Source organism: Sorex fumeus, unplaced genomic scaffold, assembly GCF_029834395.1.
Source record: "Sorex fumeus unplaced genomic scaffold, SorFum_2.1 ptg000030l, whole genome shotgun sequence".
In the NCBI taxonomy this organism is placed as follows: Eukaryota; Metazoa; Chordata; class Mammalia; order Eulipotyphla; family Soricidae; genus Sorex; species Sorex fumeus.
In genome coordinates this window covers 14,933,366-15,005,454 of record NW_026606087.1, presented here as the reverse complement: position 1 = coordinate 15,005,454, position 72,089 = coordinate 14,933,366, and the positions used below count along the sequence as shown (strand labels likewise).

The window sequence follows — 72,089 nt, the reverse complement described above, 5'->3', positions numbered from 1 at the left end:
CCAGGTGATTCCTGAGTGCATGAACCAGGAGTAACTCCTATGCATCACCAGGTGTGACCCAAAAAAGCAAAAAAGAAAAAAAACTTTTAAGCCTTCATGTTTGGAATTAAAATTCAATCACCAAGTAGAAAATTAAATTTCCCCTGGCCTGACTTCTAAAAATGGACATCAGGATGACTGAATAACAGCTTTCTCATGTAGTCAATATGGGATTAACTCTGTGCTGAAACCAGTTGACAGAGCAAATTTTCCCTTTGACTCTTCTTTTTTCATTCATTCATTCACTCACTCATTCATTTATTCATTCTCTCTTATGCCTCACCCTAATTTCATTTTTCCCTTACAGGAAAATCTCGTTTTCTTTGACCATTGACAGAATGATGCACCACAACACTAGCAGTTTTCACCCAACCACATTTTTCCTTACTGGAATCCCAGGTCTGGAAGAGGTCCATCCTTGGATTTCCCTGCCATTCTGCTCTGTTTATCTCGTGGCTTTACTGGGCAATGCCACAATTCTGATGGTCATCAAGATAGAGCAAAGCCTCCGGGAGCCCATGTTCTATTTTCTGGCCATCCTTTCAACAATAGATTTAGCTCTTTCTACAACCTCGGTCCCCCGCATGCTGGGTATTTTCTGGTTTGATGCTCATGAGATTTACTTTGGAGCTTGTGTGGCTCAGATGTTTTTCATCCATACTTTCACTGGTATGGAAGCAGAGGTCTTACTAGCCATGGCCTTTGATAGATATGTGGCCATCTGTGCACCGCTCCACTACACAACCATCCTGACATCACGTGTGCTGATAGGCATCAGTATGTTCATTATCATTCGCCCAGTCCTGTTCATGCTTCCCATGGTCTATCTTGTCTATCGTCTACCGTTTTGTCAGGCTCATATAATAGCTCATTCCTACTGTGAGCACATGGGCATTGCAAAACTGTCATGTGGAAACATCCGTGTCAATGCTATCTATGGGCTTTTTGTGGTTTCTCTTTTCCTTCTGAATCTGACCCTGATTGGCATCTCGTATGCTTACATTCTCCGTGCTGTCTTTCGCCTCCCAACTCAAGACGCAAGGCTAAAATCCCTTAGCACGTGTGGTTCCCATGTTGCGGTGCTCTGTGTTTTCTATATTCCCTCTGTCTTCTCTTTTCTCACCCACCGGTTTGGACACCACATTCCTCGCTATGTTCACATTCTGGTTGCCAATCTCTATTTGGTTATCCCACCTTCACTCAACCCCATCATTTATGGTGTAAGGACCAAACAGATAAGAGAAAGAGTGCTTCATGCATTTATTAAAAAATAGTACTTCTATCTTGTTCTTTTTTATAGAAGTGTTACTCTATCCAAAAAGATGTGTGTATTCGTGCCTTAATAACTATCACTTATTGTTAATCTATTGCTGACAGAATTCAATACAGGTGATTTATTATTACTTTCTCTAATGAATTTTAAAGTCTTGGATCTCAAATCAAAGGTGCATATGATCTCTTGGAATGGAGCTGAAGGTTTTTAATTACAAATTTTCAGGCACCTTTGGTAGCAAATATCTGTTTCTGTTCTGTGGATGAGCACATTATATCCTTTCATAATAGAAAGATTAGACTGGAAGTCTGACATTGTGTCCTGCTTTCATTTCATTGTTTATTGACATGTTTGACACATTATTCATTTATTTTATACTTAGCATATGATTTGAATCACTCTACTTCCTAGGGATAAATCAATAGAACAAAGGACCACAAATTTTGAACTTGTGAGATTCGCATTTTATTATGCTTTTGAAACAACAAAAGCACCAGGTTAATGGATTCATAAAGCTTACCACCAAATCTGAGGATTGATGTAAAATGTTTGCCAAATTAGTAAGATTCAATGGAATGATATCTAAGACAAAATATATTTTTAGAACTTTTAATTAACACCAACAACACTATATCACTGACTGTCTCTTTGCTTGAAGGTGTATAGTACAAACATGAGTGTGACCTTGCACACACTGTAGTACTGTCCTCCCATTGTTCATCAATTTGCTCGAGCGCGCACCAGTAATATCTCACAACATATTGTGAGACTTGTTGTTACTGTTATTGGCAAATCAAATATGTCATGAGGAGCTTGCCAGGCTTTGCCGTGCGGGTGAGATACTCTCTGTAGCTTGCCGGGCTCTCCAAGAGGGGCGGAGGAATCGAACACGGGTCGGCTGCATGCAAGGCAAATGCCCTACCCGCTATGTGAGATACACTGACTTTTTTTTAACCTATTCCTTTAATCAACTTTGTTCTTTCAATCCATTTGATCCTAAATGATTCCATTTCCAAATCCAAAGTTCCTAATTTTATATTGCTTAAACCATATCTAATTTTCCATTAATTTCAATGTATAAGCTTCACTTTGAACTATGAACTGTTTCATATATAACTAATGGCTTTCTGTTGATTCAATATTAAGACTTTGCAAAAGCAAACTATGGCATTTGGTATTATGCATCTTGTATGTTACTTTATTGATAAACAATTTTCTACTTTTTTTCAGAAATTTAATGAGATGCTAAAGAAAACATAAAACAAGTATTTCTGCTCTAACAAGTTATAGAGACCTTTTAATATTTCAGTTTTATTATGATACATGCTTTATAAAATATATGCAGATAAAATTGGATTGACTTTTAATACCACCTATTTTATCTTTTATTTTCCAAAGACAAACTATATGTTTTTTTCTGATAACACAATATGAAGATTATTGGGTTTATAAATAATATCAGTATTATCATCATTTATATATATCTTGATAAGTTTTGTTTTATAGCTATTTAACATATATTAGCCTATTAATACAGTTACAGTAATTCAAAATTAGAAAATCTGCCAGATATTCTCACTTTTGTTTTTTTTTTTTGCTTTTTGGGTCACACCCGGATTACTCAGGGGTTACTCCTGGCTCTGCACTCAGGAATTACTCCTGGTGGTGCTTAGGGGACCATATGGGATGCTGAGAATCAAACCCAGGTCGGCCGCGTGCAAGGCGAATGCCCTACCCGCTGTGCTATCGCTCCAGCCCAGATATTCTCACTTTTTAAAACAGATTAATTTGAAGTAGAATGACTGAATAGAAACGCATTAATCAACTGAAAAATGTGTTGACCTCATTCATATTTTGTTTTCATCATATTTTCTGTATGTATGTGGTTGTTTATTCCAAACAAACAAATATTGATAAGTGTCCTACTTATAAGTAAGCCCTAAGCACATTCAACTATGTTTAGGGCTTACTCCTGACTCTGTGCTCAGGGATTACTCCTTGTTGTACCTGGGAACCATACGTTGTGTCCGGTATTAAACATAGGTAGGTAATGTGCAATGTGAGTACCCAACTTCTCTGGTCCCTCTTAACATTTTAAATTTTTATATAATCTATTTTAAATCTACTTACTTTACATATTTTATTTTGGTTCCTAAAATTGTTAAAATATGAGATTTCAAAATAAACTAGCTTTTAACTACTCTAGTCTGAGCAAATTAGAAATTATAATTCTCCTTTGCCTTCATGTGTTCTACTTGTACATCTGTACTATCTGTTTGCATAATCAAGAGATGTGTATCTTATTGAAATATTTAATAAAATACTTTTAAAGTACATTATTTTGTAGATTTATGTTCATTTCTATTTTACATGTATATTTGCTCTCAATAAGATAACTTTCATAGGGAATATCTAATTACTTCCAAGGATTCCCTGTAACTAAACACTTTACCACTGTCATCCCATTGTTCATTGATTTACTCGAGTGGGTGCCAGTAACGTCTCCATCTGTCCTAGCCCTGAGATTTTAGCAGCCTCTCCCTACTCGTCTTTCCCAACAAAACCACCATGTTGGAGGCTCTTTCAGTTTCAGGAGAATGAGACTCGTTATTGTTACTGTTTTTGGCAAATCAAATACACCACGGGTAACTTGCCAGGCTCTGGTGTGTGGGTGGGATACTCTTGGTAACTTGCTGGGCTCTCTAAGAGGCATATATATATATATATATATATATATATATATATATATTTCCCTGTATGATTTGTTACTTACTGTCTGAACCCCATCAAATATGGTGTGGTAATTATGAAAAATGGGTAGGGAGTGTCTTATGATGTGTTGCACGGCCACTAAACACAATGCACATAATTTGTTAATAGATATATTTCTGTGTTTAAATATATGCTCTCTGCCCTTTCATATTTAAATTTAGTATGTAACATAATGTAATTTTAGTGCACAGTTTGATTAACCAACTTTTTCTTTAATGTGTGTTCATGTTTGTGGCACATGTAGTGAGTGTGTGTGTGTGAGTGTGTGTGTGTGTTCCTTGAAGTGCTCAGGACCTGAAGCTGAAAAAACCTTCAGATTCAGTGTTCTTTCCTGCCAAAAGGGTGCTACTGGTTCGCAGTCATGACCAAGAACATCTAGGACCAGACCCTGTAAAGTTACATGTGGGGTATGTGGTGGGAGGCTGCATCTTGCATCTTTCATGCACCTTTAAGTGATCTTCATCTGCTTAACATTTTATTTTGTTTTGTTTTGGACCCACCCTCATCTGTGTTTAGAACTTAGTAAATAATAAGCAATTCATTATTTATTTATTTAAAGTGATATATTATTCTGAAAAACTAAGAGCAATTTTAATAGACAAAATTACAGTTATAGTAAGTGTACATTTACTTGGTAGTATATGAATATTAAAATTGTTTCATATTTAAATTATTTGATATTCATGAATATAAACAAATTTTATAATCAAGATATTAGAAGATAAAAAAGATATTTCATGATTTGTGCTTGCGTTTTAATTTTAAACTGAAAAATTAGGGGAAATAGTCTGCTCATCATTTTATTCCAAATACCTGGAGCTTATGAAAGTATACACTGAAAAAAAATTACTTTTGAAAAAAATAACATGAATTTCATCATATCTAGTACCCATGATGCATACAAATTTTTTATATAAAATATCAGGCATGTATATAGAAAATAAAATATGGCATAAAATTTTAGATAAAATCATAGAAAACAATAGAAAACAGCAAATTCTTTTGGATTATAGTCAAAGAAATGGGTAATTTAAACATTTAAATATAGAAGAGAGTGAACAGAGGAACATATTTTAAACAATTTTATGAATCTTTCATTGACTTAAATTTCATACAAGTATATATTAGCATTCATTACTAATGTCCTACTTTTTCTACTACTTGCTTGTGTAGTAATATTTTCTTCACACTAGTATATATCTGTTTAGTTCTGACTCCATATATGACAGGGTTAAGCATTGGTGGCACTACAACATAAAGATTAGCCAGGAGAATGTGAATATAGCGGGGAACATTTCGGCCAAAACGGTGTGTCATAAATGAAAAGAGGGCTGGTGTGTAGAAGGCAAGGATCACACATACATGTGATCCACATGTGCTAAGGGACTTGAGTCGAGCTTCCCGAGAAGGAAGACGGAATACAGCACGGAGGATTTTGACATAAGACAGGGCAATTGCTACAATGTCGAACAAAAGATTACAAATTGCACATAAGCCATAGATAATATTTATCTTGATACTGGCACAAGAGAGTCTAGCAAGACCCATGTGTTCACAGTAGGTATGGGGAATGACATGATTCCCACAGAAAGGCAACCTCAAAATCAGAAATACAAATGGAGTGGTAAAAATGAATGCCCTCACTGATACAGCAAGACCAATTAGAGAAACAATCTTATTGGTGAGAATGGTGCTGTACCGAAGTGGATTGCAGATGGCCACATAGCGGTCATAAGCCATTGCCAAGAGGACTGCTGATTCCATGAGTGTGAATTTGTGAATGAAAAACATCTGGGTAAGGCAGGCTTCGAAGAATATCTCTCTGAGGTTGAACCAGAAGATCCCAAGCATCTTAGGGATGGTAGCTGTGGAGAGACCCAAGTCAATGCTAGCCAACATAGCCAGAAAGTAAAACATTGGTTGATGTAGGCTGCTCTCAGCTTGAATTACATATATAATAGTGAGGTTTCCAAAGAGTGCAATCAGGTACACAACACAAAAGGGTAGGCCAATCCAGATGTGAAATGCTTCCAATCCTGGAATTCCCAGCAACAAAAAGAAGACGTGGTACTGCGTATCATTGGAAAGTGACATCCTGTTTGGAAATGCATAAGTCTTCAGAAATACAACCTGTCTATAGTTTTCTGTAACTTTGGAGACCTGAACATGTATGAACAAAAATTAGCAAAATATTAACAAAGATTTTTTTTAACTTACCAGTAAAAATATATGAAACAGTTACTCAGTTAATGGGGAGTATTTTTCAGAAACAATTGTATATTTTCTTGCTAGATGCAATAGTAACCAACCTCTTTTTTTAATAAGGGAAAGGACAGATACTATATTCTGTGATTGCAAATAAAGTAAATAAAAATGAGGTATTCTTTGTCATTCAATGATATATGATTCTGAAGGTAAATATTACAAAGCATTTTTTTTTAGAAAAAAGCCATGTAGACAAATGATGGAAGACAAATATAGACAAATAACATGATAAAATTGTAGTAGATTAGGGAATAAAGATAACAAGCATGTAATTTATCATGCATATAAAACTTATATTTCTGTGGTTATTTAAACATTTTTAGATAATTATTGAAAATATATTTCATAAGATTCCAAGGATAACATAGTGACTACTAAAATATGATGGTTGAAAGTAGTTGTATGAATAATTCTTATACCTATTGACGTAGCCTTTACTGATTCCAAAAATTTCAGTGGAACAAAGCTAAAGTTAGGGGGATGTTTTTAATCCTTCTGATTCATGTAATTCACTCCAATTCAATACATTTCAGAGAATAGCAAAATTTCACTTTTTCTCATAACTGCAGTATTTCATTATGCATGTATATAAATCATTTTGTCCACATAAGGGCTATAATGAAACAAAGCAAGGGAATAGGTAATAAGCAAGGAAACAAACCTTCAGATAGTTCTGACAGAACAGTGAACTCAAGCTACAAGGAGATGGAGGGGTGGGGCAGAAGGGACCTTGGGAAAGTGATGTTGTATTATGGATGCATGTATTGTAGAAGTCTGAAAGTAACATTGAAAATATAAAATACCTGGGCAGCACCACAACCTGGCCAGTACATAAGTGGATGGACATGGAGAGTATCATGCTAAGTGAAATGAGTCAGAAAGAGAGGGACAGGCACAGAAGGACTGCACTCATTTGTGGAACATAAAATAACATAATATGAAACTAACACCCATGACAGTAGATACAAGAAATATTGTCCCCTTATGAGCTGGGAAAGAAGGCAGCTGGAATAGAGAAGGGATCACTAAGATGATGATGGTTGAAGGAATCATTCGGGGTGGGAGATGTGTGCTGAAAGATAAAGGACCAAATTTAATAACCTCTCAGTATCTGTATTGCAAACCATAATGCCAAAAGTATAGAGTATAGAGGAAATTGTCTTCTATGGAGGCATTGGGAGGGTTGGAAAGGAGGGGTATACTGGGGACATTGGTGGTGAAGAATGTGCACTGGTGGAATGATGGGTGTTTGATCACTGTTTGATTGAAACTCAAACATGAAACCTTTGTAATTGTATCTCATGGTGATCCAAAAAAAAAAGGAAATATAAAATAATGCTGTAGAAACTGCTGAAAAACATTATCTCAATAAAGTACATTCACATTTCTCCCGTTGTTCATCGATTTGCTCGAGCAGGCCCAGTAACGTCTCCATCGTGAGACTTGTTGTTTCTGTGTTTGGCATATCGAATACGTGGGCTGGAGCGATAGCACAGCAGTAGGGCGTTTGCCTTGCACGCAGCCAATATGGCCGACCCGAGTTCGATTCCTCTGCCCCGCTCGGAGAGCCCGGCAAGCTACTGAGAGTATCTCGCCCACACGGCAGAGCCTGGCAAGCTACCCGTGACGTATTTGAAAGTACATTATAATGAATAAATATTGCACTCTTTAATATTATCCTTTAGGTATTATTCTGGTATTCTATATCCAGGTAAAGGTAAAGGTAAAGGCCCTCCCGTTGTTCATTGATTTGCTCGAGCGGGCCCAGTAACGTCTCCATTGGAGACTTTGTTGTTACTGTGTCTGGCATATCGAATACATCACGGGTGGCTTGCCAGGCTCTGCCGTGAGGGCGAGATACTCTCGGTAGCTTGCCGGGCTCTCTGAGAGGGGCGGAGGAATTGAACTCGGGTCGGTCATGTTGGCTGCGTGCAAGGCAAACGCCCTACCGTTGTGAAAAATATATCTATAACACTAGCAGTCATATTTTCACTAATTAACAATTTAACAGCAGTTATAGGCTATTTAGATAGATTTCATAATTATTTTTGGAATTAAATAATTTTATTATAATTTATACATGTACAGAGTACTGTTTAAAATTATTTTCACAGAATAATCAATACTTCTACTAATTTAGAGAAATGAAGTTTTAAATAAACATGTAAACCTTGTTCAGCATTGTGCATTGTTAATTATCCTGTTATGAATTTTGTATGTATTTTGAATTTTTGACTTTATAATTTTCACATGCATAAAAACACAGTCTAAAGTGTTCAATATATTTTATTTTGTTTAATTTGGCCACATTTTGATTATTTGTCATATTTTAATTTTTTATTGTTTAAATGAATGCTAATTGTTTTTTACTTTCCAGAAGGATGTGTTAAAAGAATGAATTTTAGTACTCCTTATTCTTACCTTTTAAATCAAGGATATGTAAAATCTTAGTTTTGGACTATCTTCAATTTTCACTCCTAGAATGAAATTCATTTGATGCTGTTGCTGATTATCCTGATATTTCATCCTTAATATCTTTGTATTTCAACTGGAGAAACTATCAGTGTTATGTTCAAGGACCTAAGGAACAAAAACTTTAAAATGGCAATACAAAGTGTTTTTAAACAAATTTTAAAAGTAACTCTATAAGAAATAAGGCATTACATCCCTTTGTATTCTTAATGTATCACAAAGGGTTAAAATGATGATAGATTTTGTTTTTCTCTATATGACTTATTCATAAGACAAAGTTAATAGTCACCAGAAAGAATAAAAACTGGGTAAATCTGGTAAAATGGAAAACTACATGTTGAAGGATAAATTTTTAGAGGTGATCATATTATATATGAATGTAATATATATACACATATTAAATTACAATTATACATACTTCAAACTTGTGTTATCACACAATGTGACTTCAACGAATATGACATAATTGCGATCCGCATCCACTTATGAAATTTCCAAATGAATTATCTAGATGCGATCTTTTCTGCATTCATACAAAATGTACTATCATCCTATACAAAAACATTATTATAGACACTTTTCACTTTTATGTTTGCACCTAATTAAAAATAGAAACCATTTTACCAAATATTTTTAACGGTGTAAATAATAAACTACATTACTGATATATGATTGAATACTATCTGGATTTCCCTCTACTAATTATCTAGATGTGTCCTAATAAATTTAGCCATAAATTGGAATTTCGTAAGTCAAAAATTCTGAGTGGTAGCTATAGTAAAAATATATGTATGCATTTGACAACATTGATGTAATAACAACAAGTCTCACAATTTGTTGTGAGACGTTACTGGTGCAATTTGATGACCAATGGGAGGACAGTGCTAGTGCTAGATGCAATGAAAGAGAGCTTTATGTTAAGCAAAGGAATCATAGGGCTGAGACATTGAAGTTACATATATATTTAAGGTATATGTAGTTTGTGGATACAGTATCTCAGTATAGTAGATCTTGGCTTTATTCCTTGATCCCACTAATCCCCAGGCTCCTGAGAACCACTGGAATGGCTCAGGTAATTCCTTACATTGCAGAACCCAAGCAACACTTTAGCCATGGGCTGAGCATTGAATCACAAGCCTGCCAAGTGGGGACCTAGGACCTTCTGAGCTTTACCTGCAGGTGCAAATTGAAAAAAATACACAAAGAGAAAGGTAAATAATAGATGATAACTAGGATATAAACAAACAAAGCAAGGTAATAGACAAAGCCAAGCCAACCACCCCCCCCAAAAAAAAAACAACAAAAAACCCTGAATTCTGAGTAGGAGAGGAGATAAAGCGTTGGAGTGAGTACAATGGAAATCAGTGCTGAGAAATCAGTATTCTGGCTGTGGCTGTATTGTTGTAATACACACTTGAAAAGCAGTGTTGATTTTCTTTCTAGAAAAATAATGTCAATGATTCAAACCATTCTTGAAAAAAATTAGTCACCATCATTTACAATTATACAATGCTGTTAATGATAAAATATGAACACAACATTTCAATACTACACCCTATGCCAGAGTGTCTGTTTTCCTCCACCATTGTCTCAGGGACCCTCCTTCTCTTCCTCCTCCCCACTTCAGTATCCCCCTGAACCCATATGTCAGTACCATAGTAAGCCTAGTTCTTAGATTCTGTTCCTTTTGGTATTTTGTTTTTCTTCCACTATGTTTATTTATATACCACATATGAGAAGATATTCTTTATCAGTTTTAGGGTTAATTTCAACATAGTGTTTTCTAACATTCAAAAGTATGAGTTCCACAATCTAATTAATGGTATTGAAAATTAGTTTCTAAATGTATTCACACTAAACAAAAAGGAAAGCGAATAAGAATATTACTTAGCAGTGTAAGCTTGTACAGGAACTGCAGCATCTTTATATCTCAATTTCTTTATCTAGAAAATAGAAATAATTCACAGACTCTTAAATTACTAAATTTAGAACAAATAGATATTTTTAAAATATATTTAGTCTTGTTTTAAACATACAATTTATGGAACAATCTTTAAATATTTTTCTGACCAATATTTTCAAATGCACAAAATCAAATTGGTTAAATCCAAATAATTTTGTTTTTGGTTTTGCTTTTTTTGCCTTTGTTAAAGGATCAAAATAACCAGTGATACTGACGAGTTACCATTGGCTCTATGCTCTGCTTCATATAAGACAAGCACCTTAGCTCTACCTTTTTGACTTTAAAATCATATGATTTTATGGTGTTTCATAGCATAAGTATATTATTTCTTTAAACTCACCATGTGTCTTCTTTATACCAAATATATCTTGTATTTTTTGTCTCTCTTCCTACCCTAATTCTTTTTCTTTGCCCATCACTGCAAAATGAGCATGTGCTGGGAACAGGGAAACAGCACACTCACCTGGCTGAGCTCAAGGATGGAATCCTGTCTCTGGTTTTCTCTCCTTTTCAACCTTTATGTGAATGCTGCTCTTTTTGTCTGGGAGGAGTTTTCAGTAGAAAATTCCCTGGGGTCAGTTTTGTAAAGGATACAGGGAGTTTCAATACTCAAGTTTCTAAACTGGCCCTGAAATTAGGTAGAAAAGGAGTTCATTACTTCTAAGAAAATAAAGGTAGAAAAGAAAGCCTATGTTTTATTTATATGTGAGTCTAGTTTACCTTTTGTAAAATAGCTCTTTGTTAATGCACACATGATTTATGAAGCTCCTCTCAACAGTTTGGGAAATGGTACAGTTTTTATGCTCAAAAAATCAAGGAACTCAGGTTTGTTTCTTTTGTTTTTCTTCTCCCTTTGGTCAAACTTTACTTTTGACTTTGTGTCTCACACTTGAGGACCATATTTAGAGTTATACATCTAACAAGGGTTTATTGACTGCTAGGCAAGTGCCTTGACATCTGCACTATTTCTCTAGCTCCAGCATCTTCCCTTTAGTCCAAGTAGATCGACAGACTGACTGCATGTAAAAGAAAGAAACCTTATTACCTACAAAAACCTTCAAACACTAATAGGTCCATCATAATCTCACAGTACCCCTATGTTCCTTATGGACTTATGAAAAATTGAAGGTTTCAATCACCTTCCTAGACTTAGGATGCCAATAACAGGTATGACTATAAATTAGAGGTTTCCACAAACTTCATCCTTGTGTCTAATTTGTTTCTAGAGTATGTCATACAACTAAGAAGAAGAACAAAAATTTCACTTAATTACAACCTAATAAAACACAATCTAAAACTTCCTTCCAATGAGAGAACTATCTAGATCATTCTGGAGTTATTATTTTTTCCAAGTGTGTAAAGTAACTATGTTAGTGAAGATGTTTAGAAGATTAGATTAACTCTACTCAATTATAAATAATATCACTGTATCACTATCATCCCATTGTTCATCGATTTACTCGGGAAGGTACCAATAATGTCTCCATTCAACTAGTCCTGAGATTTTAGCAAGTGCCTCATTGAAGGCTCTTTCAGGGTCAGGGAAATGAGACCCATCATTGTTACTGGGTTTTGGCATATCGAATATGCCACGGAGAGCTTTCCAGACTCTGCTGTGCAGGCAGGATACTCTCGGTAGCCTGCTGGATTCTCTGACAGTGAGAACTAGAAAATAAGAGGTGCACGGCTGCAAATGCTTCTGGGAGCTTGATTTTATAGTCTCTAAATCTTAACTGTTGATGGGATTACATGGAGCCGGTGGCAGTTGGTGGGTTTATCTGTCTAGCTACTGGTAGATGGGGGATCTGGGTAATGGAGGCCCAGTCCCAATATGAGCAGACTTAGAGATCTCAGCCCTGGATTCCACACACCTGGGTGCCTCTGCCGGTTCCTTCATAAGTGAGGCTTGTCTGAGTGTGTGGAGAGTGGTCTTAGCATGGCTGTGACTGGATTCCAGAGGTCTTTAGCTGCTGGGGCTCTGCTTGGGGCGGGGAGGGAAACTCAACCCAACCCCTCCAAGGGGCCCCGGTGAGAACAGTCAGGCCCCTGCGAGGGGGGTGTGGGTTGAGTTTCCTATAAATACTATAAATGTTTTAAATCTGTTTATATGAAAGTTACAATCATGATTTTAATTATGCTTCTTTCTGGTACAATTCACTGACAAGCCAGAATTGCCAGAAATAGTTCATTATAGTTATTTACTTTATTATTGATCTGTTGTATCTTATTAAGAGATACTTAAGCGGCTGTAACTACACTTTTTTTGATGACCCTTCTTGAGTTATATATACATTTAAAGAATTCTGCTACTGGTATTTTTGGCATCATTTTATTAGAGTGAGGTTTAGACCCAAAGATGGGAAATAATTCAATAAAAATCACATAGTGATGAACAACAAAGCTTAACTTCAGTTCCTAATGTCTCTAGAAAATTGTTATTCCCCATATGCTAATCTCATAATTTTCTGTACCAAAATAGAAAAAATAAGTATAGTCTTTTACTTAATCCATTTTAAAAATCACAGTGTCAATCCATTTCTCAGTTTAGCTTGAAGAAAAGGGTATTAAAGTAAAATATTCCTGCTGGTCAACAATTTATCTGAGTTCTCAGTTTGCACAGCTGCAGTTCAATTTAGGGACATCTAAGAATCATCTTGCTGTCCTTTAAACATGAATTGCTGAATACTTCCCCATAATACACTTTTTAGAATAGGTTTCAGCTAAATAGTCTCATATTATTTAGTCTATTGTGTTTTATTTGATTTATAAATTACTATCATTGTAGTTGAGGTAAAATGTTACACTAAAGTTAATGTTTGATTTTGGTAGAGAAAGTTATCATTTGGGTCTTTCCTGACCTCTGTTCAGTGCGCTCCCTTGTACAGCAAGGGGCTGCTGCTCATAGTCCTGAGGACATTGCTGAGCTTCCCTCCAGCTAAGGGGAGGGGTCCAGGGAAAAGAGCAAACCTTGCCACTGCCTCCTATAAGGAATAAGAAATGAGCACACGATCATGGTGGGGGGCCTGTAAAGCAGTTCTGATTTATTGAGCAAACAGAGAAGCTTATATAGGCCTGAGTATTCATGGGCAGTCATATAGTCACAGTGGTTAGAACAAACATACGTTTCATCTCAATTATATAGATAGGATTACATTGTTTCATTACACTTCTATAGATATGATTACATTGTTCCTTTGTGATCATAATGGATAGGCTGTCACCTACGCATCTGCTGGATGCATCCTCTCTTAGAGTCCTGTCCCACAACAGCATTGACCTGTGATCATAAGTATGCATTGCAACAGGCCCCCTGAGTGGTCCCAGAACATCCTCCCAGCCCGAGCCCAGGGATTAATGTGGCACCTTAAAGCTGACCAAAAGGGGCTTTTTTCCCAACATCTCCCTTATTTTGTTTTATACAAAGTGGGAGTGCAAAGCTGTGGATGCCCCATCCAGCAGCCTAAGGTCTCAGAGCAAGGTTGGGCCTGTATTAGGTTCTGCTCCCCCCAGAAAAACTCTGGCTTCCAATGCCCTGGAAGTGACATCAGACTAGTGACAATATGTACAACATTGAGTCCCAAAGACTAGACTGCTTACTTTATAGTCAGTAAAACAAGTTTTATCTGAATTAGCCAAAGGTAATACCTTTTAGATCAAGATTAGAATAAATTTATTCACTCACCTCTGTAGAATTAGAATCTGATTCTTACGAAAAGCAAGTTACAGAAGCATGGTTATAAAAACATGGTTTTCTCTCCACCTTCAATTTAAAATTTTCCAGATGGCTTAACAAACCTGATTGGCTCCTTTGCATAAACACAGCAAGATTAGAGAACTCTCCATTTGGGGTATCCCGTTATTTACTGAGAAGTCCTGGGGGTTGGCTAAAGACAGGAGACACATCTAATTTTTATGTGGCACACCAGAGTTACCCAGGCCTGGCCATAAGGTGCAAAGATCAGGTCCCACGATGAACTGGAGATGACCTCGAGCCTTCAGGTTGAACTGGATATGGTCTTGGGCCTCATTTTCCATAGAAGTATCCTGGCAGAAAGGAGTCCATCCCATCCCTACTTCAGGGCTGGGAGAGATCCTGGCTGCTCCCAGTTTTTTTTCTTGACTGTTAGAGTAAGCCCAGGCTTATTCAGTTCCTCATTTTCCATAGCAGTGATGATTTCCTTGATCTGACCTGCCCCTAGGGTCCCCCTGAGGTTTATAGAATACTTGAAATAGTACCTGTTAAATAACTGCTCCTGTCATTTAAACCAAACCCTTGACTGTTTCCCTAGAAGAGGGCTTTGGGGTCCCATAGCCCTGATGTTCCTGTCTGCTTGAGGGATAGACCCTATTATAAAGAGGAAAGACTTTTATCTGGATTTATGCAAACTGACATAGTGCCATGGAGAATCAAACATACTGAAGATATAAAGAAGAAAAAAGCAAACATTTCACTTCACTCACAATGAGATGTAATACACCCGTTTGTTGTGGGTCCTAGTCAAGGAAGCTAAAACTGTAGAGATAAAACATACAGTTTAACATCCTGTTTAATACATTCAATCCTATGTTGAAAACCTTGACTTTTCATTGTCAAGGGCACTGTATCAGGAGTCCAGTTTACAGTTTAACATGTTTAATTAATTTAATCCCATGTTGAAAAACATTGATTTCCTGCAACTTTTTGAAGATTCCATTGTCTAAGAGGACTGTACCAAGAGTTCGGATAATCTGTCCAATATCTTTTCCATAGATTTTACCAAAAGGCACTAAACAAATCTGCAGATGTAATTAGTTTCTTAACAATACAGTTTCACTGATGATGATCCATTATCTTTCTAACTTAACACATACATCTATATTTTTCATAGTCATTCCACAAGTTTAAACTAATTGAACTTGTCACAACATTGTCTCACAAGTTGGGACACAAGTTAACAATCATCTCATTTAACATGACAAAATTATTCTGCAATGCCATTTCACAAACATTACATCAGTTCTATTGATATTCAAAAAGTTTTAAAGATGCTCACAACTAAAGTTCTTAAAACATATATTCACCGAACAAAGCTCACTTCACATTAGACATTAACCAGAAGACATCTTTAGAATTCTGATTTCTAGGAAAACACAGATATAAAGATTAAAACTCTTATAGATTACCATGAAACAGTAAGGATTTTACACTTGTGTACAAAGTTCTCTGAAGATCAGGACTAGGTTGATACCTGGTGACAATACTTTACATGAAGTAAAGTTATCATAATAATAGCATGCATTTTCATGTACTGGACAGACTTATTAACAATAGTCAGTAAAAGTTTCCACATTTTTCATGCAATTCTCAATTCTCAGAGACTAGTTAATAAGGCCTAAGGGGCTGTTCTTAGCCTCTTGCTTGGATCTTAAAATGACTCATTTTCACCTTTTTATAAAAAAAAAATTAAAAATTTTTTGAGTTCTGAAGCTGATCTGGCATTTCAGCAGGAAAGCCCGTTCGTTATCTCAAACTTTCACCAAAGCACAATACTATGGTTTCAGACTATCAGGCTGACATCTAATTTAACCCCTTATAATCTTTGGCTAAGCAGCTCTAAAAATTTTTGTTACCAGAAGTCTCAGAGATCAAATGAAACACTGGTACCATAAGTTTTGCTACCAATTTTACAACTCTAGAAACTCATATTTTAAACCAAAGCATTACTCTTTGAACCTGTTTTCATGTACGACAATTATTTCAACTCACAAGATTTTCTAGGCCAAATATTCTAATCCAATGCAGATACAAATATGTACATTGACATAACAGCATAGGTAAAGGTAAAGGTAAAGGCCCTCCCGTTGATCGTCGATTTGCTCGAGCGGGCCCAGTAACGTCTCCATTGGAGACTTTGTTGTTACTGTGTCTGGCATATCGAATGTTCTCGGTAGCTTGCCGGGCTCTTTGAACCATTAGCTTTTATGAAACACAAGAAAACCTCCTTTGACTTAATTTCAATAGTTCTTGTACCTTAGTTATTTCAAATCATGAGCTTTCTACCCCAGATACTTTTAACGATTCCAGAAAATGCAAGCATGCTTTCAGACACACACAAAAAAATGCCTTTGGTTATTACTAAACTTTTGGGTATTTGCATAAGAAAACATTTGACCTGCCATTGTTTATTGAAACATAAGCATGGCAAGCTCCCCATGACTTATTCAATGTGCCAAAAATAGTAACAACAAGTCCCACAATGGAGGCGTTACTGGTGCCCGCTTGAGCAAATCGATGAACAACGGGAGGAGACGTGCTAACGTGCTAAGAAACCTTTATTTTAATGGCTTCTATATCTCTGTTTGTAAAATGGCCTCAATTTTTCATTAAAATTGGCTGAGGCTTGTAAGATTAAGTCTTGCATTCTCTGAACTCACTTTAGTTTCAGGCTTTAGTTCTGCAGCTTTTCCTAGATAGTGCAGATTCTGAAGCTTAAAAAATTCATCTGATAATAACATTAATGTTCTTCCAATAAGAAATTTAGATTGAATTTCAATTTCTTTGTAGATGCCACATTCTGATTAGAAATCTTTGTTTAAGTCTAGTCTAAAAAGTTTCAGACTTTTTAAATTGATGCACTGCATATCAATCTGATCTCTCTTGATGATCTTGCTTGCCCAGATCTAAGAATTTCTGCTACTGATTTCTAAAACTACATTATAGACATGCCGACAAACAGACAGACAGACAATGAACTAACAACATCACACATACATGGGTACACATATGCAGTTGATCCATTGATCTGACCCTTCAAAAATGGCAAGGAGAAGACTCATAGACTGAGAAAGGAAGGGGCAGTCCCCAGGACAAAATTAGCCCTGACGGCCTTGGAAACATTGCCCCTCAACCCCCATTTTCCAGTCTGATCAACCAATTTCCTGCTTGTTAAAAAAAAATGGATCAAGAAAGTGTTAAGGAGAAGAAGGTCACTCTTCCACAACCACTAGCCAAAATATAGGGGAAGTATGTGTTTCTTAGAGACAGTTGGTCTAGTGATGCGCAGTTTTTCTTCTTTGAGGGAAATGTTTTTATCTGGAAGACACTTCTGAGACTCCCTTATCCTGTCACAGGAGACTGCTTGAGGTAGGTGCCCTTGTGGTTTTTCAGTGCCTGACTCGTGAGAGTTTATTGAAGGTCGGTGTTGTGGGGCTGATTTCAGAAAGATGAAAATGGAAGATCAGTAAAAGATTCATAGACAATAGTAATAATGGGGCAGATCATAAAGATAGTCCAAATAATGGGAGCAAGGAAGGAGAAACACACACCAGACATAACAGAAAAGTGATTTGTGTCCTTGAGACACATAGGAATGCCCTGAGCAACCCATTATTCCCCAGATTAAATTTACCTTTCACTGAAGAATAAGGAAATCTGTGAGGGCATCTCTGCATTGTGGCCCATCCAGAAGATGATAGGTGGCCCCAGACCCACATTTATGTAGCCAGATTTTGGGGTGTTCTCCCAGCCTCTGGTGAGTGCACTGCTGCGTCCAGCAAGGGGCCAACATTCAAGAGTCCTGAGGACAGGGCCGAGCTTCCCTCGAGCTCAGGAGACAGGAGAGGAATTCGGGGAAAATAGCAAACCTTGGCACCGGCTCCTCCAAGAAATAATAAATAAGCACACGAGCACGGTAGGGGGTCCCGTAAAGCGGTTTCGATTTATTGAGCAAACAGAGAAGCTTATATAGGCCTGTATTCGCGGGCAGTCACGTGGTCACAGTGATTAGAACAAATATGCGTTTCATCTCAATTCTATAGATAGGATTAAATTGTTTCATTACAGTTCTAAAGATAGGATTACATTGTTTCTTTGTGATCATACTGGATAGGCTGTCACTGACACACCACCAGATACATCCTGTCTCAGGGTCCTGTCCCACGGCAGTATTAACCTGTGATCTTAAATATTCATTGCAACAGGCCTCCTGAGTGGTCTGGAACATCCTCCCCCCTGAGCCCAGGGGTTAATGTGGCACCTAAAAGCTGACCAAAAGGGGCTTTTCCCCAAGAAGTTATTATACCTTCATCATTGTCAAAATACCAAATACCTTTTACAATTGTCCTTAAAAACTTTTGATCCACATCTTCCTTCTGTACTCTTATACTTCTCTCCCTCCCCCCAATTTGGCATAATGCCTATGAAATTTTTCCATGGCAAACTATAAGATGACAAAAAAGAAACATGATTTAGTGGCAGAGATAAAAGACAGCTATAAATTTATGACTATTAACTAAAACTAGATTCTTTAAATTAATAATCAATTAATTCATTGACTTAATAATTAAATTAAAAATCATTTCTAGAACACAGACTTCATAGCTTCAAGTCTAAATACAAAAACTAGATAATGGTTTTATAGCTATTGATGTATCATGGAAAAATGAAAATAAACTGTAAAAATGTATCAAATATAATAGATATTTTGGCTACCATTAAGAGAGGTAAACGTGAGAAAGAAAATTTAGTAAGGAATGGAAATTGAAAAAAGATTAATTCCCAAATGCAATAGTTTTAAATTAAAAACAAAATATTTCTGCTTGAGTATAATGATTTCTACTGTATAACAATCTTTGGTTGAGTTACTTTGCATAGAAAAGCCCTAAGTACTCTTACCATAGAGGATATTATAAGTAAACCACACATTCCAAAATAGAGAATATGTTTGATCATAAATGAGCACGAGCAAAATAACTAGTTCAGAGTCTTTGAAAAACTGAAAAATTTAAGGAACCTTTCCCGTATCTTCTTAGTCTTTACCCCATAAATAATAGGATTGACCAAGGGAGGGACCAGAATGTAGATATTAGCCACAAAAATGTGAAGATGGGGAGCCACGTGGTGCCCAAACCTGTGGGTGAGAAAAGAGAAGAAGGCTGCAGTATATGACACCAATATCACACAAACATGGGAACCACAGGTCCCCAGAGTTTTGAGTCGGGCATCTTTGGATGGCATTTGGAAGACTGTGTGTAGTATGAGGACATAGGAACAAATGATTAATATGAAGTCTACTGCTCCTGTAAGGAAGGCAACAATGAGACTATAGGCCCTGAGAATTCTGGTCTCTGCACAGGCTATCTTGATGAGAGCCATGAATTCACAGTAGGTGTGGGAAATAATATTGGTTTTGCAGTAGGGAAGCCAACGGAGCACAAAAGGGTGAGGCATGAGTAGGACAGAGCCCCGGATTACAATTGCTAGTCCCATTGTCATAATTACAGAGTTTGTCAGAATAGCAGAGTGTCTTAATGGTTTGCAGATGGCTACATAACGATCAAAAGCCATGGCCATGAAGAAGCCAGACTCCATGGTAGAACAAGAATGAATCAGGAATACCTGAGTGAGGCAAGCTTCAATTAGAATCTTTCCATCTTGGAACCAGAAAAGACTGAGAAGTTTAGGCACTACAGTAGTGCACAGAATCAGGTCAGCCACAGCCACCATACAGAGAAAAAGGTACATGGGTTCATGGAGACTGGAGTCAGTCTTGATGATAAAAAGTAGAGAGAAGTTTCCCAATAAGGCCAAAACATAGGCCATAAAAAAGGGGATGGAGATCCAGATATGGGCAGCCTCCAAGCCAGGAATGCCAATGAGAATAAAGGTTGATGGATGGACATCTGTCTTATTATATGCCAACATAACAAGTGTCAGACGTCTTAACTTTCTTTGCCAGGATTTTATGCTAAAGCAAGAAAGAACAATATCAGTTTTGAAATCTCTGAAGAGTTACATACAATGTAGGAATTGCATGTTATAGAACAATTATTAAATAAATAATATAAATATTTAGAAAAAATTCTCTCATTTGAAAATGCCACTTCAAACTTATGCAATGTGGCTCATTCATATGTGTTAATAAGAAGAAATATGAAAGTATCAAAAAAAGTAAATGTATAAAAATATCAGATCTTTGTTAAAAAGAAAAGTTGAGTCATAGTTATTGGATTGATGTGAGAAAATTTTAATTGTAAGACAAATTGGAGACAGAAAGGATGATAGGAATTTTAAAATAGAAAATTACTTTCTTTAATTTATACATGAAAAATTTAAGATTGCTGAAACTATAAGTTAGAGTTTTCACATGAGATATCAAAGTTTTAGTTATAAATAAGTTATGTCATTACCAGAGGAAGTTTATCACCCTGGTTTAGAATACATTCAGAATGATTACAAGAATGGGCCTCACAGCAATGTGCTAAAAATTAAAGGGACAGGAATTATGATTATACCTTATTCTGTCAGACAGAAATCTCAATATAAACATAATTGGTATTTCAATCTTTCTTGATTTTCTTACATGTATTCCATTAGTAAATCAATTTTCATGGCATTACCAGTATAGTTACTTCATTCAAACTTTTCTTTATAACCTTTCCTTTGAGCTCTACACTTTTATTGTCTGCATGTGTTAATCTCTACCTACTACCTAATACTGACTTGGGTTTGATTCTTAGCATGCTGTATTGTCTTCTGAGTCTTCTAAGTGCGGAGTCAGGAATAACCATGAAGCATCACCGGATATGTCCTGCACTAACCCCTAAAATATAAAATATTCAAATAAGGCAAAAATTTAATTTTTCCTTAACATAAAAATATAATAATTATATTTGCATTCCTGTGCATGTGCTTATATACATACATATGTATATATGGATGATAGATAAGCAGACACACTTAGAAGTCTAAAATGAGAGACAGATGGGAAAGCAGAGTATAATATAGTTTAGGATCATAAGTATAGTTTAACTTTTATAGAAGTGAAAATATAATCTGCATAATCAAGTATCATATATTACATGTGAAATTTTAGGTAAAATTAGTGCCATTAAAATTGTATTCATCAAAAAATATGAGTCATAAACTTTAAATAGATACATGACTTTTCATAGTTTATAAATCTTGCTAACCACTACAAGCACCTCTTTCTATATCGTTTTAGGTAGATAAATGGTTATCTACTTAAATTTATGAAGATAACTGTTTATTTCGTCTTAACACTTTTTATTCACATATAATATCCTCAGAAAATTTGTTATATTTAAATATTTCACTCGTATATTATCTTTACTGTTATATATTTCTAGATACTTCTAACCATCATTGATAGTCCTTCTCAGAGTCCTTATGATGCAAGCATTTACCTGTTTTCTCTTTATTGAAATATTATAGTTCATATTTATGTATATCTTCTTCCACTATTATATTTAAATGCCTTCTTTTAGAGACCATGCATTTTCATATATTTGATTGTAGTGTCAATGAATGAAGGGATAAAAAAAAACCAGAAGAAGCTAAGAGAGAATTTTTTTCCTAGTAAAAAAAATATTATAAATTGAACATAATCACTGAAATCACTGCAGATATTTTTATTTTTGGTGACCCAAACATCCTAGTACAATAATGATTTACAATTATAATATTAACCTTTAAGACATACCCAGTTATGAGTTTCCAGCAGAACTAAATTCCATCAACATTTTATTTCTTGTCTGATTATAGGATGAAAGTGTAGGTAGAATATAAGAAAGAACCTCATATCCTTATTTGGTGAACAATAAAATATTCTATACTATTTTTTCTAAATTCTATATCCCATCTATGTCTTTAGAAAAATAAAATGGCAATATGTATCCGATATCTATTAGACTATATTACATGCATTACAAACTTTACCTCAGATAACCCTTAAGGTAATTTGAGGATTGGTAATCAAACTTAAAACATTGTTTTTTAAAAATGCTAATGTTTATGTGTTTTGCCTCTACTCTGAAGAAATGGAGCTGGAATTAGAATTCAAGTATAATTACAATGCTTTTAAAACACAATTAGAATATACTAGAGTATAAGAATATGTACACATAGGGTTTTGTCAACATAAAGTAACTGCATTTACTATGGTCTTTGGCAACATGAAACAATGCTCAAATTTCATAAATTTACTTGAAATATAGGATTAATACTTCTGAAATTCCTTTCATTTTTTCACCATCATTTGACAACAAAATTAAACAATAAGAACAAAGTAAAGAAACATATTTACTACTTAGGAAAAATTTAGTCTAATATTGATGCATAACAGAGTTGAATTAATACTTCGTTTTCAAGAACTGCACAACCAAATGGATTCAACAGCATCATAATTTAGCAAAGTCTAATTTCCAGAACTTAGTTTCTCTGATTAGTATTCTGAAACCTTCTGACTTGCTATTTTGTCTTGCTCATGACACAGATGTGAGCAACTCTTTGCTGCTTTACCTCTCTATGATTTCTAGAGCAGTGAGGATGATATCAAAAGTATTGAAAGAAACAAATTCTCTTATGACTTGCAGCTTTTCTAAATAAGCCCTATTATACATGTGCTTGATAATTTTTGAGTCTCCCATGGGGTTGTAACAGAAATTGTCTCCCCATGGTGTTAGGGGAAGAAGAATTGGGAGTGGACAACTGGAGCTTATAACTCAGATTCTAAGTCTTTAATGCCAAACACATAAAAACAGAAATTTCCTGGAGAGGAGAGAGGAAAGAAAGTCTCAAAAGTCTGTGGAGTCTACTGTGCAGGACCCATTGGTTGTTTGAGTTGTTTATTATTAAAAAGAGCCTGTTACGAATCAAAAGAAGCAAAGGCAGTGACTAGTACCTTTACTTTAAATAAATTCTATAAGTTTTTAATGTATAAAAAATGTTAAGAATCTAACATCACTGATAACATTATACTTAATTTGGTTCCATGATTTTTATATTTTTATGATATTGAATATTTATTTTTAAAGTATTTTAATAATCTATTTTATAGTCTCATATATTCCTATTTTCTGTTTTTTTCATATATATCTTTTATTGTTCAGCATACTAATTTTTATTGGGACTGATTTTATTTAATCCTCACAAGTGCTATTAATAGGTAGGAGTATTTTTTTCTTTTTTTCTTTTTATTAGTGGAACACCATGAGGTACACTTGTAGATTTACAAATTTTTGCACTTGGGTTTCGATTATACAATGATCAAGTATCCATCCCTCCACCAGTGCCCATTTACCACCACCATGGATCCCAGTATCCCTACCACACCCATCCCCCCATCTCACCCTGCCTCTGTGGCAGGGCAATCCCCTGTGTTCTCTCTCTCCTTTTGGGTGTTGTGGTCTGCAAAAGAGGCATTGAGTGGCAATCATGTTCAGTCCATAGTCTACTTTCAACCTGTATCTCCCTTCCTGGTAGGATCCTCCAAACACCCTTTATTTGGTGCTCCCTTCCCTATCTGAGCTGCCCTTTCCCCTAGAGTGCCCAGCTGGCCTCTAAACCATGGAGTAATCCTCCTGGTACTGATTGTGGCTATTCTTGGGCATTAATCTCCTATTTTGTTACTTTATGTCCCCCAGATGAATGCAATCTTTTTATGTCTATCCCTCTCTTTCTGACTCATTTCGCTTAGCATGATACTTTCCACGTGGTACCACTTTTATGTAAAATTCATGACTTCATCTTTTCTAACAGCTACATAGTACTCCATTGTGTAGATGTACCAATGTTTCTTTAACCAATCATCTGTTCTCGGGCACTCAGGTTTTTTTCAGATTCTGGCTATTGTAGAGAGTGCTGCAATGAACAAGCAAGTGCATATGTCACTTTGACTATATTTTTTTGCATCTCCGGGATATATTCCCAGGAGTGGTATTGCTGGGTCAAATGGGAGCTCATTTTCTAATTTTTTTGAGAATCGTCCATACTGTTTTCCAAAAGGGCTGAACCAGTCGGCATTCCCACCAATAGTGAAGGAGTGTCCCTTTCTCACCACATCCGCGCCAGCATCAGTTGCTTTTGTTCTTTTGGATGTGGGCCAGTCTCTGAGGTGTGAGATGGTATCTCATTGTGGTTTTGATCTGCATCTCCCTGATAATTAATGATGTAGAACATTTTCTCATGTGCTTTTTTGCCATTTGGATTTCTTCTTTGAGAAAGTTTCTGTTCATTTCCTTGCCCCATTTTTTGATGGGGTTGGATGTTTTCTTCTTGTGGATTTCAACAAGTACTTTGTATATCCCTTATATCAACCCGTTGTCACATGTGTATTCGGAAAATATCCTTTCCCATTCTGTAGACTGTCTTTGTATTTTGGTCACTGTTTCTTTGGAGGTGCAGAAGCTTCTTAGTTTAAGATAGTCCTATTTATCTATCTCTGTTTTCACTTGCTCGGCCAGAGGCGTGGCATCTTTGAAGATACCATTAGCTTCAACGGCATGGAGGGTTTTGCCAACTTTGTCTTCAGTGTACCTTATGGTTTCTGGTCTGATGTTGAGGTCTTTAATCCATTTTGATCTTACTTTTGTACATGGTGTTAGGTAAAGTTCTGAGCCCATTTTTTTGCATCTAGCTGTCCAATTTTGCCAGCACCATTTGTTAAAGAGGCTTTCCTTACTCCACATCACATTTCTTGCTCCTTTATCAAAGATTAGATGATCATATTATTGAGGGGAGATGTCAGTGTATTCAACCCTGTTCCATTGGTCTGCAGTTCTGCCTTTGTTCCAGTACCATGCTGTTTTAATTATTACTGCTTTGTAGTACAGTTTGAAGTTAGGGAGGTTGATTCCTCCCATTTTCTTTTTCCCAAGAATTGCTTTAGGTATTCCTTGGGGCTTATTGTTCCATATAAATTTCAGGAGTGTTTGCTCCATTTCTTTGAAGAATGTCATGGGTATTCTTATAGGGATTGCATTGAATTTGTACAATGCTTTGGGAAGTATTGCCATTTTGACAATGTTAAGTCTCCTGAACCATGAGCAGGGGATATCTTTCCATTTCCTCATGTTCTCTTTTATTTCCTGAAGTAGCGTTTTGTAGTTTTCTTTGTATAGGTCATTTACTTCCTTAGTTAAGCTGATTCCTAGGTACTTGATTTTCTGGGGAACAATTGTGAATGGGATTGTTTTTCTCATGTCATTTTCTTCTCTCTAACTGTTTGCATATAGAAAAGCCATGGACTTTTGGGTATTTATTTTATAGCCAGCAACTTTACTATACAAGTCTATTGTTTCTAGGACTTTCTTGGTGGAGGTTATAGGGTTCTCTAAGCATAGAATCATATCATCTGTGAATAATGAGAGCTTGATTTCTTCCTTTCCTACCTGAATGCCCTTAATATCTTTTTCTTGCCTAACCGCTATTGCAAGCACTTCCAGTACTATATTGAACAGCAGTGGAGAGAGTGGGCATCCTTGTCTCATCCCTGATCTAAGAGGGAAGGCCCTCAGTTTTTCCCCATTGTGGATGATGTTGCTGTAGGCCTGTGGTAGATGGCTTTAACTATGTTGAGGAAATTCCCCTCTATACCCATTTTGGCTAGGGTTTTCATCATAAATGGGTGCTGGATCTTGTCAAATGCTTTCTCTGCATCTATTGATATGATCATACGATTTTTATCTTTTCTTTATGATGGATTATGTTGATTGATTTCTGAATGTTAAACCATCCTTGCATCCCTGGGATGAATCCTACTTGGTCATGGTGTATGATCTTTTTGATGAGTTGTTGGATTATATTTGCTAGTAGTTTGTGGAGGACCTTTGCATTTGTGTTCATCAGGGATATCAGCCTGTAATTATCTTTCTTTGTGGTACCTCTGTCTGCTTTTGGTATCCAGGTAATATTTGCTTTGTAGAAACTCTTCGGAAGTGTTTTTGATATTTGAATTTCGTGGAAAAGCATAAAGAGGATTGGGCCTAAGTCCTCTTTAAAGATTTGGAAGAATTCACTAGTGAATCCTTCTGGGCCAGGACTTTTGTGCTTGGGGAGACTTTTTTTTTACCATTTCAATTTCCTTGATGGTGATAGGTCTGTTCAGGTATTCCAGATCTTCTTGTTTCAGCCTTGGGAGTCTGTAGGAGTCTAGAAATTTATCCATTTTCTCGTGGTTTTTATGTTCCGTGGCATAAAGCTTCTCAAAGTACTCCTTGAGGATCTTTTGAATTTCTGTAGTTTCTGTTGTAATGACCCCCTTTTTGTTTCTGATTCGGTTTATTAAGGTTTTCTCTCTCCCTTTCTTTGTAAGTTTTGCTAGAGGCTTATCGATCTTATTAATTTTCTCAAAGAACCAGCTCTTGGTTTCATTGATCTTTCGGGTTGTTTTTTGGGTTTCCATCCCATTAAATCTCTGCTCTGAGTTTTATTATTTTCTTCCTCCTGTTCGGGTTGTGCTCCTTTTGTTGGTCCTTCTCCAAGCTCTTAAACTGTGAGGTTAGGTTATTTATGTGGGCTCGCTCCTCCTTCATGAGGTATGCTTGTAGAGCTATAAACTTTCCTCTTAACACAGCCTTTGCTGTGTCCCATAAGTTTTGGTAACTCGTGTTCTCATTTTCATTCGTTTCTAGGAATATTTTGATTTCCTCTTTGATTTTCTTTCTAAGCCACTCGTTGTTCAATAGCGCACTTTTCAATTTCCAGGTGTTTGATTTAGTTTTCTTTTTTGTGTGTGTTTTACTTCTAATTTCAGCTCATTATGGTCTGAGAAGATTTTTGATACAATCTCTATATTCTTAATATTATGGAGATATGTTTTGTGGCTCAGCATGTGGTCTTTCTTGGAAAATGTTCCATGTACGCTTGAGAAGAATGTGTATTCAGCTTTTTGAGGATGAAGTGTCCTGTATATATCTACTAAGTCCCTTTCTTCCATTGTTTCCCTAAGATGAAGTATGTCCTTATTTAGTTTGAGTGTGGTTGATCTATCAAGAAGTGATAAAGCAGTGTTGACATCTCCCACTAGTATTGTGTTGCTATTGATGTCTTTCTCCAAACCTATGAGTAGTTGTTTTAAGTACTTTACTGGTCCCTCATTAGGTACTTAAACATTTAGTATTGTAAGTTCTTCCTGTTGTACAGAATCTTTAATCAGTAGGAAATGGCCTTCACTGTCTCTTGTGACCTTCTTCACTCTGAAATCGATGTGGTCTGATATTAGGATGGCTACCCCAGTTTTTTTATGGGAGCTGTTTTCCTGTAGGACTGTTTTCCAGTCTTTGACTCTGAGACTGTGTTTGCTTTGACTATTGAGATGTGTTTCTTGCAGGCAGCAGAATGTTGGGTTCAATTTTCTAATCCATCCTACCACTCTATGCCTTTTAAATGGTGCGTTTAGCCCATTGACATTGAGAGAGATTATTGTTATGGGATTTTGTCCCATTGTTCTGTTGAAATTTGGTGTATTTGAGGGGCCTTTCTTGCCTTAAAGTAGCCCATTTAGTTGTTCTTGTAACCATGATTTTGAGTCTATGAAGTTCCTGAGCTGTGGTTTGTCTGTGAAACTGTGTGTTGTTCCTTCTGTTGTGAATGAGAGTATCGCTGGGTAAAGTATTTTTGGAGAGGCATTAATTTCATTGAGTTTTTTCACTATATCCCACCACTGTTTTCGGGCCCTGAGGGTTTCCTCAGAAAAATCAGCTGTGAATTTTAAGGATGCTCCTTTGTAAGAGATTACTTTCTTCAATCTTGCTGCTTTCAGAATTTTGTCTCTATCTAAGGTTTTGGTCATTTTGATCAGGATGTGTCTTGGGGTATTTTTATTCGGATTTCTTCTAGCTGGTACCCGTCGGGCCTTCTGAATGTGGTCACAAGTTTTCTTCAGCTCTGGAAACTTTGTAGCAATGATGTCTTTGACAGTTTCTGTCCCTCTGGGACTCCAATAATTCTTGTGTTACCCCTCTTGGCTTCATCACGATCTTCTCTTGCCATCTGTTCCAGAATTGTGAGTCTCTTTTCCATTTTCTGCTCTTTTCTGGAGAGTCTCTGAACTTCATCTTCGAGCTCACTGATTCTGTTCTCGGCAGCTGTTACTCTGCTGCTGAGGCCTTCCACTGAGTTTTTCAATTCCCCTGCCAGGTTTTTCAGGTCTGACATTTCCGTTTGCATTTTCCTCATTTCTGCCTCCAAATCCTCTTGTCTTTTATTGGCATTGCCTTCCATTGTTTCTTTCAGTTCCCTAAGCATCCTAAGTAGCTCCCTTCTGAATTCCTTGTCAGAGAGGTTGTCTAACACTATATTACTGTTGGTGTCTTCTGGGCTAGCCTCTTCAATAAGAAAATTTGGTGGGCTTTTGCGTTGCTTTACCATTGTGAGAAGTGTGGTTTAGTACTTAACGTTCACTGTTATATTCTGCTTGATATTCAGAGTGAGTTGAGATAGGCTTAACGAGTTATTGGCTAATGTGTTTCTAGTGGTTGAGCTAACCTAGGGAAGGTTCCATCTAAGAGGGTAGCTTATGGTTCCTATGGCATATGTAGTGGGAGAATATTTTGTGGCTACGTTAGTGGCCATGGCTCCAGAAGGGTCCCTAGCACTGGGCGCCGGGCTGTACCTGGTTGAATGAGGAGAGAATACCCGGAGACATTCAGCTTTGTTGCTGAGAGGTGGACCTCAGTTACCCGTCCCGCACAGATCAAGGGAGAAAACTGGCTGTTCTTGGGGATTGAACTATGGGATATGTATTGGAATTATATTTCATGGCTGTGTTAGCGGCCATGGCTCCGGAAAGGGCCCCAGGTGCTGGGCACCGGGCAATACCTGTTCGAATGAGGAGAGTGCCCAGAGCCGTTCAGCTTTGTTTCTGCGAGATGGGCCTAGGTTCCCGGTCCCACGCAGATCCAGGGGGAAAACCGGCTGTTCTAGGGGATCAGGCTAGCTGCGCATGCCCAGAAAGAGTCTCTGGCCCTGGGCACCAGCAGTACCTGTTCGAATGAGGAGAGTGCCCGGAGCCGTTCAGCTTTGTTTCCACGAGATCGCATATATATTCTTAATGTATCAAAATAAATTTCAAGAAAACCTGATTTATTTATAATAAATAAGTTTATTTATAATAAATAAACAATAATTAAACTTTATTTTAACATTAATATAGAAGATTTGACATTTTTTTTAAAAAATTTATTAGTGAAACACCATGAGATACAGTTGTAGACTTACAAATTTTTGTGCTTGGGTTTCAGTTATACAATGATTGAGTACCCATCCCTCCTCCAGTGCTCATTCTCCGCCACCAATGATCCTAGCATCCCTCCCACCCCCCCCATCCCACTCCTGTGACAGGGGTCTCTCCTTTTGGGTGCTGTGGTTTGCAAAAGAGGCACTGAGTGACTGTCATGTTCAGTCTATAGTCTATTTTCAGCATGCATCTCTCATCTTGGGAGGGTCCTCCCAACACCCTTTACTTGGTGCTCCCCTCTCTATCTGAGCTGCCTTCTCCCTCAGCATGTGCAGCTGGCGATCAAGCAATGGAGTGAACCTCCTGGTAATTATCTCGGCTATTCTTGGGTGTTAGTCTCCCAATTTATTGCTTTATATTCCCCAAATGAATGCAGTCTTTCTATGTCTATCCCTCTCTTTCTGCCTCATTTCACTTAGCATGATACTTTCCATGTAGTACCACTTGTATATCAATTTAATGACTTCATCTTTTCTAATAGCTGCATAGTACTCCATTGTGTAGATGTACCAAAGTTTCTTTAACCAGTCATCTGTTCTTGGGCACTTGGGTTTTTTTTTCCAGATTTTGGCTATTGCGAATAGTGCAGCAATGAACATAGTAGTGCAGATGTCATTTCGACTGTAGTTTTTTGCCTCCCCGGGATATATTCCCAGTAGTGGTATTGCGGGTCAAATGAGAGTTCAATTTCTAATTTTTTGAGAATCGTCCATACTGTTTTCCAAAAGGGCTGAACCAGTTGGCATTCCCACAGCAGTGAAGGAGGGTCCCTTTCTCGCCACATCCGCGCCAGCACCAGTTGCTTTTGTTCTATTGATGTGGGCCAGTCTCTGTGGTGTGAGATGATATCTCATTGTTGTTTTCATCTGCATCTCCCTGATGATTGGTGATGTAGAGCATTTTCTCATGTGCCTTTTAGCCATTTGGATTTCTTCTTTGGGTAAGTTTCTGTTCATTTCATCACCCCATTTTTGATGGGGTTAGATGTTTTCTTCTTGTAGAGTTCAACCAGTGCTTTGTATGTCCTTGATATCAACCCTTTATCAGATGCGTATTGGGTGAATATCCTTTCCCATTCTGTAGATTGTCTTTGTATTCTAGTCATTGTATCTTTTGAGGTGCAGAAGCTTCTTAATTTAAGATAGTCCCATTCGTTTATCTCTGTTTCCATTTGGTTGGTCAGTGGAGTGTCGTCTTTAAAGATAACATTAGCCTCAATATCCTGGAGGGTTTTGCCAACCTTGTCTTCAATGTATCTTATGGATTTTAGCCTGATGTTGAGATCTTTAATCCATTTTGATCTGACTTTTGTGCATGGTGTTAGGTCGAGGTCTAAGTCCATTTTTTTTTGCATGTGGTTGTACAGTTATGCCCGCACCATTTGTTGAAGAGGCTTTCCTTGTTCCATTTCACATTTCTTGCTACCTTATCAAAGATTAGATGTTCATACATTTGGGGTTGTGTCTATGAATATTCCACCCTGTTCAATTGGTCTGGTGCACTGACTTTGTTCCAGTTCCGTGCTGTTTTAATTATTACTGCTTTGTAGTAGAGTTTGAGGTTGGGGAGGGTAATGCCTCCCCATATCTTTTTCCCAAGAATTGCTTTAGCTATTTGTGGGCGTTTGTTGTTTTATATGAATTTCAGGAGTGCTTGATCTATTTCTTTGAAGAATTTCATGGGTATACTTATAGGGATCGTGTTGAATCTGTATAATGCTTTTGGAAGTATTGTCATTTTGACGATGTTGATTCTTCCTATCCATGAGCAGGGGATGTGTTTCCATTTCCTCGTGTCCTCTTTTATTTCATGGTGTAGTGTTTTGTAGAGATCTTTTACCTCTTTAGTTAAGTTGATCCTGAGGTATTTGATTTTCTGGGACAGAATTGTGAACGGGATTATTTTTTTCATGTCACTTTCCTCTGTCTCATTATTTGCATAGAGGAAGGCCATGGATTTTTGAGCATTGATTTTATAGCCTGCGACTTTACTGTACAAGGCTATTGTTTCTAGAAGTTTCTTGGAAGAGGATTTAGGATTCTCGAGATATAGTATCATATCATCTGCGAATAGTGAGAGCTTGATTTATTCCTTTTCTATCTGGATACCTTACTGTCTTTTTCTTGCCTAATAGCTATTTCAAGTACTCCTGTACTATGTTAAACAGAAGTGGTGATAGTGGGTATCCTTGTCTTGTCCCTGATCTTAGAGGAAAGGCCCTTAGTTTTTCCCCATTGAGAATAATGCTTGCCATGGGTTTGTCATAGATGGCTTTGACTATCTTGAGGAAAGTTACTTCAAAATCCATTTTGGTGAGAGTTTTCATCATAAATGGGTGCTGTATCTTATCGAAAGATTTTTCTGCATCTATTGATATGATCATATGGTTTTTATCTTTACTTTTGTTGATATGATGGATTATGCTGTTTGATTTCCAAATGTTAAACTATCCTTGCATCCCTGGGATGAATCCCACTTGGTCGTGGTGTATGATCTTTTTGATGAGTTGTTGGATTCTATTTGATAATATTTTGTTGGGGATCTTCGCATCTTTCTTCATCAGGGATATTAAAGGTAAAGGTAAAGGCCCTCCCATTGATCGTCGATTTGCTCGAGCGGGCCCAGTAACGTCTCCATTGGAGACTTTGTTGTTACTGTGTCTGGCATATCGAATACTCTCGGTAGCTTGCTGGGCTCTCTGAGAGGGGCGGAGGAATCGAACTCGGGTCGGCCATGTTGGCCGCTTGTAAGGCGAATGCCCTACCACTGTGCTATTGTTGGTGGTATCTTTGTTTGCTTTAGGTATTAGGGAGATATGTGCCTCATAGAAGCTGTTTGGGAGGGTTCCTGTTTTTTCAATTTCCTGGAAAAGCTTGAGGAGAAGTAGCAAAAGGTCTTCTTTGAATGTTTGGAAGAATTCATTAGTGAATCCATCTGGGCCTGGACTTTTGTTTTTGGGAAGACTTTAGATTACCGCTTCAATTTCCTTGATATGAATGGGTCTATTCAGGTATCCCAAGTCTTCCTGGTTCAGTCTTGGGAGATTATAGGAATCCAGGAATTTATCCATTTCTTCTAGGTTCTCTTGTTTCGTTGCACATAGACTCTCAAAGTAGTCTCTGATGATCTTTTGGATTCCATTGATTTCTGTTGTAATGTCCCCCTTTTCATTTCTGATTTGGTTTATTAGGGTTCTATCTCTTTCTTTGTGAGTCTTGCTAGTTTTTTATCAATCTTATTTATTTTCTCAAAGAACCAAGTCTTGGTTTCGTTGACCTTTCCGATTGTTTCTTTGGTTTCCATGTCGTTAATTTCTGCTCTAAGTTTTATTATTTCTTTCCTTCAACCAATTTTGGGTTCCTTTTTTTGGTCTTTTTCTAAAATCTTGAGCTGTGTGATTAGGTTATCTATGTAGGCCCTTTCTTCTTTCCTTAGGAATGCATGTAACGCTATAAATTTTCCTCTTAGCATGCCTTTAGCTGCGTCCCATAGGTTCTGGTAGCTCGTGTCTTCATTCTTGTTTGTTTTCAGGTATCTTTTGATTTCGTTTTTGACTTCCTTCCTGACCCAATCATTGTTCAACATTGAGTTGTTTAATTTCCAGGTGTTTGATTTGTTTTTCATTGTCTTTGTGTGATTCTTTTATCTTTTTTTTTTTTTTTTTGCTTTTTGGGTCACACCCAGCCATGTTCAAGGGTTACTTCTGGCTTTGCACTGAGGAATTACTCCTGGCGGTGCTTGGGGACCATATGGGATGCCAGGGATTGAACCCGGGTTGGCCGCATGCAAGGCAAACGCCCTACCCACTGTGCTATCGTTCCGGCCCTTACTTTTATCTTGAGTGCATCATGGTCTGAAAAGATTGTTGATACTACTTCTATCTTCCTGATTCTATTGATGTATGTTTTGTGGCCTAGCACGTGGTCTATTTTGGAGAATGTTCCGTGTGCACTGGAATAGAATGTGTATTCTTTCTTTTTGGGTGTAAAGCACCATATAGGTGTATTAGCCCTCTGTCTTCTAGTTCTTCCTTCAAAGCCAATGTTTCCTTGTTAAGTTTTGTTCTTGGTGATCTATACAGAGGTGATAAGACAATGTTGATGTCTCCAACTACTATTGTATTGCTACTTTGCTAGCAATACCTTCCTTAAAATCTGTTAGCTGTTGTTTTAAGTACTTAGCTGGTCCCTCATTAGGTGCGTATACATTTAAGAGTGTGATTTCTTCCTGTTGTATGTATCCCTTGATAAATAGAAAATGGCCATGGCTCTCCCTTCTAATCTTTTTCAACCTGAAATTTATGTTGCCGGATACTAGTATGGCCACCCCAGCTTTTTTGAGGGAGCTGTTTGCTTGCAGGATTGTTTTTCATCCTTTAACTTTGAGTCTGTGTTTGCTCAGATTGTTCAGATGAGTTTCTTGTAAACAGCAGAATACTGATTTCAGTTTCTGGATCCATTTTGCTACTCTGTGTCTCTTGATTGGTGCAGTTAGACTATTGATGTTGAGAGAGATTATTGTCATGGGGTTTTGTTCCATCTTTCTGTAGGGGTTGGTTGTGTTTGTAAGTGTTTTCCTTCTTATCTTACAGGAGCCTCTTTAATCCTTCTTTTAGATTTGGTTTTGAGTCTATGAAGTTCTTGAGCTGTTGCTTATCTACAAAATGGTGTATCGTTCCATTGAGTTTGAGTGAGAGTTTAGCTGGATAAAATATTCTTGGTGGGGCATTCATTTCATTGAGTTTTTTCATTATATCCCACCATTGCTTTCGGGCTTGGAGGGTTTCCTGTGAGGTCTGCTGTGAATCTAAGGGTGCTCCTTTGTATGTGATTTCCTTCTTTGATCTTGCTGCTTGTAGTATTGTGTCTCTGTCCACAGCATCCATCGTTCTGACTATGATATGCCTTGGAGTGTTTCTATTACGTCTCTTTTAGCTGGCACCCTTCTGGCTCCTTGAATCTGGACGTCTGCATTCTTTAACTCTGGAAATTTTTGGCAATGATTTCTTTGAGTATGGCTTTTTCATTGGGGTTTCCTCCGTCCTTCTGATACTCCAATGATTCTAATGTTGTTCCTTTTGGTGACATCCCCTAGGTCTCTGATTCTCCTTAGATCCATTTTGAGGTCTTTTCCCATTGCTTGTTGTTCCCTTTGGGATTTCTGTTGCTCATCTTCAAGCTCACTGATCCTGTCTTCAGCTGTATTCATCCTACTGCTAAGGGCACTTACTGAGTTTTTAATTTCGTCTACCGAATTCTTTATTTGTGACATTTATTTTTGTAGCTTTTTTATTTCTGCTGTCATTTCTTCCTTATTTTCTCGACTATCTGTTCTATTGTTTCTTTCATTTCTTCCTTTAGTTTTCTGGATATCTCCTCCATTGATTCTTTGTGATTCTTTGAGTAGATCCTTGAACATCCTCTGCATTTTGTCACAGAATTCTTTATTGGAGAGAGCATATTTGTGGATAACCCTGGTTGAGGATTTGGGACTCTTTTCTTCGTGTTCTCCTTGTAGTGGAGATTTTCGCTGTTTCTTCATGTTGTTTTGGTTGTCTAGTGGTCAAACCCTGAAATTCACCAGTACTGTTCCCTTTTATTGTATGAAAGGATTCTAGATAAGGCCAGTTGATGGTGGTCACTCTTTTCCCTTTCTAGAGTCTGACCATCCTCTCAGGCATTTTTCTTTGGCTTATGATGGGCATCTAGTGAAGCTTTGGAGGAGGTAGTCTTTTAATATTGGCTTGTACTGCTTCTTTGCTTACTGGTCTTTTGTTAGAATTGAAGTAGACCAGTGGATTATTGTTGTATTGTAGTTGAGGTGGCCAGAATTTTTTCCCCACAGATTTAGGTGATAAAGGCTGGGATGAAAATGCAGAATGCTGGGAGTGGGGAATATCATCGCGGCTGCCCACCAGCCCGGGAGAAGGCCATGCCCAACTTTGAGGAGGCCAAACTCACTTTTGAGGAGGCCACGCCCCTACAGTGGTGGCCACGACCCAGCCAGTCCAGATGCTAGTCCACAGACCTGTTTGGGAGGGGCATTGACTAGTTGGCCTGACTCTCACTGCAGAAGTGGAGGCAGATGCCCCAGACCAGGGTTCTGGCTGCCTGCAGTGGCTGGCTTTCAGGGTTCTGAGTTAGGGAGGGGAGTGGGCGACCGGTGAGTCTGTTTGGGAGGAGCAGCGACTAGTTGGGCTGGCGCTCGCTGCAGAAGTCAAATTTGACATTTTTAACATGCTGTCTTTTTAGCAATATAGATTCATAACATTTTAATAAATATTAAAATATCCTTTAATCTTTGAACAATCTTGAAAATATTTTTCTTTAAATATGAATAATTATACAACTTACAAATGACTTTGTTTGAATATTTGTTATATTTTATATGCATGTTTAGAGTACAAGTTTTACAGAAATTATGTATTGCTATCAAGTCCCATTATTTGGAGATTATATACCTATTAGTTGTTTACTCCTTAAAATTTATCCTATTCCAAAAGAAGGACTCATGACACATATACAGAGTTACTTGCAGGCATTCATTTATAAATAATAGTATGTCTGGTTGTGAATTCAAATTTAATTAATGATTAACCCTGGTTACATTTGTTCTTTTGAATGTGTGCCAGACTCTGTGGTGTGAGATGATATCTCATTGTTGTTTTGATTTGCATATCCCAGATGGCTAGCAATGTAAAGCATTTTTTCATGTGCCTTTTGGCCGTTTGTACTTATTTTTTCTCCCCATTTTTTGATGGGGTTGGAGGTTTCTTTCTTGAACAATTCTACTAGCGTCTTGTATATCCTGGATATTAATCCCTTATAAGATGGGACCCAGGTTCGATTCCTTCACTCCTTTCTGAGAATCTGGAAAGCTACCAAGAGTATCTCACCCACACGGCAAAGCCTGGCAAGCTACCTGTGATGTATTTGATATGCCAAACACAGTAACAAGTGTCACAATGGAGAAGGTACTGAGCCTGCTTGAGTAAATCAATGAACAATAGGAAGGCAGTGACAGTGATAAGATGGGTATTGGATAAATATTCTTTCCCATTTTATGGGCTCTTTCTGTATTTTGGTCACTTTATTTTGAAGGGCAGAAGCTTCTTAGTTTCATGTAGTCCCATTTGTTTATATCTGCTTCCACTTGCATGGTCAGTGTTATTTCATCCTTAAAGATGCTTTTAGCTTCAGTGTCGTGGAGAGTTCTGCCTACATTTTCCTCTGTACCTTATGGATTCATGTCTGATATTGAGGTCTTTAATAAACTTTGATCTGACTTTTGTGCCTGGCAATAGACAGAGGTCAGGGTTCAGTTTTTGCAGGTAGCTATCCAGTTTTCCCAGCACCACTTGTTGAAGAGGCTTTTCTTGTTCCAATTCATGTTCTTGTTCCTTTGTCAAAGATTAAATGGTCATGTATTTATGGGGTGTGACAGAATATTCAACTCTGTTCCATTGGTCTGTAGGTCGTTTCTAACCCAGTACCATGCTCTCTTAATTACTACTGCATTGTAGTACAGTTTGAAGTTGGGGAGGGTGATGCCACCCATATTCTTTTTCCCAAGAGTTGCTTTAGCTATTCGTGGTGGTTTATTGGCCCATATGAAATTCAGGCATGTTTTGTCTATTTCTTTGAAAAATATCATGGGTATCCTGATAGGGACCACATTGAAGCAGGCAATGCTGGCATGGATGTGGGCAAAAAGGGACTATCTTTCACAGTCGGTGGGAATGCCCACTAGTCCAGCCTTTCTGGAAAACAGTATGGACAGTCCTTCAAAAACTAGAAATTGAGCTTCCATATGACCCCGTAGTACCACTTCTCGGAATATATCCCGAGGATGCAAAAAAGCACAGTAGAAATGACATCTGTACCTATATGTTTAGTGCAGCACTGTTCACAATAACCAAAATCTGGAAACAACCCAAGTGCCCTAGAACAGATGACTGGTTAAAGAAACTTTGATACCTCTACACAGTTGAATATTATGCAACTTTCAGAAGAGATGAAGTTATGAACTTTGCTTATAAATGGATAGACCTGGAGAGTATCATGTTAAGTGAAATGAGTCAGAAAGAGAGGGACAGACATAGAAGAACTGCACTCATTTGTGAAGTATAAAACAACATGAGGCTGACACCTATGGATAGTAGATACACAGGACAAGTAGATTGCTCCATAACTGGAAGCCTTCCTCTTTGGCAAATGAGAGGAAGTAGTTGGAATAGAGAAGGGATCACTAAGAAAAAGATGGCTGGAGGAATTGGTCGGGGTGGGAGATGTGTGCAGAAAGTAGATAAAGGACCAAACATGATGGCCTCTTGGTATTTGTATTGCAAACCAAAATGCCCAAAAGTAGAGAGAGAATATGGTGAATAATGTCTGCCATGGAGGCAGGAGGAGGGTGGAAAAGGGGGGGGGTATACTGGGGACATTGGTGGTGGGGAATGTGCATTGGTGGAGGGATGGGTGTTTGATCATTGTGTGATTGTAACCCAAAAATGAAAGCTTGTAACTATCTCAAGGTGAATCAATAAAATTAAAAAAAAAGATTCACCCATCAAAGGAAGAGGCAACTTCTCTATTTGCATTATTTATTCTGAAAATTCCTTAGTGACAGTAGAATGTGATAAGCATTGAAAATGCTCAAAAATGGAACCTAGATATTGAAATCACAAAATAACTAATTTTAATAATTAAGTCACTAAGTTTTTATCTTGCGGCCACACTTACAGTGCTTACAGCTTCCTCCTGACTCTCTGCTTATATATCACCCCTGGCAGGGAAATATTGGAATGCTTGGGATAGAACCTAGGTCTACCCCTGTCCTTGTATTGTCTCTCTGGCTCCTAATATAACTAATTTTAAAGTACAGTAGATTGCATTGCTACGGGGTCAAGTGTATTTACAGTTACTTCTCTCAGGTCCAGAAAATGTCAAACCTTTTATTAATTTTTAACTTTTAAGTCTTTATATTTGAATTAATGGCAAGTTTTCTGACATACAATCTTACAGCACCACACTTTCCATCAGGAAGTCTGTTTTCCTTGTCTTAAGGTCCCCTCTCAACTACAGCACCCCCAACGACCACACCACTCCTGCCAGTTCAAACCCTTGGTAAACTCAGTCCTGTAAAGTCTCAAGTTCCTTCATCTGTGTCCATATATGATATAAAACTCTTTCTTCATGCTGAAAGTCTGACATAATTCAAAAGCCATTTAAATGTTAACCATACCACTGAGATAAATCATGCTCATCATTAATCATTAGGAAAAAATATAAATGGCTGCAATGTGTACATGAAGATAAGTGTATGGATAAGCATGTTTTCAATATCAATGATAACTTTCTTGTTGTACAAGGATTCTGTCAAACAAACGTTTAGAACACAAGTTATAAAAGTTCCAAAGTACTGACTTTTAATAATTTAAAGGCTGTGTAATAAATAATTTTTAAGATCTATGTCACAATTCATGTGTATTTAAGCAGAGGCATACATGAAACATATGCTTTTATATTTTATTATTTGTATTTAGATTTTACAAATTATAATTACAAATATTTTAATATTTGTATTTCTAAAGAATTGATATATATCTTATGTTAGTTGCAGGTATATAATACACTTAATTTATTGTATAGTGATCGTGAGAATACTAGTCAACATCAATTATCCTAGGTAGTTGTAGTGAAACTTTTCATATTATCAGATCAGTAAATGGTAATGATATAACAGACCACAAATTTTCATTGTTATACACATGTCTTCTACTTGGTTAATTTATTGCTTCTCTACATAAGTAACTACTGATGTTATTACAGAATATAATTATTTGAGTTGGGAGGTTAATTTTCCCATTATTTCAACTCATTTTTATTTTTTATTTATTTTTATTTATTTATTTTTATTTTAATGCATCACGATAAGATACAGTAAATTCTCCTAGTCTTCTCATTGCCTACTTACATCCTTGCTTTAGAAGTGAGTTTCTAATTGTATAATTTAAATGAGAAGCACAAAAGTGCTGATTTGTATGGGTTCTTAATTTCTTTAGGTTTAAAACATTTCAGTTTGATGTGAGGCCCTTCAGACACGCTAATAACTATCTGTAAGGGCCATGAACTTATGCATTTCCAAGCATGGTATCCTTTTCAATGATACTCACTTCTACCCTACCTCCTTTTTTCTGGGAATCTCAGGACTGCTAATACCCCAGATCTGGACTGGCATATCCTGTTGTGCTGTGTACACGATACACTCTGGAAAATTCCGTATTCACTATGTATTTCAGGCTGAGAGCAGCCTATCATGACCAATATTTTACTTTCTGGCCACATTGGCTAGCCTTGGCTTGGATCTCTCCACAACTATCATCCCTGAGATGCTTGGGATATTCTGGTTAAATCTGCCTTACCCAGATTTTTTTACATTCACAAATTCACACTTCTGGAATCAGCAGTACTTTTCAAGTGGCTTATGACCACTATGTGGCCATATGCAATCCAATTTGATACAGCACCGTTTTCACTAACAAAGTTGTTTTCTCTAATTGATCTTGCTATATCAGTGAGGACATTTATTTTTACCACTCCATTTGTATTTCTGATTTTGAAGTTGCCTTTCTATGGGAATCATGTCATTCTCCATAGCTGCTGTGAACATAGAGTCTTGCTCAACTCCCGTGCCAATATCAAGCTCAATATTATCTATTACTTATGTGTGATTTGGAATCTAGTGGTTGACATCATAACCATTGCCCTGTTTTATGTCACAATCCTCCATGATGTTTTTCATATTCCTTTTAATGAAACTTAACTCAAGTCCCTTAGCACATGTGTGTGTAATTCTTGCCTTCTACACACCAGCTCTCTTTTCATTTATGACACACCATTTACGCTGAAATGTCCCCCACTATTTTCACATTCTCCTGGCTAATCTTTATGTTGTGCCACCAATGCTTAACCCTGTCATGTATGGAGTCAGAACTAAACAGGTATATACCAGTTTGAAGAAAATATTGCTACAGAAGCAAGTAGTAGAAAAGGAGGACATTAGTAATCAATACCAATATATACACTTGTATCCTTACTCATATTTCAAAACCTGTATTATTCAGACATAGTTCTTATAATTTTAAATTATTTTAATTTTTATCTTTAATATAAAATAGCAACTATCTTGTATTCCCAGTGTAAAGTTAAGGATATAAAAGAAAATACAATATTACATATTAACATTACCATAATATTGGTTTAAATACCATTTTATTCTTTTTTTTTCTTTTTTGGGTCACACCCAGCAATGCTCATGGGTTACTCCTGGCTTTTCACTCAGAAATTACTCCTGGCGGTACTCAGGGGACCATATGGATTGCTGAGAATTGATCCTGGGTAGGCCGCGTGCAAGGCAAACACCCTACTCGCTGTGCTTTCACTCCAGTCCCCTAAATAGCATTTTAAAAGTTAAAATATAAACTTATTTCTCTCCTGAATAAAGTAAAGTATGCAAAAGGAACATACAATGCTGTTAATGATAAAATACCATGTACACAACACTTCAATACTACACCCCATGCCAGAGTGTCTGTTTTCCTCCACCATTGTTTCAGGGACTCTCCTTCTCTTCCTCCTCCCCACTTCAGTATCCCCCTCCACCCATTCCATATGGTCCCCTGAGCACTGTCAGGAGTAATTTCTGAGTGCAGAGCCAGGAATAACCCCTGTGCATCACCAGATGTGACCAAAAAAAATCCAAAAATAAATAAATAAATAAATAAATAAATAGAAATAATAAACACAGACTCTAAAATTACAAAATTTAGAACAACTACATATTTTTACACATGCTTACCCTTGTTTTAGCCATCCTATTTATGGAACATTCTTTAGATATTGTACTGAACAATATTTTTTCAAATGCACAAAATCAGTTTAGGTTAAATCCAAATAATTTTGGTTTTGGTTTGATTTTTATTCCCATTGTTTGAGTCAAACAGCCAGTGATGCTGAGGGGTTACTACTGGCTTATGCTCTGCCTCATATAAACCAAGCACCTTATGTCTGTACCACCTTTCTGACTTTAAAGTCATATGGTTTTACTAGTGCTATATGCTGTTTCATAATATGATTATATTATTTCTTTAAACTTCATTATGAGTCTTTATCCCAAATAGATTTAATATTTTTTGCCTCCTTCCTACCCCACTTCTTTCTCTTTTCCCATCACTGCAAAATGAGAATGTGCTGGGAACTGGGAAACAGCACACTCACATTTCTGAGTGCGTGGATGGATTCCTGTCTCTGATTTTCTGTCCTATTCAGTCGTTATGTGAATGCTGCATTTTTTTGTTTGTTTGTTTGGGAGGAGTTTTCAATAGAAATTTCACTGGGGTCAGTTTTGTAAAGGATACAGGGTGTTTCAGTACTCAAGTTTCTAAACTGGCCCAGAAATTAGGTAGAAACGGAAGTCATAACTTCTAAAGATAAAAGGTAGAAAAGAAGGCTAATATTTTACTTATACATGAGTCTAGCGTACCTTTTGTAGAGTAATGTTTTGTTAATGTTTTGTTAATGCACACATGATTTATGAAGCCCCTTTCCACAGTTTGAGAGGTGGTGAAGTTCTTATGCTCAAAAAACAAGAGGGATTTCAGGTTTTCTTCTTTTGTTTTTCTTCCTTCCTTTGCTTTGCTGAATTAATCCATTTATCATGCCTATTTTTAAACTTAGATATAGCCATTCGTTATTCCAACTTATCTCAGTTTTGGTTTATGATCTGACTGAATTATGAGTTATACCCGACAGGAAAAAAACAAGAGGCTTTGTAATTAAATCTTGTAATATCACTAATAACTTTATTTTTATTTTTTTGAATATTGAAATTATATTTTAGGCATGGGATTTGTAGGTTATATATTGCAAAATGATCACCATTCCAAGTCTAGTATCCGTCACCATATTTAATTATACTTGTTGTCCTTGTTATCAAAAACTCCTGGGTGGGAAATTCAATGAGTGTACTGCCAGGCTCTCACTTGGCAAGCAGAAGTGGCCAGGAATTGAATTGTTGCCTTACCACCTGCAAGACAGGATCTCTGCCGCTGAGTCACATTCCTCGTTCATGTTTAGTTTTGTTTGGCTTTGTTATTTTTCTTCACTTTCATATTTCCCACAGGTGAATGAGATTGTTCAGTTTTTTTCTGTCTTTTATCTGTTTTTACATTATTTAAACACCACAGGTTACAAAGTTATTCATAATACAGTTGTTTCTGACATTCAATGTTCCAACACTTACCCCACACCAGTATGATCTTCCCTCTACCATTGACCCCAATTTGCTGCTCACCATCCAAGCCTGTCCCCTTAGAAAACACAAAATAATTTATTTTGTTTTGCTTGTTAGGTAACAAAATGCTGATGGGTTAGTAAATTGGTGTATTTTGATGTAACTGTGATTAAATAAACATCTTTGGGGAAAATGGCTAATGGATTTAGCAAAAAGACTTCAATAAAGAAAATTTGTGGAAGCTGTTACAGCTCACCTTGGGGTTATTAAAGTCATTTTCTGAGGCTTTACTAAGCTATATCTTGCCAGATAACCTTCTGTATTACTATTTTTGTTTATTGAGCTTAGTTGGCTTCTATGCTACTTTCCCATCTCATTTGGGATGCTGCCAGTATTGTGGAGTTTGAAGGTGTCATTACGTCCTCATGCTCTCAGAAACTTCAGTATCTGTAGAAGTGGGCTGATGAGTTTCAGCAGCTTGGTTTGCATCTCTTCTGAGATTAGTGGTGAAGCTGTGGAGCTTGGCCATTGTTTACTTGCCAGTGGCTATAGGATATGGGTGTCACTATACCTTTAAGTAGATGTAAATTTTACATTTCTGAATATTTCAGGAAGTGTATGCTTAGTGAAAAGAATGAAAATGTTTGGCATCAATTGTGCACCATATATAGTCCTTCCTGTCTTATGTATAATTAGTAAATAGCCAACCTATCTCAAATGTTGGAGTTGTAGATATTTATTAAACACTAGTTAGTTCTTCGTGAGTGCACCCACTTCAAATTCTGTTCACGAGAAAATTTTCTTCTATCCCCTCTCATCCCCATTCCTCACCTCCCATTCTTCCCTCTCCTCCTTTCTTGCCTCCCCTTTCTATTCATTTCTCCCCTCTCCCCTCCCCTCCTCCCCTCTCCTCACCTCTTCTCCCCTCTCCTCCCCTCTTCCTCTCCTCTCCTCTCCTCTCCTCTCCTCTCCTCTCCTCTCCTCTCCTCTCCTCTCCTCTCCTCTCCTCTCCTCTCTTCTCCTCCTTCCCTCTCCTCACCTCTTCTTCCCTCTCCTCCCCTCTTCTTCTCCTCTCCCTCTCTTCTCCCTCTCCTCTTCTCTCCCCTCCCCTCCTCCCCTCCCCTCCCTCCTTCCCTCTACTCCCCTCCCCTCCCTCCTTCCCTCTACTCCCCTCTTCTCCCCTCCCCTCCCCTCCCCTCCCCTCTCCCCCCTCCTCTCCTCTCCTCTCCTCTCCTCTCCTCTCCTCTCCTCTCCTCTCCTCTCCTCTCCTCTCCTCTCCTCTCCTCTCCTCTCCTCTCCCTCTCCTCACCTCTTATCCCCTCTCCTCCCCTCTTCTTCTCCTCTCCCACTCTTCTCCCTCTCCTCTCCTCTCCCCTCTCCTCCTCCCCTCCCCTCCCTCCTTTCCTCTACTCACCTCTTCTCCCCTCTCCTTCCCTCTTCTTCTCCTCTCCCTCTCTTCTCCTTCTCCTCTCCTCTCCCCTCCCCTCCCCCGCTCCCCTTCCCTCCTCTCCTCTCCTCTCCTCTCCTCTCCTCTCCTCTCCTCTCCTACCCCTCCCTTTCTCCTTCTTATTTGCTTACCATTTCTCCTCTTCCCTTCTTTGCCTTCATTTATTCTCTCTCTCTCTCTCTCTCTCTCTCTCTCTCTCTCTCTCTCTCTCAATCTCTCTCTCTCTCCCCGCCCCGTAGGACCATGGGGAGAGAGAGTCACAACCAGTGGTGCTCAAACTTTACTTTTGGCTTTGTGTATCACTCCTAAGGACCATATTCTGTGATATAAAAATATATATATATATTACTGAATGCTAGGCAAGTGATTGACCGCTCCACTATTTTCTCCAGCTTCAGCATCTATCCTTTAGTTGAAGTAGATAGTACAGGCTGACTTCATCTACATATGGAGGAAAGAGCCCTTATTAGCTACAAAACGTTCAAACACTAATGATGCCTACCATAATCTCACATTACCCCTATGCTCCTTTTAGACTTATGATAAATTGAAGGTTCTAAACACCTTTCAGGAATTAGGATGCCAATAACAGATCTGGCTATAAATCAGAGCTTCCTACAAACTTCATCCTTTTTTCTAATTTGTTGCTAGAGTATGTCATACAACTAAGAAGAAGAACAAAAGTTTTACTTAATTTAAACTAATAATATGTCTTTAGTTGGAGAGATAGCACAGCGGGTTTGCCTTGCATGCAGTCAATCCGGCCAAACTGGCTGACCCGGATTCAATTCCTCCACCCCTCTCGGAGAGCCTGGCAAGCTACAGAGAGTATCTCACCCGCACAGCAAAGCCTGGCAAGCTACCTGTGATATATTCGATATGCCTAACACAGTAACAACAAGTCTCACAATGGAAACGTTACTGGGACCGCTGGAGCAAATCTATTAACAAAGGGAGGACAGTGCAACAGTGCTAAAATTGTAACCTAATAACACACAACTTAAAACTTCCCTCCAATGAGAAAACAATCTAGATTGTTCTGGAATCATTTTGTTTCCAAGTGTGTAATGTAATTATGTTAGTAAATATGTTCAGAGGATTAGATCATCAACTGTACGCAATTATAAACACTATAAATGGTTTAAATTTGTTTATATAAAAGCTAAATCATGATTTTAATTCTGCTTCTTTCTAATACAATTCACTGACAAGCTGTAATTGTTAGAAACAAGTTCATATAGTTATTTACTTTATAATTGATCTATTGTATCTTATTAAGTGATACATTAGTGATTATAACTACACTTTGTTTGGTGATCCTTCTTGAGTTATATAAACATTTAAAGAATTCTGCTACCGACATTTTTGGCATCATTCTACTATAGTGAGTTTCAGACCCAGAGACGGGAAATCATTCAATCAAAATCGCATAGCGATGAGCAACAAAGCTTAACTTCAGTTTCTACTTTTCCTCCAGAAAATTATGTTATTTCCCATATGCTAATCTCTAAATTTTCTGGAGCAAAAGAGAAAAAATTAAGAATAGGCTTTTCCTTCATTCATTTTGCAAATCACAAATGTCCATCCATTTCACAGTTTAGCTCGAAGGAAGGGGTATTAAAGTTAAATATTCCTGCTGGTCAACTATTGCTTTGAGTTTTCAGTTCGCACAGCTGCAGTTCAATATAGGGACATCTAAGAATCATCCCTATATCCTTTACACATGAATTGCTGAATACTTCCCACATAATACATTTTTCAGTTAAACAGTCTCATCTTATTTATCTTTTGTGTTTTATTTGATTGCTAAATTACTATCATTGTAATTTAGGATTTTGATATAGAAAGTCAATACATTTCTATCATTTCCAAAATACCAAATGCCTTCTACAATTGTCCTTTATATCACTTTTAATTCACATCTTCCTTCTCCACTCTAACACTCCTCTTCCCTCCGTTGGATATCATGCCTATGAAATTTTTCCATGTGAAAATACAGGATGCCAAAAAAAAAATAAGCCTGATTTAGTGGCAAAGATATCAGGTAGTTATAAATTTATGAATGTTTGCCAAAACCAGATTTCTTTACACTAATAATTAATTGAATAAATAATTAAATTAATAATCAATTCTAGAACACAGTGTTGAAAACTTCAAGTCTAAGTCTAAATATAAAAACTATTTAATGGTTTTATAGCTACTGATGTATCATGGATGAATAAAAATAAACTTTCAAAATAAGCATCAGATATAATAGAATTTGATTACCAATACGAGAGGGAAACTTGAGAAAGAAAATTTTGTAAGGAATGAAAATTGCAAAAAGGTTAATTTCTAAATCCAATAGTTTTACATAAAAAAATATTTCTGTTTCAGTATAATGATTGCTAGTGTATAACAATCTTTGGTTGAGTTACTTTGCGTAGAAAAGCCCTAAGAACTCTTACCATCACTGTCACTGTCACTGTCCTCACATTGTTGATTAATTTTCTCCAGCAGACCCAGTAACATCTCCATTGTGACACTTGTTACTGTGTTTGGCATATAGAATATGCAATGGATAGCTTGCAAGGCTTTGCAATGCAGACGAGATACTATCGGTAGCTTGCCAAGCTCTCCAAGAAGTGCGGAGGAGTCAAACCCAGGTCGGCCAGGTCGGTCGCATGCAAGGCAAATGCCTTACCCGCTGTGCTATTACTCCAGCCCACTCTTACCATAGAGGATATTATAAGTAAACCACACATTCCAAAATAAAGAATATGTTTGTTCATAAATGAGCACTAGTTTAGAGTCTTTGAAAAACTGAAAAATTTAAGGAACCTTTCTCGTATCTTCTTAGTCTTTACCCCATAAATAATAGGATTGACCATGGGTGGGACCAGAAGATAAATATTAGCCACAAAAATGTGAAGATGGGGAGCCACGTGGTGCCCAAACCTGTGGGTGAGAAAAGAGAAGAAGGCTGGAGTATATGACACTAGTATCACACAAACATGGGAACCACAGGTGCCTAGAGTTTTGAGTCGGGCATCTTTGGATGGCAATTGGAAGACTGTATGTAATATGAAAATATAAGAACAGATGATCAATATGAAGTCTATTCCTCCCGTAAGAAAAGCAACAATGAGACTATAGGCCCTGCGGATTCTGGTCTCTGCACAGGCTATCTTGATGAGAGCCATGAATTCACAGTAGGTGTGGGAAATAATATTGGTTCTGCAGTAAGGAAGCCAACGGAGCATGAATGGGTGAGGCATGAGGAGGACAGTGCCTCGGATTACAATTGCTAGTCCCATTGCCATAATTACAGAGTTTGTCAGAATAGCAGAGTGTCTTAAGGGGTTGCAGATGGCTACATAACGATCAAAAGCCATAGCCAAAAAGAAACCAGATTCCATGGTAGAACAAGAATGTATCAGGAATACCTGAGTGAGGCAAGCTTCCAAGCGAATATTTCCATCTTGGAACCAGAAAAGACTGAGAAGTTTAGGCACTGCTGTAGTACATACAATCAGGTCCGCCACAGCCAGCATGCAGAGAAAAAGGTACATGGGTTCATGGAGACTGGAGTCAGTCTTGATGATAAAAAGTAGAGAGCAGTTTCCCAATAAGGCCAAAACATAGACCATAAAAAAGGGGATTGAGATCCAGATATGAGCAGCCTCCAAGCCAGGAATGCCAATGAGAATAAAGGTTGATGGATGGACATCAGTCTTATTATATGCCAACATAACAAGTGTCAGACGTCTTAACTTTCTTTCCCAGGGTTTTATGCTAAAGCAAGAAAGAACAATATCAGTTTTGAAACCTCTGAAGAGTTGCATACAATGTAGGCAATGCATGTTATGGAGTAATTATGATATAGGTAAATATTTAGAAATAATTCCCTAATTTGAAAATACTGTCACTGTCACTGTCCTCCCATTGTTCATTGATTTGCTCGAGCGGGCCCAGTAACGTCTCCATTGGAGACTTTGTTGTTACTGTTTTTGGCATATCAAATACATCACTGGTAGCAATAGCGATTAGGCAAGAAAAAGATATTAAGGGCATCCAGGTAGGGAAGGAAGAAAGCAAGCTCTAGGTATTCGCAGATGATACTATATTATACTTAGAGAACCCTAAAACCTCTACCAAGAAACTCCTAGAAATAATAGACTTGTATAGTAAAGTTGCAGGCTCTAAAATCAATACCCAAAAATCCATGGCTTTCCTATAGGCAAACAGTGACAGAGAAGAAAGTGACATGAAGAAAACAATTCCATTCACAACTGTGCCCCAGAAAATCAAGTACCTAGGAATCAGCTTAACTAAGGAAGTAAAGAACCGTACAAAGAAAACTACAAAACGCTGCTTTAGGAAATAAAAGAGGACATGAGGAAATGGAAAAATATCCCGTGCTCATGGATGGGGAGAATTAACATTGTCAAAGTGACAATATTTCCCAAAGCACTGTACAAATTCAATGCGATCCCTATAACGATACCCATGACATTCATCAAAGAAATGGAGCAAACACTCCTGAAATTTATATGGAACAATAAGTCCCCACGAATAGCTAAAGCAATTCTTGGGAAAAAGAAAATGGGAGGAATCAACCTTCCTAACTTCAAGCTCAACTACAAAGCAGAAATAATTAAAACAGCATGGTACTGGAAAAAAGGCAGAGTGGTAGACCAATGGGGCAGGGTTGAATATACAGACATCTCCCCCCAAGCATGTGATCATCTAATCTTCTATAAGGGGGCAAGAAAAGTGAAATTGAGCAGGGAAACCTCTTTAACAAATTGTGCTGGCAAAACTGGATGGCTACATGCAAAAAAGTGGACTCAGATCTCTGCCTAATACCATGTATAAAAGTAAGCTCAAAATGAATTAAAGACCTCAACATCAGACCGGAATCTATAAAGTTCATTGAAGACAAAGTTGGCAAAACCCTCCATGATATTGAAGCGAATAGTATCTTCAAAGATGTCATGCCACTGGCCAAGCAAGTGAAAACAGAGGTAGACAAATGGGACTATCTTAAACTAAGAAGTATCTGCACCTCAAAAGAAACAGTGACCAAAATACAACGACATTCTACAGAATGGGAAGGGATATTGACCAAATACACATCTGATAAGGGGTTGATGTCAAGGATATACAAAGTACTGGTTGAACTCCACAAGAAGAAAACATTCAACCCCATCAAAAAATGGGGCAATGAAATGAATAGAAACTTTCTCAAAGAAAAAATCTGAATTGCTAAAAGGCACATGAGAAAATGCTCTACATTATTAATCATCAGGGAGATGCAGATCAAAACAACAATGAGATATCATTTCACACCACAGAGACTGGCCCACATCCCAAAGAACAAAAGCAACCGGTGTTGGCACAGATGTGCCGAGAAAGGGACCCTCATACACTGCTGGTGGGAATGCCGACTGGTCCAACCCTTTTGGAAAACATTATAGACGATTCTCAAAAAATTAGAATTTGAGCTCCGATTTGACCCAGCAATACCACTTCTGGGATTATACCCAAGAGAGGCAAAAAAGTATAGTCGAAGTGATATCTGCACTTGTTTCTTAATTGCAGCACTCTTTACAATAGCCACAATCTGGAAAAAACCTGAGTGCCCAAGAACAGATGACTGGTTAAAGAAATTTTGGTACATTTACACAATCGTGTACTATGTAGCTTTTAGAAAAGATGAAGTCATGAATTTTACATACAAGTGGTACTACATGGAAAGTATTATGTTAAGTGAAATGAGCCAGAAAGAGCAGGATAGACACAGAAAGATTGTATTCATCTGGGGAACATAAAGTAACAAAATGAGTGACTAACACCCAGGAGTGGCTGAGATTAGTACCATGAATTTTGCTCCATGATTTGGAGGACAGCCACACATGCTAGGTGAAAAGGAAGCTCAGATTGAGAAGGGAGCACCAAATAAAGGGTGTTGGGAGGATCCTCCTAGTATGGGAGAAGCATGCTGAAAGTGACTATAGTCCAAACTTGATTGCCACTCAATGCCTCTCTTGCAAACCACAGAACTCAAAAGAAGAGAGAGAGAGAGAGAGAGAGAGAGAGAGAGAGAGAGAGAGAGAGAGAGAGAGAGAGAGAGAGAGAGAGAACCAAAGGGAATGCCCTGCTACAGAGGCAGGGCAGGATGGGGCAGATGGGATGTGGGAAGGATACTGGGACCTGTGTTGGGGTGGAAAATGGTAACTGTTGGAGGGATGGGTACTTGATCATTGTATAACTGAAACCCAAGCACAAAAATTTATAAGTCTATAACTGTACCTCATGGTGTTACACAAATTAAAAGAAAAAGAATGGGCCTCACAGAAATGCGCTAAAAATAAACGGGGCAGAAGTTATGAATATACCTAATTTTGTCAGACAGAAATCTCAATATCAATATGTTACTTTATTTTAGTAAAACAATTTTTGTGGCATTACCAGTATAGTTACTTCATTCAAAATTTTCTTTGTAACTTTCCTTTGTTCTGTACACTTTCATTGTCTTCATGTGTGAATCTTTACCTACTACCTAACACTGACCTGGGTTTGATCCCTAGCATGCTGTATGGTCTTCTGAGTCTTCTGACTGCAGAAGCAGGAATTACCATGGAGCATTACTGGGTATCCCTGCACTCCCCCAAATAGTATATAATATTCAAATAAAGCAACATTTAATTTTTGATTTATCATAAAAATGTAATAATTTTATTTGCATTCCTGTGTATGTGTTACATATACATGCATATATATGGATAACAGATAAGTAGACACTCATAATTTAAAAGTCTAACATGTGAAATAGATGGTAATGCATATTAGAGTATAATATAGTTTAGGAGCATAAGTATAGTTTTCCTTTCATAGAAGTGCAAGTGTAATTGTACATAGTCAAGTATTATATATTGCATGTGAAAGTAAAGGTAAAACGAGCCATTAAAATTGTATACATCAAACAAATAAATGAGTCATAAATTTTAAAAAGATACATGACTTTTCATAGTTTATAAATATTTCTAACCCCTTCAAACATCTCCACCTATATAATTTTAAGTAGGTAAATTGTTACTTTTAATTTGTGAACATTATAACTGTTCCTTCTTTACACTTTTTATTCACATATAAAGATCCTCATGAAATTTGTTACATTTAAAGATTTCACTTGTATATTATCTTTACTGATACCTTTTTCTAGATAATTCAAACCATTGTTGATACTCCTCAGAGTCCCTTTGATGTAAGCACTTACCTGTTTATTATTTATTGAAATATTGTAATTCATGTTTATGTATATCTTCATCCACTAATTTTTTTAAATTTCTTGCTTTAAAGATCATGCATTTTCATATATTTGATTGTAGTGTCAATGAATGAAGGGATAAAAAAAAGAAGCTAAGAGAGGATATTTTTTTCTGGTAAATAACAATACTATAAATTGAATGTAATCCCTGGAATCACTGCATATTTCTTATAGTTAACAATGGCCCAAACAGCCTAGTACATCAATGATTTACAATTATAATATTACCCTTTAAGACATACCAAGTGAAGAGTTTCCAGCAGAACTAAATTCCATCAGCATTCTATTTCTTGTCTGATTATAGAATGAAAGTATAGGTAGAATATAAGGAAGAACCTCATCCATATTTGGTGAGCAATAAAATATTTCATACTATTTCCAGTTTAAATTCTATATCACCATCTATGTCACTACATAAATAAAACGGCAATATGTATTCGGTATCTATTAGACTATATTACATGCATTACAAACTTTACCTCAGTTAACCCTTAAGGTAATTTGAGGATTGGTAACCACACTTAAAACATTGTTTTTTAAAAATGCTAATATTTATGTACTTTGCCTCATTTATCTCTGATGAAATAGAGCTGAAATTTGAATTAAAGTATAATTACCATGCCTTTTAAAACACTTACAATTAGAATATAATAGGACATAAGTATATGTACTCTTATAGGGTTTTGTCACTGTAAAGTAACTGCATTTGGCAACATGAAACATTGCTCAAACTTCATAAATTTACTTAAGTTGAAATTCCTTTCATTCTTCCACTATTATTTGACAACAAAATTAAACAATAAAAACTAAGTAAAGTAATCCATTCACTAATTTATACTTAGGAAAATTTTAGTCTAATATGGATGCATAATAGAGTTAAATAAAGACTTCCTTTTCAAGAACTGCAACCAAATGGATTCAACAGCATCATAATTTAGCAAAGTTTAATTTCCAGAACTTAGTTTCTCTGATTAGTATCCTGAAACCTTCTGACTTGCTATTTTGTCTCGCTCATGACACAGATGTGAGCAACTCTATACTGCTTTACCTCTCTATGATTTCTAGAGCAGTGAGGATAATATCAAAAGGTGTGAGAGAAACAAATTCTCTTATGACTTACAGCTTTTCTAAATAAGCCCTGTTATGCACGTGCTTGATAATTTTTTATTCTCCCATGGGTGTGTAACAGAAATTGTCTCCCCATGGTGTTAGGGGAAAAAGCATTGGGAGTGGACAACTGGAGCTCAGAACTCAGATTCTACGTCTTTATTGTTAAATCCATAATAACAGAAAAATCCTAGAGAGGGGAGAGGAAAGGAGAGTCTTACTCAAATGTCTCTGGAGTCTCCTGCACAGGACCCCCTGAGTACTTAATTATTTTTATGAAGAGCTTATTATGAATCAGAAGAAACAAAGGCAGTGTCTAGTATCTTTAAATAATTTCTTTAAACGTTCAATGTATAAAATATGTTAAGAATCAAACATCATTGATAACTTTATACTCAATTTTATTCCATGATTTTTATATTTTTATGATATTGTGTATTCACTTTTCTAATCTTGCAATAATCTATTATCATTTTCTCATATATATTCTTAATGTATCAAAATAAATCCAAAAAACACCTAATTTATCTCTAAGTAATAGTCTTATTTATAAGCAATAAACAAAAATTAAACTATATCTTAACATTAATTAATAAGATTTGATATTTTAGCATGCTATCTTTTCAGCAACATACATTCATAATATTTTAATAAATATTAAATTCCCCTTTAATCTTTGAACAATCTTTAAAATATTTTCTTTAAATATCATGAAAAGTTACAAAACATATTAATGACTATTTGAATATCATATTATATATGCAATTTAAGAATATTAGTTTTACAGAAATTATATATTGCTATCAAGTTCCATTATTTGGAGATTACATACCTAGTAGTTGTTTAATCCTTAAAATTTATCTCTTTTTCCACAGAAAGACTCATGACACAAATTCAGTTACTTGCAGACATTCATATATAAATGATAGCATGTCTGGTTGTGAATTCAAATTTAATTAATAAAAAATGCTTCACCCATAAAAGAAAATGACCACATCTCAATTTGCATAATTTACTCTGAAAAGTCCTAAGTAGGGCTGGGGAAATAGTACACCGGGTAGGGCATTTGCCTTGCACACGGCTGAACTGGGTTTGATTTCCAGCATTCCATATGAGACCCTGAGCACCGCCAGAAGTAATTCCTGAGTGCAGAGCCAGGAGTAAACCCTGAGCATCTGAGCATTGCCAGGTGTGACCCAAAAAGAAAAAAAAAATCTGAAAAGTCCTAAGTAACATTAGTAGAGTGTGATAAACATGAAAAAAGCTAAAAAAAAAGGAAGCTAAACGTTGAAATCACAAAATAACTAATTTTAATAATTATGTCATTAAATTTTTTCTTGGGTCACACTCAGAGCTCAGTCTGGACTCCGCTTAACTATCTCTTCTGGCAGGGGAACATATGGGATTCTGGGGATAGAACCTAGGTCTAGCCCTGTCCTTGTATTATCTCTCTGGCTCCTAAGATAACAAATTTTAAAGTACAGTAGATGGCATAGCTATGGGGTCAAATGTATTAACAGTTACATCTCTCAGACCAGAAAATGTCAGACCTTTCTTTTATTAATTTTTAAATTTTAATTCTTTATATTTTAATTAATGGCATGTTTTCTGACATACAATCTTACAACACCACACTTTCCATCAGAGGGTCCGTTTTCCTCATCTTAAGGTCCCCTCCCAACCACAGCACCCCCAACCTCCACCCACTCCTGCCAGCTAAAACACTTGGTAAACTCAGTCCTGTAAAGTCTCAAGTTCCTTCATCTGTGTCCATGTATGATATTAAATTCTTTCTTCATACTGACAGCCTGACATAATCAAAAGCCATGAAAATGTTAAGCATACTACTGAGACAAATCATGTTTATCATTAAAGTTTAGGAATAAAATATAAATGACTGCAATGTGTACATGAAGCTAATTGTATGAATAAGCAGATTTCAATACCAATGATAACTGGCTTGTTGTATGAGGGTGCTGTCAAACAATGTTAAGTTGTATAACTTATAAAAGTCCCAAAGTGATGACTTCTAACTATTTAAATGCTGCATAATAAATAATTTTAAGAGGTATGTCAAAATTCATATGCATTTAAGCAAAAGCACTCATAAAACAGGCTATGAATTTGTTAACAAATATCAAATATATTTTAACATCTGTATTGAGAAAGATTTGATATATATCTTATGTGAGTTTTGGGTATATATTTGTTATTTTTTTATATTTTTATTAGTGAAACACAATGAGGTACAGTTGTAGACTCACAAACTTTTGTGCTTGGGTTTCAGTTATACAATGATCTAGTACCAATCCTTCCACCAGTGCGCATTCTCCACCACCAATGATACCAGTATCCCTCCCACCCCGCACTCCCCATCCCACCCTGCCTCTGTGGGAGGGCACTCCCTTTTGTTTGCTCTCTCTATTTGGGTCCTGTGGTTTGCAGAAGAGGAATTGAGTGACAATCATATTCAGTCTATAGTCTACTTTCAGCATGCATCTCCCATCCTGGGCGGATCTTCCCAACACCCTTTATTTGGTACTCCCTTCTTGATCTGAGCTGCCTTTACACCTAGAGTGTGCAGCTGGCCTTCAAGCCATTGAGTAAACCTCTTGGTATTTATATTGTCTATTCTTGGGTGTAAGTCTCCTATTTTGTTACTTTATGTTCCCCAGATGAATGCAGTTTTCTATGTCTGTCCCTCGCTTTCTGACTCATTTTGCTTAGCATGATACTTTCCATGAAGTACCACTTGTATGTAAATTTCATGACTTCATCCTTTCTAACAGCTACATAGTACTCCATTGTGTAGACGTGCCAGATTTCTTTAACCAGTCATCTGTTCTCGGGCACTCGGGTTTTTTCCAGATTCTAGCTATTGTACACAGTGCTACAATGAATAAACAAGTGCAGATGTCACTTTGACTATACTTTTTTGCCTCTCTGGGGTATAATGGCAGAGTGGTATTGCTAGGTCAAATGGGAGCTCAAATTCTAATTTTTTGAGAATCGTCTATACTGTTTTCCAAAAGGGCTTAATCAGTCGGCATTCCCGCCAGCAGTGTAGGAGGGTCCCTTTTTCGCCACATCTGTGCCAACACCGGTTGCTTTTGTTCTTTGGGATGTGGGCCAGTCTCTGTGGTGTGAAATGATAACTCATTCTTGTTTTGATCCTGTTGTTTTGATCCATTAATCATCATCTTCCTGATGATAAATGGTGCAGAGCATTTTCTCATGTGCCTTTTAGCCATTTGGATTTCTTCTTTGAGAAAGTTTCTGTTCATTTTGTCGCCCATTTTTTGATGGGGTTGGATGTTTTCTTCTTGTGGATTTCAACCAGTACTTTGTATATCCTTGATATCATCCCCTTGTCAGATGTGTATAGAAAGTTTCTGTTCATTTTGTCACCCCATTTTTTGATGGGAGTGTATGTTTTCTTCTTGTGGATTTCAACCAGTACTTTGTATATCCTTGATTTCAACCCCTTTGTCAGATATTCAGGGAATATCCTTTCCCATTCTGTAGACTGTCTTAGTGTTTTGGTCACTGTTTCTTTGGAGGTGCAGAAGCTTCTTAGTTTAAGATAGTCCCATTTGGAGGAATCAACCTCCCGAACTTCAAACTGTACTACAAAGCAGTAATAATTAAAACAGCATGGTACTGGAACAAAGGCAGAACTGCAGACCAATGGAACAGGGTTGAATACACTGACATCTCCCCTCAATCATATGATCATCTAATCTTTGATAAAGGTGCAAGTAATGTGAAGTGGAGCAAGGAAAGCCTCTTTAACAAATTGTGCTGGCATCACTGGATGGCTAAATGCAAAAAAATGGGCACAGAACTCTGCCTGACACCATGTACAAAAGTAAGATCAAAATGGATTAAAGACCTCAACATCAGACCAGAAACCATAAGGTACATTGAAGACAACGTTGGCAAAACCCTCCATGACATTAAAGCTAATGGTATCTTCAAAGATGCCATGCCACTGGCCGAACAAGTGAAAATAGAGATAGATAAATGGGACTATCTTAAACTAAGAAGCTTCTGCACCTCCAAAGAAACAGTGACCAAAATACAAAGTCTACAGAATGGGAAAGGATATTCGCCGAATACACATCTGACAAGGGGTTGATACCCAGGATATACAAAATACTGGTTAAACTCCACAAGAAGAAAAACATCCAACCCCATCAAAAAATGGGGCAATGAAATGAACAGAAACTTTCTCAAAGAAGAAATCCGAATGGCAAAAAAGCACATGAGAAAATGCTCTACATCATTAATCATCAGGGAGATGCAGATCAAAACCACAATGTGATACCATCTCACACCTCAGAGACTGGCCCACATTCAAAAGAACAAAAGCAATCGATGCTGGCGTGGATGTGGCGAGAAAGGGACACTCCTTCACTGTTGGTGGGAATGTCCACTGGTTCAGCCCTTCTGGAAAACAGTATGGACGATTCTCAAAAAATTAGAAATTGAGCTCCCATTTGACCCAGCAATACCACTCCTGGGAATATGTCCCAGAGAGGCAAAAATGTATAGTCGAAGTGACATCTGCACTTGTTTGTTCATTGCAGCACTCTTTACAATAGCCAGAAACTGGAAGAAACCTGAATGCCCAAGAACAGATGACTGGTTAAAGAAACTTTGGTACATCTACACAATGGAGTACTATGTAGCTCTTAGAAAAGATGAAGTCATGAACTTTACATACAAGTGGTACAACATGGAAAGTATCATGCTAAGTGAAATGAGTCAGAAAGAGAGGGATAGACATAGAAAGATTGCATTCATCTGGGGGATATAAAGTAACAAAATATGAGATTAATACCCAAGAACAGCTGAGATCAGCACCAGGAGGATTACTCCATAGCTTAGTGGCCAGCCGGGCATTCTAGAGGAAAGGGCAGCTCAGATAGAGAAGGGAGCACCAAATAAAGGGTGTTTAGAGGATCCTCCCAGGAGGGGAGATGCATGTCGAAAGTAGACTATGGACTGAACATGTTTGCCACTCAATGCCTCTTTTGCAGACCACAACACCCAAAAGGAGAGAGAGAACACAGGGGATTGCCCTGCCACAGACACAGGGGGGGATATGGATGAGGGTGGGGGGGATATTATCCATGGTGGTGGAAAACGGGCACTGGTGGAGGGATGGGTATCTGACCATTGCATAATCGAAACCCAAGCACAAAAAATTGTAAATCTACAACTGTACCTCATGGTGTTTCACTAATAAAAAAAAAAATACTTTCATGCCAAGTAGCGAGCAAAATGTGACTTATAATGTTTCTCTGATGCTGCCTAAAATGTAAATAGCAAAACCTTTCCCAAGTAACTACAATATTCTAAAATAAATATTAAGGACATTTTACAAATAAATTTTATGAATACAAAAAAGATAGTCCCATTTGTCTATCTCTGTTTTCACTTGCTTGGCCAGTGGTGTGACATCTTTGAAGATACCATTAGCTTCAATGTCATAGAGGGTTTTGCCAACTTTGTCTTCACTGTAGCTTATGGATTTTGTTCTGATGTTGAGGTCTTTAATTCATTTTGAGCTTACTTTTGTACATGGTGTTAGATATAGATATGAGCCCATTTTTTGCATGTAACCCTCCAGTTTTGCCAGCACAATTTGTTAAAGAGGATTTCCTTGCTCCACTTCACTTTTCTTGCCCCCTTATCAAAGATTAGATGATCATATGCTTGTGGGGAGATGTCCATATATTGAACCCTATTCCATTGCTCAGCAGTTCTGCCTTTGTTCCAGTACCATGTTTTTTTAATTATTACTGCTTTGTAGTAGAGTTTGAGTTAGGGAGGTTGATTCCTCCCATTTTCTTTTTCCCAAGAATTGCTTTAGCTATTCGTTGGGGATTATTGTTCCATATAAATTTCAGGAGTGCTTGCTCCATTTATTTGAAGAATGTCATGGGTAATGTAATAGGGATCACATTCAATTTGCACAGAGCTTTAGGAAGCAGTGCCATTTTGACAATGTTAATTCTCTCAATCCATGAACAGGGGATATTTTTCCATTTCCTCGTATCCTCTTTTATTTACTGAAGTAGCGTTTTGTAGTTTTCTTTGTACAGCAGGTCCTTTAATTCCTTTGTTAAGCTAATTCCTAGATAGTTTATTTTCTGGGGCACAATTGTGAACGGGATTGTTTTTCTTTATGTCACCTTCTTCTCTGTCACTATTTGCATACACGAAAACCATGGACTTTTGGGTATTGATTTTATAGCCTGCAACTTTACAAGTCTACTGTAACTAGGAATTTCTTGGTAGAGGTTTTAGGGTTCTCTAAGTATTGTATCATATCATCTGCGAATAGTGAGAGCTTGATTTCTTCCTTTCCTTCCCAGATGCCCTTAATATATTTTTCTTGCCTAATTGCTATTGCAAGTACTACCAGTACTATACTGAACAGTATTGGAGAGAGTGGGCATCCTTGTCTCATCCCTGATCTTAGGGGGGAAGATTCTCAGTTTTTCCCCATTGAGGATGATGGTTGCTCTAGGCTTGTGGTAGATGCTTTAATTATATTGAGAAAAGTCCCCTTTATCCCCATTTTGGTGAGGGTTTTCATCATAAACTGGTGCTGGATCTTGTCAAATGCTTTCTCTGCATCGATTGATATGATCATATGATTTTTTCTTTTCTTTTGTTGATATGATGGATTATGTTGATTGATTTCCGAATGTTAAACCATCTTTGCATCCCCGGGATGAATCCCACTCAGTCATAGTGTATGATCTTTTTGAAGAATTGTTGAATTCTATTTGCTAGTATTTTGTTGAGAATCTTCACATCCATTTTCATCAGAGTTATCAGCCTGCTGTTTTATTTTCTTGTGGTGTCTTTGTTTCCTTTTGGTATTGGAGAGATATGGGCTTCATAGAAACTGTTTGAGAGAGTTTCTGTTTTTTCAATTTCCTGGAAAAGCTTGAGAAGAACTGGGAATAGGTCCTCTTTAAATGATTGGAAAAATTTGCCAGTAAATCCATCTGGACCTGGACTTTTGTTTTTAGGAAGTCTTTTGATTACAGTTTCAATTTTCTTGATATTATTAGGTCTATTCAGGTACTCTAGATCTTCTTGATTCAGCCTTGGGAGATTATAGGAATCCAGGAATTTATCCATTTCTTCTAGGTTCTCTGTTTCATGGCATACAGACTTTCAAAGTAGTCTCTGATGATCTTTTGAATTCCTTTGGTTTCTGTTGTGATATCTCCATTATTATTTCTGATTCGATTTATTAGGGTTCTCTCTCTCTTTTTTTTTGAGTGTTGCTAGTGGTTTATCTATCTTATTTCTCAAAGAACCAGCTCTTAGTTTCGTTGATGTTTTGGATTTCAGAGGCTTAGGGCTTCTTTTTTCCCAGGCTCCGTGATGATGCCTGGGGCTTTTGTAAGGAGTAAGCCAATTCCCGGGTTTGAGTACCAGTGGATAAACTGACCTTGCTGGGGAAGAAGACCAGCACAGCTGTGGGGACAAAGAGGAAGAGGCAGAGGCTCAGGGCTGCTTTTGTCCCTGTCTCCAAGAGGACCCTTGAGGCGCTTGCAAGGATAAAGCCCAGTCCCAGGTTTGAACACTGGCGGATAAACTGACCTGGGTGGGGAAGAACAACCAGCACAACTTTGGGGACTAAGAGGAAGAGGCAGAGACTCAGGGTTGCTTTTTCTATATTTGTTATTTTAAATATTTTTTTAAAATATAGCACTGTAGCACTGTCCTCCTGTTGTTCATTGATTTGCTGGAGTGGGCACCAGTAATGTCTCACAACAAATTGTGAGACTTGTTGTTACAGTTTTTGGCATATCGAATACATCATGGGAAGCTTTCCAGGTTTTGCCGGGTGGGCCGGATACTCTCGGTAGCTTGCCAGGCTCTCCGAGAGGGGCGGAGGAATTGAACCTGGGTCATCCACGTACAAGGCAAACGCCATACCCACTGTGCTATCGTTCCAGCCCTTAAAAAAATGTGTCAAATTTATTTATAATTTCATTTTAAATTTAAAACTGTTGAACTTTTGTGATTTAAAATTTATTATAAGAAATGAAGATATTAAACTATTAAATATTGACATGAAAAATCAGACCATGCATATATAAAAACCTGCTTAATAACAAAAAGTTATATTGCTTATCTGAAGGATATATCCTTTAGCTCTTTATTCTTTGACATAATTTAGCTTTTCACCCAAGTATTGGTTCAGCACAGCAAAATATTTCCAACGTTGCCACTTATTAATTAATGACTTGTTATTCTTTAAACATTCTTTAAAATAAATGTAAATTTTAAAAATGTACACACCATGAACCCGTTTGATTAAAAAAAATAAAGGGCATCACCACTATGAGTTATGTCAATAAATGATATTAAAAACAAGAAGTACTATGCAATTAGCAAATTATCCAATAATCTGTTAAGCATATAATAATAATAATAATAATAATAGTACAACGGGTAGGGCATTTGCCTTGCACGCTGCTGACCAGGTTCAATTCTTCCGTCCCTCTCGGAGAGCCCAGCAAGCTACCAAGAGTATCCCGCCCCCATGGTAGGGTCTGGCAAGCATCTCATGGCATATTTGACATGGCAAATACAGTAACAACAAGTCTTACAATAGAGACGTTACTGTTGTCCACTCGAGCAAATTGATGAACGATGGAAGGACAGTGCTACAGTGCTAATCTGTTAAGAGATTTTAAATCCAATGAGGTACCTCTCAAGCCTTTCCTGAAAGCATGAATTCATAATATTACTCTACCCAACAAAGTCATCTCTAAGAAAATTACAGTGATTTAAAGTACAAAAATTATTATATCCAGTAGACGGTATTCTATATGGTCAAGATAATAAGAAAATTGTTTATAAATTCAGATTTAAAATACTTTTTGTGTCTGATAATTACTAGTATTTCAAAGAAAAATAAAAAATATATAAATACTAAATGATTGGGTTGGAGCGATAGCACAGTGGGTAGGGCATTTGCCTTACAAGCGGCCAACATGGCCAACCCGAGTTCGATTCCTCCGCCCCTCTGGGAGAGCCCGGCAAGCTACCGAGAGTATTCGATATGCCAAACACAGTAACAACAAAGTCTCCAATGGAGACGTTACTGGGCCCGCTCGAGCGAATCGACGATCAACGGGAGTGCCTTTACCTTTACCTTTACTAAATGATTAATATTTACTTTGCAAAAGCCAGAAACTATTCTATTCAAAGAAATAAGCAAGCATGATAAATATATAATAAATTGTCTCTGCTTTTAGTTCTAACATACTTTCATCTCAGACTTCCTCTGATTTTTCACATGAGTTTCCTTTGTCCAGAACAGGAACCCATTTAAAGCCATTCTTTGCATATTGTTCATAATCTAAAGTCATTTTTATCAGCTGGATATTTTCATGTCAGTACAGAAGCTATGAAATGGAGGATGGCTAGGCAATTATGAAGAAACTGTAGGCATAACAAATGAATATTTACAATGACTTCTATAGGAAGCCTAAAATTTGCTACAATGATCTTCCATATGCTCAAACTTCACTTATTATGTAAAATCCATAAAATCCAGGAAAGAAGCATCAGTAGGTCCTTCCAAAACTGCATAATTTTCCAAGTAATTTTCTTCTGGCTATAGAATCAGTTTATTCCTTCAATCTTTTTTCAGTCTTTTAGCTTTTGCAATATTTTCTTGCCATTTTTGTTTCTTCTTCTGCATCTTTTCCTTAGCCTCAATCATTTTGGCCAATTTCCAAAACAATACTGCACTTGCTAGAAACAGTGGAGTAAGGACCAAAATAACTATTGTGTAAGAAAGTCATAAGGATCCTTTGCAGCCCATTCCAAGACATACTTAGCCCAAGACTTGATATCAAACATCTTTGTAGCAGTCTTAAGCTCGTGATCTTTATCTGTCATGAATGACATCCCTGTCACAATCTCGGGTGTCTATGGATCCTCTGTCCTCTTCTCTAGCCTACCATGCACTTTGGAGAGGTGACCAAATCCTGGCACCACTAGTCCTGCACGGCCTGAGCCAGTCACCCCAAATCGCAGCTGGACTCCAAATCATGGCCGGAATTTCAGGTATATAATACACTTTATTTATTGTATAGTGATCATGAGAATACTAATGGACATCAATTACCCTAGGTAGTTGCAAAAAATTTTACATACTGTCAGTTTACAAAATGGTAATGATATAACAGACAACAATTTTTCATTGTTATACACATGTCTTGTACTTGGTTAATTTATTGCTTCTCTACATAATTAACTACTGATGTCATTACAGAATATAATTATTTGAGTTGGGAGGTCAATTTTCCCATCATTTCAACTCATTTTTATTCTTTATTTATTTTTTATTTTAATGCATCACGGTGAGATACAGTTACAGACTTAGAAACTATCATGATTGGATTTCAGTCAAACACTGTTCTAGTCCCCATCCCTCGACTAGTATCCATTCTCCACCACCAATCTTCCCAGGATCCCTGTCCTGACCCCCAACCCTGCCCACCTCCTGCCTCTGTGGCAAGCACATTTCCTCTTACTATCTCTGTCCTTTTGGGGGCTAGGGTTTTCAACTCTTAAACATATGTAAACTTTCTTTCCTTTAACAGCAAAATCAGAACTGTAGCTTACTTTTACTTTTTAATTGTGATCATCTTACCTGTTAGCTAAAATAATTTTCTTGTTTACTTAAAGTATATTGTATGTGGGTATCATGAAATAGGGAAAATGAGGGTATGGTGCTGCCAACAGTTCAACCTGTACCTGCGGGGTGATTGCATCGCAACCTGATGCTGGCTTCAGGCTTCATGATCCCCCAAATTTGCCACTATGCCTTTGGCCAGACCCCAACAACTTGGGACCAAGTTTACCAAGAAATTAATCAGCCAAAAGTTAAGTATATGGGAGCCACACCAACAAAATCACCACTGGCTCTGTTATACAAACTCATGGTTTTCTCAGAGTTGGAATGGGTTACCTCCCCTCATTTCCCAATACAAATGGAAGTCACCACCATGAACCAACTCCAGAATCACCCTGTAAGCTCTACTATTGGCCTTGCTTCACTTGATCACTTGATCACTTGACTTCCCGTTAATCATCGATTTCCTTGAGCAGGCACCAGTAATGTCTCCATTTGTCCCTGTTGCATGCTAGTGTAGCCCAATGTGTCTGTTTGTTCTAGGAACACGGAGTGCTTCAAACCATCTGTTGAGGGTCTTGATGAATAAGTCTGACCATCTGGTCGGTGAGTGGCCATGCAGTCTTTTGATGTGCCATGGAATCCAGTGGTAACAGATCTAGTCCAGCGGTCATCTCCAAATCTCATTACGTGTCCAGCCCATCTGATTTTCGACTCCTTGGCAAAAGAGACCGAGTCCCTGATTCTTTACTGTCAACGGAGGTCGGAACTCTGGATTCTTTCTCTCATTTGAGTGAAATGTGACACTCCAACCATAGCTCTTTCAATTCCTCTTTGGGAGACCTGAATAGCACTCTCATCCTATTTTCGTAGAGCCCAGGTCTCTGAGGCATATGTTAATGCAGGAAGAACAGTGGAATCAAAGAGATGTGCCTGAAGCCATGGGTTCCTTGTCCTCTTAGCTATTTCTTCAACGCTCTTGAAGGTATTCCAAGCGGCTCTCTTCCTCCTGCGCAAGTCAGATGCGAGGTCATTTGTCATGTTGACTTCTCGACCTAGGTACACAAAACTGATGCATTCGGGGATGGTTGTTCCATTAAGAGTGAATAGAGCATCAGGAATGAGGCTTTTTCTCATAAACATTGTCTTCGTGAGATTCAGCTTTAGCCTGACCTTTCCACACTTACGGTCGAATGTCAGCCAGCATTTGTACTGCTTGGCTAATGTTTGGTTTTATTAGAATAATGTCATCAGCGAAGCAGAGGTGGTGTAGTTGCCTACCATCTATCTTCACTCCCATTCCTTCCCATTCCAGTCGTTGCATGACATTCTTGAGGGTGGCACTGAAGAGTTTCGGTGAAATAGTATAACCCTGCCAAACCCCTCTCTTGACATCGATGATCACTTCTTTGTAGAATGGTGAGATCCAGGTAGTGAATCTGTAATACAGCTCATGGAGGATCCTGATATATTGAGTTTGAATGCCCTGATTGGCTAGGGCTTTAATGAATACTTCTGTCTCAAGAGAATCAAAGGCCTTCTTCAAATCAGTGAACATTAGACAGAGCGGCATCTTGAACTCCAAAGAAACCTCAATGAGCTTGGTTATCATGTGGATATGGTCAATTGCGCTGAATCCTTTTCAGAAACTGGCTTGCTCGCAAGGTTGTCTAGTGTTCTGCCAATCCTATTCAGGATGACTGAGTGAACAGCTTGTAGAAGACAGACTATAGGCAGATTGGGTGATAGTTAACAATGTCATGGATGTTTTTCTTCTTGTAAAGTAGTACAGTCCTGCTGGTTTTCCATTGGGATGGAACCTTGCATTCAGTCAGGTAGTGTGTGAAGCGCCGAGCCAGCATAGTGATGAGTACTGATGGCAGGTACTTCAGGTGTTCAGTTCTGACCTTGTCTGGACTGGGTGCTATTCATTTCTTTACCAATGAAATGGCATGTCGGATATCAGGAGTAAGAACATTGGGAACGACATATCCATCCTGCAGAATTTGGTATGTGGGCAGCTGGACTGACTGCTTCTCAAATTATTTTTCACAGACACAAAGGACATACTTCTTGAATTACTGTTTGAAGAATTAATGTCTGTATAATATCCATCCTGTTCTTTTGTAAACGAACATTTATCACAATTCTTACTGTTCCTTTGGAATTTGGTAGTGATACAAAATTATAAAAATATTGACAAAGATTAATTATGTGAAATTTATGCACATTCCATTCCAGAAATTCTCTCAAAGTCTTCTCATTGCCTACTTACATCCTCACTTTAGACAGTGATTTTCTAATTGAAAAATTTAAATGAGGAAAACAAAAGTGAAGATTTGTATGTGTTCTTAATCTTTAGGTTTAAATCATTGTCATTTGACATGAAACCTTTCAGACTCACTAATAACTATTTGTAAGAGACATGATCTTAATGCATTTCCAAGCACGGTGTCCTTTCTCAATGACACTCAGATCCACCCTACCTCCTTGTTTCTGGGAATCTCAGGACTGGTAATACCCCACATCTGGACTAGCATTCCATTTAGTACTGTTTACATGATACACTCTGGAAAATTGACTATTCACTATGTATTTCAGGCTAAGAGCAGCCTATAATGATCAATATTTTACTTGCTGGTTACATAAGCTACCATTGGCTTGGATCTCTTCATAACTATCATCCCTAAGATGTTTGGGATCTTCTGGTACAACCTCACAGTGATCTTTTTCAAAGCCTTCCTTATCCAGATGTTTTTCATTCACAGATTCACATATGGAATCAGCAGTCCTTTTGCAATGACTTATGACTGCTATATGGCCATCTGCAATCCACTTTGATACAGCACCATTCTTACCAATAAGGTTATTTCTCTAATTGGTCTTGCTATATCAGTGAGGACATTTATTTTTAGCACTCCGTTTGTATTTCTGATTTTAAGTTGCCTTTCTGTGGGAATCATACCATTCTCCATAGCTACTGTGAACGCAGGGCCTTGCTTGACTCTCATGCCAATATCAAGATCAGTATTATCTATGGCTTATGTGTGATTTGGTACCCAGTGTTTGACATCATAACCATTGCCCAGTTCTATGTCAAAATCCTCCATGCTGTTTCCAGTAGTCCTTTTAATGAAAACTAACCCAAGTCCCTTAGCAGACGTGTGCGTGTAATCCTTGCCTTCTATACAACAGTTCTCTTTTTGTCTATGACACACCATTTTGGCTGAAATGCCCCCCACTATATTCACATTCTCCTGGCTAATCTTTATGTTGTGTCACCAATGCTTAACTCTGTCATATATGGAGTCAGAACTAAACAGATATATACCAGTTTAAAGAAAATATAGTTACAGAAACAAGTAGTAGAAAAGGAGGACAGTAGTAATTAATGCTAATATATACTTGTATAAAAGTCAAGTCAATAGAAGATTCATATTGCAAAATATTTATTATTTAGATAGGTTTTTTTCAATTTTATTGACTCACTGTGGGATAGTTACAAGCTTTCATATTTGGGTTACAGTCACACAATGACCAAACACCCATCCCTCTACCAGTGCACATTCCCCACCATGGATATCCCTGGTATACCTCCCCTTCTCACCCTCCCCCTGCCTCCATGGCAGAAATTATCCCCCATTTTCTCTACTTTGGGGCATTATAGTTTGCAATACAGACACTGAGAGGTCATCATGTTTGGTCATTTATCTAATTTCTGCACACATCTCCCATCCCAACAAATTCCTCCAACCATCATTTTCTTAGTGATACCTTTTTTCATCTGCCTTCTCTCCTTTGCTCATAATGCAGGCTTCCAGTTATGAAGCAATCTACCTGTTCCGTGTATCTACTATCTTTAGGTTAGACATAGTTTTTTAATTATAAATTATTTAAATTTGCATCTTTAATATAAAGTAGCAACTGTGTTGTATTTCAAGTTTAAAGGTAATGTATAAAAGAAAATACAATATTATATATTAACATTACTGTTATATTGATTTCAATAGCATTTCAAAAGTTGAAATATAAGCTTATTTCTCATCCGAATAAATTAAAGTATACAAAAGGAACTGTATACAAAACTCCTGGAATGGGAAGAAATTAGAATGAAGATAGACGGTCGGCAACTACACCACCTCCTCTTTGCTGATGTCATTGTTCTAATAACACCAAACGTTAGCCATGCAGCACAAATGTTGACTGATTTCAACCATGAATGTGGCAAGTTTAGACTGCAGCTGAATCTCATGAAGACAATGTTCATTAGAAACTGACCAGTTCCTGATGTTTCAATCACTCACAACAGAATGGACATCTCAGAATGCAGTTGTTATGTGTACCTAGGTTGAGAACACAACATGACAAACGACTTGGCACCTGAGCTGTGCAGAAGGAAGAGAGCGCCGTGGAACGCCTTCAAAAGCATCAAAGAAATAGCTAAGAGGATGAAGAACCTTAGTCTCTGGGCACCTCTTCGTCTCCAATGTTTTTCCTGCACTAACATACACCTCAGAGACCTCAGCCCTACAAAAACAGGTTGAGAACGCTATTAGAGTCACCCAAAGAGGAATAGAAAGAGCTATGCTTGGAGTATCATGCTTCACTCAAGTTAGAGAAGGAACCCAGAGTTACGACCTCCGTCAACAATCAATAATCAGAGATGCTGCCTCGTTTGCCAAGGCATCGAAAATCAAATGGGCTGGACATGTATTGCGATTTGGAAATGACCACTGGACTAGATCTGTTACTGACTGGATTCCATGGGATGACAAAAGAACATGTGGCCACCCACCTATGAGATGGTCAGACTTCTTCTTCAAGACTCTGAACAGATGTTTTGAGGCTCCTGGTGTTCCTGGAGCGAGCAGATGCCATTGAGCTACATTAGCATGTGACAGGGACGAATGGAGATGATACTGGTGCTTGCTCGAGCAAATCGATGACTAACGAGATGTCAAGTGATCACGTGCTACAAAAGGAACATTTGGACTTTAAAATGAATACAAAAATATATTTGTTTTTTTGGGGAGACAGCGCTGGGGCTTATTCCTTGCTCTCCATCAGGGACCACTCCATGGCAGTTCTCAGGATATTATATGTGGTACCAAGTTCTAAATATAGTCAGTCTCATGGAAGACATGCAACCTATTGTATGTATTTTCTCTCTGGCCCAACAAGTACATCTTTTAGCAGGCAGTTATATATGACACTAATAGTAAAAATATCAGATCCTTATATAAAGTTTGTTTAGAAAATGTATCACACAATTTCATCTGATTCAAGAATAAAATAACCGAATAAAAGAACCGACCTGGGTTCGATTCCCAGCATCCCATATGGTCCCCCGAGCACTGCCAGAAGTGATTCCTGGGTGCTTGAGCCCGGAGTAACCCCTGTGCACCGCCGGGTGTGACCCAAAAAGCAAAAAAAAAGAAAAAAAAGTGACTTACACTTAGTTAAACAACTATTATGTAACAAAGTTTTTTTTAAATGAATCACTTATTCAAAACAATATTCTTAATCTTTCTACTATCATTTAATATAAACAAAAAGAAAAATTTGGTTGTCAATATCTTACTATATAAGTTAAAATGGAACAACATAAAGCAGTGAGTATAATTGCTAACCTAGAAATGTGAATAAAATATGAGTAACCACTAAAATGAAATGAATAAAATAATTAAAAAATAAAGTTTATAAAATATGAGAATTCAGATAAGATGCATAGAAAATCAATGTACCTAAAAAAAACATAAAAAGCATTTCTGTATGCCATCTGTACAAGTTTTAGCTACCAGACTTAGAATTACTTGGGATCTAAAATACTCTTGTCTCTGAGGAGACTATCCCAAGATTTCTCAGGGGAGTTATGTCTTCTGCATAAAATGTCTGTCTTGAGTGACCCTGGATATGAAGGCCTGCGTGATGCTCTCAGAGGCAGAAGATTGGCTTAGAGCAGGTAGCTAGATTGCATTTTTTTACTTATGAGCTCTCCAACAAGAAAACAACAGATGTAACACAGCAGAGTGCACATTGAGAAGAATCTCCTGAAGGACCATTAGGAAGTAACACTTATAGACATATCATAGATAAAAGTGCCAGTATTCCTTTATTTCAGAGACAGTGAAAAAGGCAACAAGCAGACACTGTTCAGTGTTCTTAACGGTGAATATGAGCAGAGGTGAGTGATCAGAGTTCAGAACTACGAAAATCAAGGTGATATTCAGAACAAATAAAATAGTTGTGGTATCTTAGTTGTAAGTTTTGAATTCTGAAAAGCAAAATAATTATGTTGTTTATTTTTTCTTAATGTGTATTATTCTGTGTTTGAGGACAAGATTCTATAACAATGATAGCTTTTCTCACAATTGAAAAATTAAAATATGAGAATTTGAGTTCCAGAATTTCACTGTGTTTGAACAGAGTCAAATGTAACTTTCTGTTCCAGGTTGCAGAATGAAATTCAAATAATTTATGTATGTATTCAAAGAAAATAGTTTTTCATAAATGGGTGCCAATGAAGGAATATGGAAAGTTTTATTATTTGTTTTCTACTAAATGTAAAAAATACACTTTTAAAATTATGCATACTCAGAATTACTTCTAATCCAATTAGATGAATTTCAATTTAAACTGGATGACAGGAGTTTATATTACATGTTTCATCATTAGGCTGTTTATTAATAAGCTGCTATATTTTATTAAGAAAATAAAACAGTAACACCAGTCTTATCAATAGTGTGTAAACGTGTCAGATTATTACAGTATTATTTTTATTACTAGGAATCCAAAATCAAGGTATTTTTTCATGCACACCATACAAAACATACTCCTTTATTAATACAAGAGCCATAATTATTTGGTACTATAACTATCTCAGTACCTTTAGATGAATTAAAAAAATATTCATGGGGGTCGAAGAGATAGTACAATGAGAAGGGTGATTGTCTTGCATGTGGCCAATCTGGTTTTGATGCCTGGTGCCACATATATGGTTCCCTAAACATTTCTAGGAGTGGTCCCTGAGTGCAAGCCAGCAGTATGTACTGAGTAAAATAGGGTGTGACCTGAAAAAAAATGAACAAAATGCATCATTTGACTCTCCTAAATTTATTTATTATTCACAAAAATAAATCTGTGTTTGTCTAGGTTTAAAGGATGTGTTCTGGAATGCAAAATATATTTTAATCATAATAAGGAGATGGATTCTGTATAGATATAAGAAAAACACAGGGAGAAGTGGATTTGACATAGAATGGGTTGCAATTAGCAATATCAGTCTAGAAAGATCTAGTTTACCATAAAAATGACACGTCCTTCAAATAAAATGTCATCTTTATAACCTTTGAAAAGGAAGAGGGGTAGGAAGGAGGCACTGCTTCACCTCTAAGAGTAACGTCATGTTAATGACAGTGAGTATCAAAAGCCCTCTACCGAGAATTTGGACACTAAACCTACCCAGGCACAAAAAAATTAATACAATTAAGTCTGTTGGCTTTAGAAATTAGATGTAGGATGTCTTATGTTTGAATATATAAACTACATTTAACCTTAAATTAGAACTATTATATTGATAATATTATCAGGGGTTCCTAGTGGTGTCAGAATCAGAGACAAAAGAACTGCCTTTTCCTCTGATTTTTTAGTTTTGATCGGGATGCTTCAAAAGTTTCTGATGTATTTCTGAGTTTCTAAAGTACTTTCAATTATTGAAATTTCCTCTTTTCTGTAATCTTACTTTGATATTACACTAAAAATTTGCTTATATGTTAGTATCCTGTGCACAATATGAAATAGGGGTGGAGATGTCACTGTCACGGTCAAGGACCTCCCGTTGTTCATCGATTTGCTCGAGTGGGCCCACTAATGCCTCCATAGTGAGACTTGTAGTTACTGTGTTTGGCATATTGAACACGTCACGGGGAGCTTGCCCAGCTTTGCCGTGTGGGCGAGATACTCTCGGTAGCTTGCCGGGCTCTCCGAGAGGGACAGAGGAATCAAACTCAGGTCAGCCATGTTGGCTGCATGCAAGGCAAATGCCCTACTGCTGTGCTATGGCTTCAGCCCATGGGTGGTGGTGGAGATGTCATTTTAGATAAAATTACAGGTCACACTTTCTACATTTTATTTTATGTTTTTAATTGGCCCTCCCGTTGATCGTCGATTTGCTCGAGCGGACCCAGTAACGTCTCCATTGGAGACTTTGTTGTTACTGTGTCTGGCATATCGAATACTCTCGGTAGCTTGCCAGGCTAATTTTTGTGTGTTTTTGTGTCTACACCATGCTCAAGGCTTACTCCTGGCTCTGTGCTCAAGGATCATTCCCGGCAGAGTTGGGGGAACCATGTAAGGTGTTTCCATCAAAGCTGGATTGGCTGCATGCAAGGCAAGCCTGTTACTTAGGCTGTGCAATAGCTTCAGTTCCATTTTTCATCTTTTAGTT

The 72,089-nt window shown here is 37.3% G+C and overlaps 4 protein-coding genes and 3 pseudogenes across 4 annotated transcripts; 3 read left to right on the top strand and 4 right to left on the bottom strand.

The window, feature by feature from the left end:
- The first annotated feature begins 377 nt into the window (after positions 1-377).
- Positions 378-1,313, top strand: LOC130025354 (olfactory receptor 52J3). The gene has a single exon (XM_056116313.1). The coding sequence runs from the start codon at positions 378-380 to the stop codon at positions 1,311-1,313; it is 936 nt and encodes a 311-aa protein (XP_055972288.1).
- Positions 1,314-1,690: 377 nt separating this feature from the next.
- On the bottom strand, positions 1,691-6,178 carry LOC130025355 (olfactory receptor 52E2-like). Its single transcript, XM_056116314.1, has 2 exons — positions 5,275-6,178; positions 1,691-1,719 (listed from the first exon to the last, which is right to left on the bottom strand). The coding sequence occupies exons 1-2, from the start codon at positions 6,176-6,178 to the stop codon at positions 1,691-1,693; spliced, it is 933 nt and encodes a 310-aa protein (XP_055972289.1).
- A 13,337-nt stretch (positions 6,179-19,515) lies between these two features.
- LOC130025369 (olfactory receptor 52K2-like) lies at positions 19,516-20,490 on the bottom strand. Its single transcript, XM_056116327.1, has one exon. It carries the CDS (start codon positions 20,464-20,466, stop codon positions 19,516-19,518), a length of 951 nt encoding a protein of 316 aa, XP_055972302.1. The 5' UTR covers positions 20,467-20,490.
- Positions 20,491-29,339: 8,849 nt separating this feature from the next.
- On the top strand, positions 29,340-40,931 carry LOC130025471 (olfactory receptor 52E2-like; annotated as a pseudogene).
- Positions 40,932-47,320: 6,389 nt separating this feature from the next.
- LOC130025370 (olfactory receptor 52K2-like) lies at positions 47,321-48,295 on the bottom strand. The gene has a single exon (XM_056116328.1). The coding sequence runs from the start codon at positions 48,269-48,271 to the stop codon at positions 47,321-47,323; it is 951 nt and encodes a 316-aa protein (XP_055972303.1). The 5' UTR covers positions 48,272-48,295.
- Positions 48,296-62,551: 14,256 nt separating this feature from the next.
- LOC130025361 (small integral membrane protein 15-like) lies at positions 62,552-62,865 on the bottom strand (annotated as a pseudogene).
- Positions 62,866-62,936: 71 nt separating this feature from the next.
- On the top strand, positions 62,937-66,993 carry LOC130025470 (olfactory receptor 52E2-like; annotated as a pseudogene).
- Positions 66,994-72,089: the final 5,096 nt, after the last annotated feature.

What these genes read in the sequence shown, in the direction of transcription:
- LOC130025370 (XM_056116328.1), bottom strand. Translation starts at nt 48,271, where the DNA reads ATGTTGGCATATAATAAGACTGATGTCCATCCATCAACCTTTATTCTC.
- LOC130025369 (XM_056116327.1), bottom strand. Translation starts at nt 20,466, where the DNA reads ATGTTGGCATATAATAAGACAGATGTCCATCCATCAACCTTTATTCTC.
- LOC130025355 (XM_056116314.1), bottom strand. Translation starts at nt 6,178, where the DNA reads ATGTCACTTTCCAATGATACGCAGTACCACGTCTTCTTTTTGTTGCTG. An exon ending in AACTAAACAGATATATACTA is followed by an intron (nt 1,720 to 5,274) that starts GTGTGAAGAAAA and finishes ATTTATCCCTAG; the next exon opens with GAAGTAGAGTGATTCAAATC.
- LOC130025354 (XM_056116313.1), top strand. Translation starts at nt 378, where the DNA reads ATGATGCACCACAACACTAGCAGTTTTCACCCAACCACATTTTTCCTT.